Source organism: Cyprinodon tularosa, unplaced genomic scaffold (assembly GCF_016077235.1).
Source record: "Cyprinodon tularosa strain WSP-4 unplaced genomic scaffold, ASM1607723v1 ctg718, whole genome shotgun sequence".
Lineage (NCBI taxonomy): Eukaryota > Metazoa > Chordata > Actinopteri > Cyprinodontiformes > Cyprinodontidae > Cyprinodon > Cyprinodon tularosa.
The window spans coordinates 3,112-68,663 of NW_024039472.1; the positions used below are offsets into that span (position 1 = coordinate 3,112).

Here is a 65,552-nt window from a genome sequence, read left to right on the forward strand (position 1 = left end):
ACAAAACAGAATGACATTAATAACTGAAAAGTAAAGAAGAAGTCCAAACTGGAGAAAGCACTCACCTACAAAGATCCTAATTAGACATTTCTCGCAGTTTGAAGAAACTCAAACTAAAGCACCTGGCTATGATGACCCGGGTTACATCCGGCCACAATTATTACTATTTTAAGAAATAACTAAGTCATTTCCCCACAGTTTGAATTTAGCATATCATTATTATTATTGTCAATGCACTGTAAATGTTAAAACAACATTAACAGTGTGAAATTTTCTTCTTTGGATACAATGTGACATGCTTTTAAGGTTTCTTGTGCATTTTTACCAGGGGAGGCAATACATGAGATCATTAGTGTATGATAACCCAAAAAAAGAGTAAAATACAGAAAGGAAAAATTGAAACAAAATGCATCTGATAAGGAAAACATAATAGTAAATTTTAACAGCATGAAGGCGTGTGGTTGATTTTCTAGGTGAGTGTGTTTATCAGTGCAGATCTGCCTAAGAGGGCACTACCTAATCACAGTAGAGGTTAGATTTTTATCTCCACCCTGTCTTATCACCAGATTCCCTTTCTCCCTCGTCTCTCTCAGCCTTTCTGTCTGAGACCCACTGCAGGGGAAAGAATTAAGGTAATATTATTATGATTGTTTACAAAAATTTACACTTTAAGTGTAGAATAACGTGTCAGTTTCTTTTTCTTAGGTTAAGTGAGGAAGCATGAGATATTCTGCAAAAGCAGACGTAGGTGTTAAGTTTTTCTTAAAGCGTGCTAGAGAAAACTGTGTTTATCCTCTCATTTTTTTCTTCAGAGCTCATTTATTGTTTACTCGGTCACATTACCTCTGTGCCTCGTCCCTGCAGCGACACAGCTATAATTCACTCCCCTAATTAAATATCTGGCTTCAAACTCAAAAGCCTTATTTTCTCCAATTGAATTCCCAATTGCTCACAGATACGCTGCATCAGCTTACAGATTCACCCAGGCTCTGAGTTGGAGGGATGCTAAGAGAAGATACTGGAGAGGATGAGAAAGAAAGTGGGAAGATATTGTGGGTGTAGAGTGAAAATAAAAGGCAAAACAACAAGGAAAAGATATTCAGAGAGGAGCATAAAGTAAATCAGAGTCTTGAATCGCTGAGAAGCTTAAAATATGTAGCCAGGGAAACATTTGGCTGAGCATCTCCTTCTGGGCGTTGTCCAGGCACTTAGAGATTGGTGACACATGCTGGCATCTGTTTGTTGTGTGTGTGTGGGTGTGTGTGAGTCTGTGCGCGCATTAGGGACGTGTGGTCACTGGAGTTTAGAGATTACAGCGAGGTGAGGCCAAACTGACAACAGCTGCTGACTTACAAACCACATGACATTGATTTATTTTTGATTCCAGCCTAATACCCTTCCCTAACCCCTTAGTGTTCAGACACACTTGTCCACACGCGTACAGTTATAAGTCAGCATGATTGATATAAAAGCTGTCATTCTCTCTGCCAGACTGTCGAGCTTCTCTTATCTCCATGGAGACACAGTGACAGGGCTCCATCCATCCCAAACACCCCAACAAAAACACATACATACAAATGTGCACAAAGACACACACTTGCTAGTGCATCAAAAGTACATATTTCACTGCATGCATCAATGTATTTAACTATATAGCAATATATGAGGCCTGCATGCACAAATATAGCACATGCTAATTATATTTCTCTGGCTGCAATTATTTATTGCCACCATTCGTCGCCTTCTGGCTCAATCCTATCTTTGAAGCAGCCGAGGGGACCCTGTAATTTCCACAAGGATCATTTAACTTTCATTTGAAATCTTCTCTTGAAGGCCTTTTGATTTTGAAGGCTTCTCCTCGCCCACCAACAGTCACATCTGTCACGCTTAGAGTTGGTCCAAAGAGTTTTACAGGAGGGAGGAGGGGGGCTTTAATGGCAGTTACAGCTGTTGACATACAGGAGCAGAATGGCAATAACAAACATTTTACATGCTGTGCTGCACTTTTTCACTTCACAGCTGCTGAGAGAACTTTGGACTTTCTTAAAAGTTGTCATTTATTGCCATCAGGTTTTTTTCACATGTTTAGTCAATCCAGAGGGGAAGTGATTGCAGAAGTCATAAAACGAAATAAATTATTACATATGAATGAGATACAACTAATTATTGTGGCATGCTACTACCCTCTAGTGGAGATAATAAGAACCTGCAACAGTTGTCTTGGTTCTATTTTAAGCCTTTGCACATGCACTCATATAAAACACCATGTTTCATGCTTCCATTATCAATTGCTGCATCATCTTGTTCAGTCTAATCAGTAGGTGTGAGAGGGAGGATTTGTGTATAATGTTTGCTCAGACAGGGTATGGGCATTCTGGGCCCATTAGGGAATCAGCCTAGAATGCCCATTCAGTCAACATGTGCGTTTTTCTGTCTGTGTGAAAAAAGCAAGAGTAACCACAGAAAGAGTTGACTTATTAATGTTAATGAATCATCTTATTGCCTCATGATGGAACCTGGTATATTAATATCTGCGGAATCCTACTTAAGCTGAATCAGGGGTAAATAATAGTCTTCATATTTTATGCAATGCCAAACCCTTCTTCAGTGCTATCAGACATTTGTTAGAAGATATTTTTGTACAAAAGCATTTTAAATATGGATTTTCCACAATTATCCGTATTTCCTCCAGGACTTCAGACCTTCTGTAAAATACGATCCCATCATATGAAACTGCCATGTCTCATGGTAGACATGGTGCCTTCAGGGTAATGTGTAATGAAACAACTCTAATGCAGATGGGTAGTTTAGTAATGTGGACCAAAATGCTAAGTTCTGGTGTCATATGACCACAGCCCCTTCCTCCAGTGTCTCCTACATTACCTGGGCTACTGTATGTGTACTTATAACAATGAACTTTTTTCCATTGTGTAATCAAAAGTTGTAATTTTATCAATGATTGGTCTACCTAAGCTGAAAATCTCTGCAGCTATTTTATAATGCCATTGTTGCCTGCCTGTAGGACATGGCCATGTTTTGGTGAAGCCCGTCACACCTTGACGATTTAGCCAGTGTATGCCCCACATCCCAGAATCCTCTAAAACAGGCATCCCCAAACATAGAGGACTAATGTCCAGCGACAGCCTAAGTTATAAGCTGCATAACGGCAGCTTATTGCCCATGAAATTTCACAAGCCAGTGGGTGGGTGAGGAGGGAGAGAAAGAAAAAAGGTGTGCAGTCACAGAACATTCAGCATCACGTCTGCTAGGAAGTATGTTGTTTTGGCCGTGGTTGTGAATGCAGGGAGGACCCATCATACTCATCTTCTCTCTCAACCTATGATGGATGTGAAGTCTGGAGGAGTCTTGACGGTTTCCTCCTGTGAACCAACTTTTATACCAAAAACGCAGCCATTTAACAGTACAGTAGCTGTAAGTTAGAAACACGTTAAGCGGTTGTCTGGAACACGCCAAATGCTTTGATATGCATTGGAGATAAGTTCTTGATAAGTTACGCATAAGTTCTGCACAATTACTCATAGGTTTTGGATAAGCTAGACACCACGACTTATGTGTAACTTACACTTAGCGTACGTCAACAATCAAATAACTTACCTGTAACTTATGGCCCACGTATGAGCATACGCTGGCATACCTCAACGTACTTGCCAGCAAGCATGTAGCGTGCCAGCATGCTTCAGCATGCCCATAACTTATACAAAACTGACCCATAACTTATCCAACGTATGCCAGTGTTTTTGCCTGATATTTTGTACGTCAGACATACGCTGGCTAAATCGTCAAGGTGTGACAGGGGCTTGAGGTGTTGAGTTGTGCAATGCCATTTCAATCTGTTGGGTTGAATGGAGTTGGGTGAGATGTTAAAGGCTTGATACATCACTCTATGTATTAAGGAAGTGTCTTTTTAATCAGGTTTGACAACCATTTGGTAAAATCAAAGACTTTCATTATGCGTCAACATTTTTCAGATTATCACTCACTCTAATTATATTTGAATAACATTATCTTAACAGATTTTCCTGGCTTAGTGCTGTCATGGTCAGTTGAGTGCTGAGGCAGCTTTTCTGTCCCCCTTAAATCCTTTAGAAGAAATATTACACGCCTCTGGGCAGATCTATAAGCGGAGCACTTGGAATATGCTGCGACAGAGACGAATAAGCAGTGAAGGAAAACCATCATTCATTTAGGGCCATACAAGCTAAGTCAACAGTTTCTAAACTGTCCCACACCTCTCAGACATTACACAAACACAAACAGCTGCAAAAATGAGCTGAGGCCCTGGTCCTCCGGCAGGATTAGAGCACGCCCTCTTGTCAAACTATAGGCAAATCCATGACTGGTGATCTTCAGCTAAGAGTCGGGACTTTTCTGCTACGATTTGATGTGCCCACTTAGCGCCACAGAAAGTGTTTAATTGCTTCGGCCTGCTCCTTTGGTCTGACTAGGAAAAGCAGATAATAGGCACTTAAAAGATGTGAGGAGGGAGGTGTGGCTAATAATGAATGAAGGTTGTCATGAATGATGCCCTCTGTGCTTTCTGTGATATCACATTCCTCTTCAGCAGTTGGGTTCAGACCTTTAATCCCCAGCCCCTCCCCTTCGTGTCTCCGTTAACAGGACGGTGTCTGAATTGGCCACCGGCAGCAACAAAAGAAAACAACTGCAAGAACGTAAATTAAACATACTGCAGATGCTTTTGGCTGGCTGTGTGTGTGAGGTCTGTAGGGCCCTCCAGGCAGGGTGAATAATTAACAGGGCCAGTGAGTGAAGTAAGGTACCAGGCAGGGTGTTTTGTTACCTTCGCCTCACTCAGCACAAGCAAACAGCATTAGATAAGCCTATCTCTATCCGCCTGGCTTGTGTGCATGTGTGTGTGTGTGTGGAAGCAGTTGGGCCACTTTAGATGATTCAACCATTTGATACCTTCAAAAGCCTCCTGCAGCTCAGTAACAGTTCCTGATGGAAAGCCTAGACATCCAGTGTTAAATGAAGACAGGCAGCTGTAACCATCTTATCAGTTCTCATAAAGTTAAATGCTTTATTGCACTAAGATATTGAAAGAAAACTAGCCTTCAATTCATAGTAAAGAAATTTATTAGTCAAACAGTACTCTGCAAAAACATTCGTACCACTTAAACGTACATATGTTTTATTAAATAAAAACCACCATTGTTCATTAGGGTGAAGTAATACTAATACTATCTATTCAACCCTCTTTAGTCCACTCAAATCAAATCCAGAGAAATCAATTTCTTTAGAAGCCAATGAGAATTCAGCCTGATTATGGGTGATTTAACCTAAATATACTGTAAATGCAGCCATTCTTCTCATGGCTAATGAAGTTTGTATTTAAAAAAATTTGTATTATGAAAACAAAGAAAAATACCAGACACGTCGGTCAGAAAGCTGTGGGGAAATTTATGCAAAGTTAGTTTATGAAACAAGCTTTCAACATCCTATTAAACCCTGCTGCATGTATCATCTAAGACAATGGACAGAGTGTGGGACAGCTAAAAGACCCAGTGAAATCTAACAGACAACAGGACAGGCCGGGACGGGAGAGCTTCCATAGGAGAAGCCAATATAGTTCTGGAGGAGTTATCTATATCATTATCTCAGGTTAGCGAATCCATTGAAAGGACAATTTATCATCATGCTCACCATAAATCTGAGATTTATGGAGGAGTGGTAAGCATGAGGAGGTTTAAACACACCTGTCTGGAGTTTGCAACAAACCATGCAAGAGATTCCATTATGTGTGAAACAAGGTGCTTTGGTCAGATGAGACCCAAAAAGTCTACATAAAAAATATCACATATAGTGGAGCACTAACATGATACATTAACCCTCAACTTTGACTGCGCATAGTGAAACATTGAGGTGGCAGCATCATGCTGTGGGAATACGTTCTTTAGTGGGAACGAGAAGGATGTGAGCTAATGGGAGGACGGATGGGGCTGAAATCCAGTAAAATCCTAATAAAGTGGACCTGATTCAGAGACTGTGGACAAGTTATTTTGCAAATTTTGGAAACTATTATTTTTGTGCTTCCTAACCATCAGTTACTCTCTGTTGGTTAATCAGATAAAAGAAAAAAAACATTCATGATAAACAATCTGAATTTACATGTTGTAATTTGAAAGTTTTAACTTTTATTTAAAACAATGCTGCAAGGACACAGAGTAAAAAGTTACATTTTTTAAATAAATAAAATAGGTTAAAAATCCAATTTTCTATATAAATTAAAAACTTTATATTATAAAGATAAAGATTGTTAGAACTTGATTTTCCTAAAGTTAAATAATAAATATATATATATTCAGCTAATTCAAAATAAAGCTTTCCATTCCTTACAGTTGTAAGACAGAGAGGACAGTCTATGAATAGGAAAAATAAATCAATATAAAGGAACTTAGAAAGTTTAATCTATGAAATGTTGTCTTTCAGCAGTTTCTGTTTGGGAATTAATATATATCTAAAAAAAAAAAAAAAAAAAAAGGTTTCATCTGTTATTTCAGCTGGCAAAAAAGTTTTGCCAGCTGAAATAACTTTTTGCCCCCCCCCACTTTTTTTTTAAAACCTAATATGTATTTTACATGCACTAAAGCAATATTTGTAAAAAAAAAAATTCCCCCGGTTTACTGTAAGATAACACATTCTGACATTCCAGCTCCAAGATTTGCTTTCTGTGTTTGCAAGATAGGAAAAAAGGGTTTCAATCAGGTCTGCAAACAAAATATGTGACTTTTATTCAGCGTTAGTATTTTGTTTACATTCTATTTACACCATAAAACAAGTTTTCATTCCATAAAGAGGGGAAAACAAAATCTAAACATTGTGAGAAAGTAGGAGGAAAAAATATATCTGAGGTCAAAGAAAAGAGCATGAACACACCATGAATGAAGGTTGGAACAAAGAGACGACTAAAGGAGCAAGTAGGTAAACCTATGGAGGCTGCATTCAAGCTGATCACATACAAACATCACAGGACTATTGACATTAATATGAAAATAAACAGAAGAAAATTGAATCTTTCTTCAAACAGCCAAGACTACAGTTTTAATACTGGAAAAAAATTTTAAGCTTCAGACCCCGTTCATAGCCTGTGTAGCACCTGCAACTCCACCTACCACCAGCGCCCAACTGCTAATGGTGCAGATGATTATTTAGATGTTGATTCAAGTATAAGATTCTGTCCTTTTTCAGCAGGGCTGGTTTTGTGGTGCAGGTGTCAAAAGTAGCTCACAGAGAGAAACTGATTTTTTTTTTAACTTAAGTTAGATTTCCTGTTTTACATTGTTCAGCTCACTGTTTTCTTTGTTTTTAACATGTACAGTCGTCTTAGCAACAATTGCCAACCCTGGCAAAGATGTGTAAAATGCTTCAAATAAATCATGAACATTGGTAACCACAAAATAACACGTTTTGCAACAGATTTCCAACTTTAAGCAGGGAATCAATTAATCTTCTATTTGTATTTTTTTTTACTATCATGGTGACAGGTTTACCTTGTTTTTTTTGCCAAGTTTGTCACACTTCCAGGTTTTTTAAGTCTAATTGGTGCTCTTATTGGATGTTAGAGTTTAAGCGAGTAATTATCATCCTGTATCAATTTTTTATGTTGTTTTATTAGTGAAATGACAGATTGAAACATTCTTAAAAAAAAAAATACAAAAACAAACAAAAAAAATAATTTCTATTACGGAAACTATTTGGGATACCTTTAAATCCCCCCCCAAATAAATGCACTTGAAATTTTCCACAGTCTCCAGACAGACATAGTACTGCATTCAATAACTAAAGTATTTAAGGGATTTACTTTTCCGTAAGCAAAGGTGATGGTTACCAAATACCTTCCCGCTCTTCATGGGCCTTTAGCTAGTTTATATCGGTACTGTGGCTTTTTTCTGATCTTATTTCATAAATATATTTCTCAAAGTCATTAAAGTTTAAGACTAATTCATTTCTTTAAAAAAAATGATTATTTGTTTTAACATTGAAAAAGTTGAACAATTCTGTCAACAACAAAGGGCTTAACCATACATTCCCCTTGTCAACAAACCCAGGTTAACGCTGTATGATGACTTTGAGACGCAAGCTTGAAATATTCTATATCTGGTGGTTATCACATGGACTGCAACAAAGCCATCCAGACTTATGGAAGGGAAACAGTTAGTGGAAGTAACTTAAGGCTAGCATTCCTAAAAAGTAAAAATTACTACCCTAAATTTAAGTAACAACTAAATAATGGAAAAAAATGATGTACAAAGTCAAGTTTGACCCTGAAAATGGCAACAGAGAAAGAACTCTTTACTTTAATAAATAGAATTTGGAAACAGAATGAAGAAACTGGAGCACAGTAGCAACAATCATAAATGCGTGATGCTCTGATCCATCCTTGTCTCTTTAGGACCGTTAGATGTCCCATCTGGCTTTCCCTGGTTTAAGGCTTTACTTTAAAAAGAAATCTAAAAAAAACAAACCAAGCAAAATCACTTTCTGACAAAGAGAAGCCAAGCAGAGTTGGCTGACAGTCAGGAATAGATGGAAATGCCACCGTAGTTAACAAGCTTTGCAATACTACGTGAAAAAGTGAGGACGTATTTTTACAAGGATAAATCAGTCAGTTGCATCTACATTAAAAAGCCATCACAGATTCATAATTGTTGCTGTCAGTGTTCTATTTCTTTGACTCATACAAAGCTGTGACCTCAGAGTAAGGAGTGTACATCCACGGTCATACTGCCACACCTCTGACAGACAAATGAAATAAATTAACAATAAGACAAAGTTAAAAAGTTCCCTCATTAAAATGCATTGGAGCAGCAATAAATAGATGTTTCCTCTATTTTCAGTTACCATCAGACGCTTTAAAATAAAGGATCAATCCAAAGCTGTTTGATTTGTTGCTTTGTTCCGAGGATAAAGCGTTGGCTCCTCTTCGTCCTACTCCTCCTGCTAAGGAAGCCAGCATAGAACATGGAGATGAGATGCTCTTATAGATGTGTCCTTCCTGTATTTCATCCTCAAAAAGACCTTCCAGTGTCTTGCTTTAGCTGTGGTTATATTTTTTCTCTTTTTTTAATGTTAATTTTGCCTTGTAGCACAAACATTCATCTAAACACACACATACACACAGATTTGGAGCACCCGATGCCTTGCTCTGTTCCCACACATCGCACATTTAATCCTCCTACAGCCTTGTGCTCGCTATGAGTAGTAGTTGCCTTGTGACGCAGCCCTAAGAACAGCTTTTGCTCCATGCTTTCATTAAAGCAATGAAACAAACCAAGAGCTGAGTCCCTAAGGCAACTTCTTCCTCACTTAGCCATTCAGACATACTAATTTATCTTCTTCTCGGTTTTCAAAGAGCCATTGCGTTTGTGCTTCCCGTTGGCAATGCTCTCAGAGTGGCAGTGTCCATTGGTCATGCTGCCATCCACTCTTCTGTTCTGGTGCCCATCCTTGGCCCTGAGGAGATGTACCAGCCTACGCAGCAGGAACACTATCAGAGCGCCAGTAGCTCCAACAATAAAAATCACATCCAAGAGGAAGTACTGGTAAGGGGACACTTCGTATACAGCTGAGCGCAGGTGGTTAGCTCCGTTGTGACGGAGGATGTAGCCGATCCAGTACACAGCCCTGGTGATTGGGTGACCTGGCTGATCTTTGTGGATGTTGGAGAGGAGACGAGCCTGCTCGCGGTACCTGGGGACAGGAAGACGGCAGGGATGAGGGATAAGAAGAAGCACCCAGAGGGAACACCCACAGAGAACACCCACAATATGTAGATACTTCATTCCATGTTTGCAAATTGCCTTTTAAAACTACTTAAGACTTACAATTTTACATATTTGACACATTGCAATCATAAACTCTAATTCATATTCATTCATGTTAAGCAATAGAGCAAAAGGAAGTAGGCAACATAATTGTCAATATGGAAAAAATATACTGCTTTTAACAATTCCTTATAAATGAAAAAATTTTATATAAGGTTATATAAAGTAAAAAAAAAGGCTGTCCATTCTTTGGAAAACTGCTCAAGTTCAGTCAGATTGATAGGAGGAATGTCCTAACAGCAATTGTTAGCGATTGCCACAGATTCAGAATAAAGTTTAGCACTAATTTATGACTTATTCTGAAATTTGAATATGGTTGGATCTAACTCAGAATTGTGCAAAAACAATCTTCAAAAACTATTATGCTATATATTTTAGAGGTAGTCTAGTTTTAACATGATTGGAATGTTTGAACATGTCATCATGTTATTTATTTGTTTAGGTGTTTTATGGAGAAGGGATAAACCTAAAGGTTAATATGTTCACCATGAGAAGCAATGTTCTTGCTTCCATCCTGTCTTGGGGATTCTTATATCTTCTCAACGCATCATCTGGGTAGAACTTTTTCTCATGGAGTCTCTGAGAATAATTGTGCAATTAGAAAAATTTTGCAGGGAGAAAAAAATGGAGATGATTTTTTAAATTTTGTTTTTCAATTTCGAAATTTCGTCTTTTGTCGAGTGAGGACCTATGTAGAGGTAACTGTTATCGGTTATGAGTAGTTTTGAGGATGTGCTAAAAGAGTCGGAAAATGTTTAAAAATGTGTGATATATATTTAAAGTAATATAAAGCATTTTTCTCTCCTCAATCATTTGAACATGGCCTCTGCCATTGTGCTTTTCATTTACAGGTGTGGCTTTCTATGAACTCAGCAACTGAGCTTCTGCTGAAGTGTAATTACTTGGGGAGAAAATTTACTTTTTACTATAAGAATGAGGTGAACATTCTCAATTGTTGCACAGCATGTCACGAGCTTTAAAGTTATAGATGGACTTGGCCCGTCCGATCCAAACCAACCTATTCTAGTTTTGATTGTAAATTTACAGACCTGTCGACCAGTCTCAAGTATTTTGCAGTCCATCATCCTGAGGTCTGAATGATAAGCATTCAAAATATAATTAGGGTAATCTTTAGGATGAGAGGTAAGATTTAAACAAAAAAAACAAAAAAACTCACATTATTGGCAGGCTAGATCCAGAAAGGAGAACAGGTGAGGGCTGAAGTCAGGTTTATTCTTTGAGATAAATCTATTTTTTTTTCCACAGATCTATGAAGGTTTGGTTGGGATATGAGCTTGTCCTCTGCACTAGAACACTTCACAACCATTCTTCGAATGTATAGAGTGACATGCTCTGTAGTAACCTAGAGGTAGATTTTCTTCCCCGTTTATCTGTAAATGTGCCACCTTTATGCTAAGGATGCATACCTTGGATATGCATACTGAAGCTATTTGTATGTTTAGGAGCAGAAATTCAGCACAAGCAAAGAAAAAAGGGAGGATACTAGGGATGAGGACTTAAAATAAATCAGTATACACTTTCAAGGCTAAACCCATTTACAAATCAAATGTCAAAAATTGTTAAAGCCTCAACAGATGTTCTCTTCTCATAATCTATAAACATGGATAAAAAAATCAAACATCAAAGATTTAAAGTGGTCAAACCTAGGGTCATTGATGACGCTGCTTAAGGAATTGTAGAGATCTTCCTCCGACATGTATTTCCAGTGCAGCATGATTCCCATCCCTTTTGCTGCCACACGGGTCATGGTGTCATAGTGGTCTCCGAAAAGGGGCACACCTACAACCGGCACCCCATGATACATGGCCTCGTAGATGCTGTTTAGGCCTCCATGGCTCAGAAAGGCCTTAGTGTTAGGATGGCCTGGTGAGTGGGAAACATAGGTTAGTTTACTGAACGGGACAGAAATCATCAATAAATTCTGTCATGCCTTTTGTCCTACATTCCTGTTTTATTTATGGCAGAGTCATGCACAAGACCCTTTCATTTAAACTGAAAAATATATTTGATTAGTTTAGAGCTTTCTCTATAAAATCTTGGTTCTTCTGCCAAACGTCAGTTTGAATAATTAAGCAATACACTATGATATTGCAGTAAATACAGTTTTTCCTTATAATTTTCCTGTTTATAATTGAAGTTTTTTTTTCTTTTTTTTTATCGTGGCTCTGACATATCAAAAAGTAAAAAGTCAAGAATTGCTTAATTTTTGCAGACACTTCACTTTTTTAAACAAAATAAAAAGATAGTTGTTATCCTCACAAATCAAGAACAGAAAGCGGCCTTCACATTTAGACAATAATGAATCTGTGAAACAACTGTAAGTAATTGTATTGTGTCTGTTGTTTGTTTTCTAAAATACTTTTCTCATAGTCATTAGCAAAACCACATTAAATCCAGCTGCATATACTCACCCAGTAAGTCATTCTGTGGCATCCAATCAACGAGCTTCGTGTTGTTACCAAGGTTACTGGGTGTGACTCCGGAGAATCTACAGAAATAAATAAGAACATCTTCAGGGCAAAGCTTAGACAGCTTTTTCAGAGCAAAATGCTTTCATTTACACTTTTATATAAAAATTTCCATTTCAGAATTTCAGTTTTCCTGTACTGCACACCATGAGTTTTCAACCTACCCACCATGAAATTAATTTCCTCATTCAAAACTATAATTCAGTCCAGTTTTACTCTCCTAGCTCCACCAAACCTTCATATCAAGGTAAATTATAATCCAATAAAGATAATATGTACCCATGTCACATAGCTTTGATGAACAGCAAAACAGACAGTAAAGGTTAACGAACTACTTATATCAGACTCTAAAGTCATAATGCATGACCTCATACTGTTTGTACAACAACATGTTACGTAGAAAAACCAATGACCTGTAACTACTGTACCTTGTATCCAGCTTTGACTAGGTGAGGTTTAGGTTAGGTTTTTTTTTTTTTATATTAAAACAGTTTCTAGAACTTTTTTTCCCCACAAAAGCCAGCAGGTGGTATAAATGAGCAAATAGAAAAATATTGTGACCCTATTAATAAAACCAGCATAAAGAATAAGCTTGCATATCTTGCATTTAATTTGGAAAGCTGCTTTAACTAGCAATTTATTTTATTAGCTAAAAATATGATTTAAAAAAAGCTTAAATATGATTTAGGAAAGGAATTAGTTGATTCCTATGTTATGATGAGATAGATTGCATCTCTTAAGCATAAGGGTTTTATAATTAACTAGTAATGTGGTCGTTTTCTGATTAGTGCTACATATTACATACCATAATCTAACACAACCTGTTCAATAGCAGCAATAGTATTCAATTTCAAGACCTTTTCTGTCATCGACTCACAAAGAAAACTCTGATTGTTCCAACTGCAGTAACTTTAACAGACTTCCTCATATCAACAGGTATCGACACCTGATACCTATTATCTGTTGTTTGTCGGCGGCGATATCCCCAGTGTGCTGTGGGTCATGCTTTATTGCACAACTTGTAAGTTGTGTTTTTAGACCACACACATTTTTTGTTTGGTCTAAAAATTCTGTCATTCCCCGAAAATCTAAATATTTTCCAGCCTTAATAATGACATTCACAGGCAAAGAGAGACAAAACTGGCTGCTCTACTTTAAAGAAATAGGGGCAGAGATGACTATAAACAAAGTTCTGTCTTGCCAAAACTTAATTTGGGACAAAAATAATCAGCTGCTGCCAAGATGAGTAAGTTAATACTGATCATATGATGTAGGTTATTTATAATCCTTTATACAGGAGTATTTGTTTTTATTTTTAAATGATTTTTTCTCATACAATGATTTGTTTAAAAATGAAACTCCGAAATCTTGGTGAGATGTAAGACTGCACATTATATTTTAAACTAAAAGCATTCAGCCAAATTTGTTAATGCAAGTGAGAGAGCAAAAAATATTAGGTACACTATGAACAGAACAATTGTTGTTATTTAATATTATGCTACTACTACTGGTTGAGTAGGGTGTACTGCCCCTAGTGGAGGGATTTAGGTATCTTGGGGTCTCGTTCATGAATTAGGGGAAGAGGGAGCGGGAGATCGAAAGGCGGATTGGTGCGGCATCGCTGTGAAGCGTGGGCTGTACTGGTCTATTGTGGTAAAGAGAGAGCTGAACCAAAAGGCAAAGCTCTTGATTTACTGGTCAATCTACGTTCCTGCCCTCATCTATGGTCATGAGCTTTGGGTTATGACCTGAAGAACGAAATCCTGGATACAAGCAGCCGATATGAGTTTTCTCCATAGTGTGTCTGGGGTCTCCCTTAGAGATAAGTGGAACTGCTCAGCCATCTGGGGAGGACTCAGAGTAGAACCGTGGCTCCTCCATGTCGAGAGGAGCCAGTTGAGGTTATTCAGGCATCTGATTAGGATGCCTCCTGGACTTCTCCCTGGTGAGGTGTTCCAGGCATGTCCCACTGGGAGGAGGCCCAGGAGGAGACCCAGGACACCCTGGTGGAACTGTGTTTTGCAGCTGGCCTGGGAACATATTGGGGTTCCCCCAGAGGAGCTGGCCCAAAAGGCTGGGCTCCCTACTGTAGCTGCTACCCCTACAACCTGAACCCGGATAAGTGGAAGTGGGTGGGTGGATGGATGACAGGAACTGATGTGGTCAAAATATGAGTTTTAATAAATAATCATATAATAGTATAAATAACAAAGTATAATAAATAATCATACCAGTGATAATTAACCTCACTATAAACATATATTTTTCAGGTCCCCTTTTCAAAAAGCTCTGTCAGTGAGTTTGTTCCAATTGCTCATATCGAATTTGCTCCCATCACTTGAAATCCAGTCTATATTTTCCCTGTCACCTTGCTTGAAGCACAGCATACAGTCAGTGAGAAAGCCTTGATGAGGTTCAGTTAGAATACACTCCTCATTTAAAAGAAAAAAAACAGGCTTTTTCTTCTATGAGTTAAGTTCCAACTTTTAAAGAACAGGGCTGCTTAGCTACTAGAGAGCCTAGGGATTGTGAATTTCAAAAGGGATCATGTTGAAAGACTACATGATGTAAATCACATTTGTTAGTGAATTCAACCTCTTTTGCTTACCATTTGATGATGTGTGTGGTCAGTGATGCAACACTATATATAAATATGAGGTTTTACTAATACGACATAAATTTGACTTATTTTAAATGAAAATGATCAGTTTTGATCAAGTTCTTTCAGTTCTTTCATTATCAATAATGGTTTTTCCTTTACATTTCAGATCATTTCCTTTACATTACAGAGCATTTCAGATAGAGTTATTTGAAGGTTACACAAATATAGCAAAGTAAAACTTTTATTCAAATTCAAAAATCTGAACTTTCTTTCGATTTATGTCAAGCTAACCGATCAAGCACTGGATCCGGTTGTCAGTGTTGTGCCTGAACGCGTTCATTGAACGAAAGTTCATGAACTCGTTCATATTTTGGGCGAACGTGAACTGAACGTACTGCATTACTGCCTGGTGAACGTTATTGTGAACTCGTTCATTCTGGTGTCTGTGAACGGCACACTCTCTCAGTTCAACTCCGTTCAATAGGTTGCCAGATTTCTATAGAGTCCTCCAGGTAAAACCCCGGCTAAATCACACCGTAAACAGGCCTTAATATGTAGCGGGAAAAACACCCAATCTGGCAACACCAGCTACCAGCCTCGTAGCCTACAGCCGCGTGCGTCATCAAAGCAAAATGCAGCGTGGAAGCAACAGCAGCATGGAGGCGACTTAAAACAGGTTTATGACCAGGTGGTCGGTGAGGATGATGGCAACAAGTTTGCCCGCCGGCTTTCAGTAAAAAAATCCGCACTTCAGTAACCTTAAATTCCTACCTCAGCCTGGTCCCTCAGTTTGTGTTAGTAAAATCTTCTTGAGCGGAGGTCTTCAACAGGGGATCCGCGACCCCTAGGGGGTCTACGGAGGTACTGCATGAGGGTCTGCATGGTTAGTTGATATTTTTATATTCCCCCCCTGCATTTTTTCCCCCCACTAATTGAAATGTCTTTAAATACTCATTAACATGAAATCAACACACTGTAGTAAACAGATAAATGGAGGCAGAAGATGTCTTTCAGTCATCAATGCTCACATTCAGCGACACACAGGAGCTCTTTCAAGCTGGACACCGTTTCCTTCACAACAACCAGGAATCAGAATCAGAAAAACTTTAATAATCCCAGGGAGAAATTCATTTCTTTACATTACTCCATCTGTAATAGAGTGACTATAGGACACAATTTCATACAATATATATAAATAGGGGGTCCCCGCTCCATCTCACCATCAGTTTGGGGGTCCTTGGTCTGGAAAAGAAGACCCCTGTTCTTGAGGGTTTTACTATCCATGTAACTTGTTTGTTAAACCTGCCTGGTATAATTTTCCAGGATTCCAGGATTCCTTTTTGGTATGTATTGAAATGGAATTTCAAATGGAAAAAATTATATAAAAAAAAAAAAAAAAAACATTTGCACCTTAAAGATTACTTTCCTATTTTTCTTTTAATAATTACTCATAAAAAGACCATTCAAGCAGCACATTTTTCCTGATGTTTTTGAGAATATACTGTAGGGGTGAAAGCTGCAGCTGCTACTAGTGTGAAGTGAATGGACAGCAACAAAGCATTAAAGCAACAATGGGGAAATGCTGTCCCCTCAATGCTAATGTAAACCCTGGTTGGATAAGGATTCAAAACTGGATATGAAGATGAAATCTGACGCACAGTTTCAGTGTTACAACTGATAAAATAATTGCTGTCTGTGGTTCTACAGTAGGCTATGGTGTAATTGAGCAATATATGAAAAAAAAAGAAAAAAAAGAACTATGAACTAGTTCGTTTTTTGGAATTGTGAACTATGAACTGAACTAGTTCATTTTAAAATGTGTGAACTGAACTTTGAACTAGTTCACGTAGAAAGAGAACTTTCCCAACACTGCCGGTTGTGACATATAGAGAGACATAGAAGAGCAGTGGAAACAAAGCATTTTTCATTCAAAAACACATTGGAGTGGGATTTGTCCAAAGATGGGGCAGCAGTTCCTGTCACTGGGTCCAGGACAGATGGAAGCACGTCTGGAAGAAACCATTATCCACTCACAGTTTCTGGATCTGGGAGCATCTCTGGAGAATTTGGTAGACCAAAGGACATTGTGTCCAACGTGTTGGGTTGAAAAGACAACAGGAATCGGAAAGCAAATTGAAAGGTTTGCCAACTTTGTCCATGTGAATTGTTTTTGAGAGAAAGGTGGAATGTTAAGATACCAATTGACTGATTGATTGACTTTATTGTTCATACAGAAGAATGTGCCAAAGAAGAAAAAGGTGCATGGGATACATACAGTGCGTCCACATATGACAGCACTGGGTGTCAGATAGAGAGAAACAGCTTATTGCACAGGGTACCAAATAGTAATTGCAGATTATACATTGCACAAATGATTGCCATTATACTGTTGCATTGTAGAGTCAGGTTACAGTAGGGATGAAAGTGCTCCTTTTTACAAATGGTGTTAAAGTATTTCACTAAAGGAGCTGCTCAGCTCCTCTACAGTCTGGTGCAAAGGGTGGAAGGTGTTGTCCATGATGCATGTGAGCTTGGAGAGCACCCTCCTCTCAGCCACTTCCTTAATTGAAGCCAGAGTGCAGACTAGGACAGAAGCGGCCTTTCTCCCCCTCACTAGTTTGTTTTGTCTCTTTCTGTCTTGCTATGTGCTGCCAGGGGCCCTGTAGACAACAGCGTAGAGGAGGGCTGATGCCACCACAGTCATAGAAGGTTTTAAGCAGGGGCCTGCTCACTCTAACAAGGACCTCAGCCTCCTCTAGAGGTGGAGGCGGCAAATGGCAGGCCAACAGTTGGCCTGCCATTGTGAGCCTAGTTGTGGTAAAAATATAAATGGGATGCCTGTCCAGAGGATATGGAGGGGGGGAAGGTATATTTTCCACTTTCTTTATTAAACATTTAATCTCTCTGAGCATCCTGTTTATGTTTAGGCCTACAGTAGCCTATATGGACATGGAGCACTCCCGTTATGCATTGCTAGTTTGTAACTTTCCTTAAGTCCTTTTTGCTAATCGTAGCATTCTTTCTTTGCATGCGTTGTGTATGTTTGGGTTAGCATCATCTATTTATTTGCAGTGTGTTTGCACTATGCTACACTATTTTCTGTGAATGTATTATTTCTTTTTGCTGAGTTTTTCCTTTAAATGAATGTGCGTTTGTGTCTTGATCTAGTTATTGTCTGGCAAAATGCAGCTATATGAACTGCATGACCCAGAGTGTTTTGTAGTGTGAAGCAAGCAGAGTGTGAAGATGTTGGATGTGTTATGGCGTGCATGTAAAGCATTTCCGTTCATTTCCTATGCATTCGCATGCAACAAAACAAGCTCCATCTGTCCATCTCTATCTGTTTCCCTCCCTAACCCAACGTCTTTTATCTCGAGTCAACAAAGCCTCACTTCATTGTCCAAACAGTCAAAGCCTGCATTCATGTAGCCATTTATCAAGGAAACAATTCATTTGGTTTCATTCCGTTTTTAACACATTAGTCATCTGCTACTTCCTATTGGTTTTTATTAACCAATGAAAGCTTTTTAAAAAAAATATTTTCTCTGTTTTCATTGATTTGATATCAGATGTATGTCAAGATGCTTAAAAGAAAAAAAACGTCCTCTTAATACAAAATATGAAAACCAAACATGGTGCAGCTACACAGAAACTACTCTGCAGCTAACAAAGGCGTATGTGACCATTATGTGGACATAGGCAGGGTAAATACGCAGAACAAGGGGAACATTTATTAAATGGGTGGTATAAAAGGTGTCTTGTTCTATTTGACTGGGATATTTCTCTCCTAGGTTGCAATGGAAAAAATAAAAATCATATGACTCATGTTTAATTACTTCTTTGGCTTAATCTCCTCTTTATTGGATCCATGCAATTTGGTTTGCAAAACAAAACAAAAAAAATTATGCCTGTTTAATAAAATATATAAAGATAGAAACAATGCAACTTTTTTAACACACTGAATAAAAAAATTTATAGAAAGTCACTTCATCACAACTTAAAACTGGGTACTACTAAGCATGCCTCTTTTCATTGTTTTATTTTATTTTAAAAAGATCCTCTAACACTTTTAATCAGCTTTAAAAGATTTTAAGAAAATCCTTAAATTTTTTCTAACAAAAATGATCTTTCACTGTGTTGCTTATGTCAAGTACGGAAAAGACATTCTATTCCGGGTCGCCCTTCCTATCTTTGCAAAGAAAGGAATGCAGTTTGTCAACTTTGAAACTTTATCCCTTCACTGCTTTCAGTGTACTTATTCACTATGCGAATAATCCAAACAGGATTAATTGAAAAGAAAAGAAAAAATGTGATTAAGGGCAAAATTCTGTAATAATATAAAGCTTTTCTTTTCATCTTAACCAACAATCAATGAAGTCAAGTGCTGACAGGACTAAAACTCAAACTTGCCAACAACACAACTTATTACAGAATGTTATTTTTAGACTAATAAAAAAAAAAAAAAAAAAGGAGTCGAACTAATTCACACTTAAAGTAAGAACACAACTTTATAAGCAAAAATGTTCAGAAATACAGATGAGCGAAACTTCTGTTGGGATTGACTTTTTAAAAATGTTTCTTTAGCCTTTATCTAACAAGGAAAATCAAGTTGAGATTAAAAATATAATTTTAAAGCTTGGGGCAGAGCCCAAGAACATTAACTATGATGTGTATGTAAAAGTCACAGATGCTCTTGTTTGTTCCTATTGGATTTCTAAAATTATTACATCATACTTAAGGCCAATCAATTTCATGATGTATTTTCCAATCACTTACAGCATCAAAACAGCTAAGCAATCTAGGTCACTGTAGTCAATGACTAACATGTGTTTAAATACACCAAGATAAAAGTTAAAGATTAACTTTTTTAGAAACAATGCTTGAAAAAACAGCAAAATTAGCACCCACTTTACTCGCTAAACTCCAAAACAATTACTCCTCTTGTTATATTTACAATCAAGGTCAGGATCCATGTATAAAAAATAGCAGAGAGTACCTTACTACAATAATACATCTGATTTTGGATACAACATTGCCTTTTCACAACTTCTGAACTTTTTTAATTTTGTCTTAAAGGTATTTTAGTGGGCTTAATGTAATAGATCAACAAGGAGTAGTGCAGTAACTGAAATAATATCTTATAATCAATTGTTATGAATAAAAAAATTAAATAAAAAAAATTATTATCTATTTTTATAACAAGACTGAGATAACACTAAAGAAATTACTTCTGCAGCAATAACACCTTCAAGTCTCTAGCAGGTTTGCCCACAAATAAGACAGAGTATACCTGCAAAGGTATGATGTCATTTGGGCTGCCCATCCACATGGCTCTGACAGTAAAAAAAAAACTATTCTGGCAACCAGGTTCAAGAGTGGGACAATTTCAATTTCAAAACGGCAGTTCTGAGTTCTGTGAAATTGTTTATTTCTATCTGAGATAATGGCAGAAATAAACAATTTGTCTGAGATTTTTGTCGGACCAAGCCACGCTATGTACCACTCTTACTTAATAGTACAAAGTTAACTTTAATCAAACCTGGTGGTCTAAGATTATTCATTGAGAGCTCCTGTGTAACTCCCTCCTTTGAGCTTGAGACGGTTTTGTCATCTTGGACAATCCATCCTCTCCTTCACTTTCCACATCCAAAAGATAACCTGGCCAACATGCCTTCATCTCTGCAGCGTCAAACAATTTCTTCCATCACACTTTTGTCAAACTGGTTCATCGTGCACTTACCTCTGCATTTGACATTTTCAACTCCCTTCCCTCTCTGGCCCCAATATAAACTCCATGAATTGCAACTAGTACAAAAGGCAGAAGCTTGCATCATTTACTTCCCACTTTACACCTGTAAAGCTTCACTTGCTCCTCATGTCCTTTTGTCAATTTCTATCGTCCATACATAAGCGAAGGCAAGGTTACTTCCTCACTTTAGGTCACAGTTAGAAAACTGACCCACTAAGACTTGCCTTCTATCTAAAAGTTGGCAAATATTGATATTCATTTTATGGTAACTTTATTTAGTCATTATTTGCTGTTATATATCTTTTAATTTTATTTAGTATGATGTTTATTGATATGATGATCTTGAAAGGTTCTTATAAATAACCTGTATTATTACAATAAAAGGTGAACACACACAAGATACACAGCTGAAATACTTAAGACAGGAAAATTATTTAAAATTTATTTTTCTCTTTCCTATGTTCAAAATGAAAATTTCTTTCCAGATGTTTGCTAGTTTGACAGGTTATATTTTATGATGCAAATGAAATAATATCAATATTTTTCGTGAAGATTTATATTCATTTTTATTTTACTTATACCCAAAAGCTGTTTCCAAAAAAAAAAAAAAAAAAAAAAAAAAAATGGAACAATAAAACTATTGTAAACATAAAGCTTTAGAACAGGTAACGCTTTTTGCACCGCAACCCTACAGTCTTCCCATTCTCGTCTGTCTGTCAGCCAAGCCTATCTCCATTTATTCATACGACAGACAGTGGTCTATATGTCTGAAATAAAAACTTACAAGAACAACCAGGAAGAGATCCCTGGTTGGTTGCATGCGTTTATCGTCTAAGTTACTGAAAGTAGGGGAACAAACACTAATGGCAATTGTACATCTTTGAATGAGATAGTGACAGGTGGAAATACAACTCATTATTTATGGCAAGGGGGAAAGGCAGCAATATACACATTTACTGAGGGAGAGTTTCTAATACGTCATCGATATGCTGCACATTCTGACTTGCTTGTTAGGGTAAATCCAAAGAAAACTTTTGACAAAAATTTTTTTTTTTATGCTATCTGTGGCCCGTCTGCAATGTTCTTTAGAGCCTAAAAGGTATCTACTTGCAAAGACCAACCCTACTCTTTTATTGATTGGCTGATGTCACGGCTTTGCCAGGTCGGTTTATTACCTTAAATTGAAAATGTAAATGGAAAACCTACTAAATCAACTGGATATGTTTTCCCCCATTTTCCAGTTGTCAGGAAAATGTTACAGCTTAAACTTAAAGCCATGAGCCCCATCTGTCTCTAATCATCATGCATCTCACTCTCACAAATAGCAAAAATGGTTTTGTTCAGCGTTCTCTGTAAATTGCCTTGAGATGATGTGTTGTGAATTGGTGCGTTACAAATGAAGTAAACTGTATTAAAAATTGAATCACTGGCTATGTGGTGTTCATTTCAGCAGTTTTCTGCACAATCCTGTGTTTCTTTCAGTGTTCGTGTGGCAGTGATACGACGTCCAACTTGCCCAGCTTCCAGTGGTGTTGCTCCTCCATTATAGACGCATATTATTTCCTCATTTTTAATTAAAAAATTACCATGTTTTTCTTTGGGCAGACACAATCGTAGAGACTGATAACTGTACTCAATGTTCTTTGCAAGGCTGGGTGCATGTCATCCAAGATTCTGTTTAATGACAAACGTTCTCAACCTAACCTCTAATGTCTAGGATTAAATTACAAACAGGTAGACAAAGCGCAACTGTCAATCACTTTCTTGTTACATTTCATTTATTTTAGGGGTGTTAGAGTAAATGGAGCTGACCACCAACTCCAAAAGTAGTTTTCTAGCTTTAATTGAATTTAAAATGCTAAGAAGTAAAAATGTCTAAAAACCTTTAAATCACAAAAGGACCCGGGTTGTAACATAACCAAAAGATTTTTAAAAACTGCATAAATAGATGTATGTTATACCTTCCACTGCTTATGGTACCTATGGTAGGTTATTACTATGACTTAAATTTTATTGCAAAATAAAAAATTAAAGATGAGGTACGTCAATAAAATAATCTGGAAAAAGCACTTTTCTACTTTGTGACCAGAAAAATATTTCCCTTTCAAATGAAGTCATAAAGATTTGTAGAAGCAAATCCTATGACGCAATGGAGCTCATTAAACATGAGATGCCTGGAGATATAAGACAGAGGCACATGTGGGTGGGTCTGAACTTTGACCTGAGCAAACAGCCTGACACTGACGAAGAAAGCGTTGCCTTGAGTTCTGCTTAATTAGAATATTCCCATTCAAAGGTTATCTCAAGGCAGATGAATGTGTGTGTGTTACCTCCAGATGACGCGCTGTGGTAGCCTTGCTAAAGCTCCTGCAAGTTTGTGAGCAATGTCATGGGAGAGGTACTTCACTCCAGCACCAAACGACACAACCACAAAGCCATGCTCTGCTGTGTCATTCACCAAGTCCTGAAAATGCTAAAGGAACAGAGAGAGAAAAACCAGTAAGCTACAGATCCAGAGCAGTAAGCTGATGTTTCACCTAAACTTGGTTTCTAAGCTCTTCACAAAAAACCCAGGAACCCAAACTATTAATGTGTTGAAATTGAACACCTTAGATCGTTTAAGGTTTACTGATAAAGGTTTTTCATGTAGTTGAAAGGAAAATTTTACTATGGGATCAATAAAGTGACAGTTATTGTTATATTTGAAATTATCTAAAAAAGATTTGGGCATTCTTTTGAAATGGTTTCAGTTAGTGAGGATATATAAAATGGGAAACTTATTTCACAATTATCATCTTTGGAAAATTATACCTTAAAAAAATATTTCTCAATAGCCTTAAAGAGAATACAGCAATATAAAAGCCTTAAGAAGTAATGAAAGAAATACTGGAATACACCAGCACATTTTTTATTTTAGTCCATTGTTTGTGCAAACAAACCAAACAATACTAAAAAGGAATGTTTTTTATTTAAAGCATGGCTTAAAAAATTACTTTGATTTCATATGCAATAAATATAATATTGGACTGTTTGTGAGGAATAGACAAAGTTAAATATTATGTTAAATGGATGAGTTGAATGGCAAAATATATCAAATCATAGCCTTTATTGCAGTTTAAAGTAAGCATAATTCAACTACAAAATATGGAATATTTGACAGGCTGTAATGTATTATGTAAAATGCATTTATACACTTTAGACTAGATATAAACCAAGACAAGTTTTGTAAGGCCAGTTTTGTAAAGCCTACTTATTTTTCGACATCAGTCTAACAAATCCCTGATAACTGCTAACTTTGTGGGCCGATGTTTTAATCTAATATTCCTTTCCCCCCTGTATTTAGGACCCAATGATAGCTGTTACACAACTCACAATTCAAACAAAAAAATAAAAATGCATTAACCAATACTGCATAAAAATGAGGGAGAACAAATGAAGGTAAAGTAATCTTAAGGCATGGCTGCAGAATGCATTAATGAACCAGTGAACACATGCATCAGCCAATGATGAAACAAGGATATTAATATCTCAAAATATATCAGCTGGCTGATGTGTTGCTCTAACAACACTGTTCTTCAATTCCAGTCCTTAACCCTATAATGCCAAATGTATCGTGTTTGATACAAATGGTTTCTGAAATGTTTTGCGTCTGACACCTTTTGCATAATTTAATGGTAAAAACTTTGCTCAAAATCCTATTGTACACAATCAGATATACCTGATAACAGCCAGTAGAAGACTACACAAAAAATAATCTTGACTTATCGCATAGTAATAAATTATTAATATCAAAAATTTATTTCTATTTTTCTTTTTACATATTTTGTTAAAAGGGCAAATAAGGAATTCAAACAAAAAAAAAGTAATTTTCTGTTTTGTTTTATTCTTGGATCAGGCTTTACAGGGTTAAAGTCCAGTGTTAGCAGGACTCCAGAGAAATTGACTGTGTTTGAACATCTGCCCTAATCACTATATAGGGCCCTATATAGTGGTTACGTCATTTTAAACAAGTGTCTGAACATGTAGTGGATGCCAAAGTAGTGGACTCAAAATTTCCCACAATGTAGGGTGACCATATTTTCATTTGGGAAAACCAGGACACCTTGGAGCATGGGGGCGGCGGCGGGGGGGAACTCTGTTTGCATGCATAGAGATGTCTGTGGCATGCACTCACTTAACATAGGCCTACGTAATCCTACAATAACATGATATTTACAGTTGGTTTATTAAAAATGTTTTTCAGTAAAAGTCAACAGCAATAACTCCAATAACAAATGATCATTTTATTCAAAATGTATTTATTAAAAAAATGCTTAACAATTCCTGTAATGAATGAATAGCACAATGAAAGAAACAAAGTCTCATCTAAACATCTTTCACTTAACATTAAAAGTTAACAATAACTCAACTCCCAATAACAGATGATACTCAGCCTCAGTAATGAACGGAATAATGTATGTTCTGTAGGCTATTGGAAAAAAAAAAAATAACAAATGAGTTAATTAACAAAAATTACCTCTTGTGTAGCAAAAAGAACTCAAAATGTACCAAAAACAAACAAACATATCAATAGACTATCTTTACTTTCGGAGTCCAGGTGGCTTTTCAGATCCCTTGCACCTCCATTGGACACCGAGACATATGTGCATACTGACGGCCACGCTATCTATCTTCTGATTAAGAACAGGGCTGCCCGCACTGACGCTGCTCAGGGATTATGACACACAGACCTCTCCATGCAAAGCATCATTAGATTTGTTGTGCCAGCGGCCCACTGTTGTTTAGAGCATGGCATGTGCACAGTGCGGGAAGGCAGAGTTGCATGACCAAAGGGGACAAAAAGTAGTGATCATCTGTCTGAACGGTCAGTTAATCGAGTTCACTATAAGGTCCACTAAATATTCCCCGCTCTATATATTGATTGAGGGATTTAGGGCCATTGCATGCTGAGGAATTAATCCATTCATTTGATTCAGGTGTGTAGAAGCAGAGATAGGGTTGCGCAACAAATCAGATTCATTGGTTATTTCATGTTTTTAAAAGTCCACGATTTGAAATTTTGCTAAATCATATAATCAAGGAAGTCTCTTACTGCATTTTTTATTTGTGCATATGCTTCCTTCTAGTGTAGCCGTTCTTATAGGGATGGACATGGTGTCCATTTACATATTAGAGAATATATTTTTGAATAAAGTAAATTTTAAAATACATGGATGTAGTTTTTAAACACTTCAATTAAAATCTATTAAAATTGGAATCGTCCAAGATGAGTAAAAAAATAAAAATACGATTTTATTTTTATGCCATATCGACCAGCCCTTAGCAGAGACACATCTGAAAGACTTAGGACACCAGACCTTAAGCTCTAAGATTGTAGACCCCTGCTTTAGACCAATAATGTATTTGAATAGCTGCAGGGACACCGAGAACATCCCAAGAACATAAATCTTGTCAGACGAGGTTTTGGTGTATTGCGCTAATTAGAAGTCAATGAGGATAATCACAGCCAACACAATTTTAAGCAAGGGGGCAGCGTTGGTCCAACTGAGATAGACCCCAGGTCTATTTTACTCGTACTACGCAGCAATTTAGCAGCATACTCATCGGTCTGTGTAAAATGCATCTGCTTTTGGGGAAAATACAAAAATAAAATCTGTTAATCGCAAGAGGAAAGAGTCAGTTTAGCAGTCAGACATCGCATATACAGTACAGTAAATGACAGACTAGTGCAAAAAAATAAAATAAAAACAAAAGAATAGAATACTTTACCCACGATAGGAGTTCTGGAGAACAGAAAAAGCAAAAGCAAGGCAGTTTATCAAGGAGGAGAAAACCAGATATAGTAAAATATCGATCCTCTTTGAGCCTCACAAAAAACAAAATAACGAGGGGCCGACAGAGCAGGCAAGCACAGGGTATATCTCTCACCTCTTTATGTAAAAACAGAAGCAAAAACTTCAATAAACTTCCCAGATTTATTTTTGACAATCACTTCTCTGCCTCAGTCAGCATATAAACCGTCCCACGGTGTTTATTGCTGCGATTCCTTTTCTTTATATGTAGATCTCATAATGTTTTAATATAGACATATAAAAATTATCTTTTTAAGTGGGGCTTTGCTATATAGAATGCACCTTTTTTTATTTATTTTTTTTTATATAACTTTTCATTATCCGTCCAGGTCAAATGTGGGAAACTGTTTCAATTTATGTATTGCACAGAGACATAAGTAAAAAAAAATCTGCGCAGATCTGCAGACCCTGCCTAGTCAGAGCCTCTCTATACGTAGTCATTGGGATATGGGAATATAAAATGGGTCGGAGATTTAAAGCCTCAAGCAACCAATGTGTTCAGGCCTTTAGCCACACAGATCCTTCATTTCACTGACAGAAATAAAGAAGCAATGACAATGAGAAAGAGCAAATTTAGGAAATATTTACGTTATACCCAGTACATGCAAATATTTTCAAATACCCAGGATATATTTATTTATTTATCAAAAATAAAAAATATCGCAACTTAATGTTTTTACTAATTTGAGGAAGCCTAGTCCACAATAAATGGGGAAATAACATAATCCATGCTATTTTATCTAATATTTGATCAGTAGTTCTGAAACAGTGGGAGCAATGAATGACAAAACGTACATTTTTCAAGGAAGCGGGTTTAGAAATCGTAATCTTACCATTTTTTTTTTTTTTACAGATTTTTTCTTTTCTTCACAATTAATCTTTATAATAATTTCAAAAAGGCTTTACTGCTTGCTCATCTGATGACATTAAATCAACCTAAACAATTATTCTTTATTTTTATAACAAAAAATGGCATTATGTTATTTGAAGAACAGTCTAAAGTCACTGCTATTAATTTGAAATTAAATATAAGGAAAAGAGTCTTGAAAAATTTCCTGGAAATGTCCATTACAATGTCCCAAATTACTCAAAGATGTAAAGAAAACAAAAGCAGAACCCTCCTGAGAGTAACTAGTGTTATATAAGTAAGATCCAATTTCCACAGTGGAATAACAATTTTCATTATTGATTGAATTTGAAAAAAAATGAATTACTACCAGCAGAAAGTCATTCTGGGAAGATCAAAATAGTAACTGTACCTGTTACGTAAAATTAAAGTTAACATAACACAGGCATTCATTTCACATATTAACTTTCTAAATAGAAAAACGATAAAGAGGAGCTCAAGAAAATTGCAAATATTTTGCATTTATAATCAGCAGAATTATCGGCATTGTTAAATGTCTGTTTCTATGAGATTAAGACTATTTTATAAAGTAAAATATATCGCAGTCCCATCCACATTGGTTATAACTTGACCATTTTCAATCAGCAGAACGTCTGACCTTTTATTTAGCAATGTCACTTTCTGTTTCTTTGAGGTTTAATTATGGGGTCACAGAGGCCCTTCATTCAGCCAATCTGCAAAACGGGAAAGACAAGGGAGCATGCCATTCAAGAAACGCGGATATGCAGTGATGGAAAAATATTTTGTGGCTTAAACCTCTCCACAGTAAGAAAAAATGTTTTAGGATTTATGACAGAAATGACAGAGACAGACAAGACTGAACAAGAAAACAAGTCTGTCTTTCCACCACAACCAGTTATTGGGGTAGGAAGAGGGTTTTGGAGTGAGGGGGGTGGGTAACCTCCAAAGCAATAACATATGAATTAATTTATAGCTTAAATAATTAACAAGGTTGGGAATAATTGGTGAAGGCACTTTATTGAAATTGTTATAGTAAGAGTATGTATTGATAAGCAGTGGTTACAGACAGATTAAGGATGTTGAACTCACTGCAGAACTGGACAATTAGAGAGAGACTGATGGTCCAGCTGCAGCACCTCAGGTCGGCCCTGGCACGGAGCAACCTCATGTGCACACTGGGCCCTGTGTCCCAGTGGCACAGCCCTACCAGTCCTACAACGCAGCCTTAGTGACCTCTTAAAAAGAGTCCCAGTGTCCCAGAGTTCTCCTCAAAACAATGAGCGCGTTCTCCCTCCACTTGTATTATAACTCCCTCCACACAGGATGACACAATGCTCTCTATTCGCCTAGAGTGGCATTCCTAAAACTCCCAGCAGCAGATACCGACGGCCCGTGCTCTCAATGTCCAAACGTTGAACTAACTCCCAGAGCCGCCCGCCTCTGCTTCCCATAGCTCCCTTTGGCCGCTGTTTAAAATTTACCATATGCATTTGGCTCAAACCCGTCCCAACCCCCGCCTCGTCTATGAAGGCTCACTTTGTTGCAGGATGTAATGAGATATACAGTACATAAAATAAAAAAAAATACTGGAAAGGGATTCCAGAGGGATTGCTTAAAGATAAGAGATAAATTAAAGGTATAGAGGATGATCTTTTGTTTCTGGGTGGATCATCTAAATAAGTGGTCCTCCTAATTGTCAATCATTCTGGTGATATGTTTACGTAAGACCATCCTATGTGCTCGTCCCCAGTTAGCTCTTTTTCTGCGCACGCCAGAACAAAACTTCCTTGCGAACCTTCCGCCACGACAACCCTGCTCCCTTGATAAACGACCAATAACATTCACTTTATTCACTCGTGTAAGGTCAGGCACCACACGGGACAATTCAGAAATGCAAGGATTGGAACAGCCATTTCCCTACAACTTTAATGTTTTTTTTCTTTTAAACAATACCTTTATATACCATGGTTAAGTTTACCAGTTTCCTATCCTTGTTTTACACAGACACACCGACAACCACAAACATCCTAGCCTTACTATATGAGGGGAGGACCAGCAAGTAAGGACTAAACGTCTGAAGTAATGACCAGCAAGATGTATTCATTGGTACAAACAGCCCTTAATCTGACAAATCAGATCAGAAAATCAGAAAAATTTGGGTGAGTATTGACATGGGTTGTGTGATATGATATGTGTAATGATACTAGGGTCAAAATACGATATCACGATATTGAAATATTTCAATAAAATATTTCAGCTGAAGGCTAGGTCTAGCCACCAAATCTCCTCCGGAGAAGAGTCCGTGTTTGCTGGCCGACACAAAATACTTGCTGCCTACAATTCAGAGTAGCTGAACATAGAGTCGTGTTTATCCTGCATTTCAAATCAGATTCAACACAGTGTTTTGTCAACCGATTGCTGAAGCAAAGGAGAAAGAGACTTGCAAGACTCTCCTGTTCTGGCCAACTCATTTAACAGCCAGGTCCAGTTGCTGTTTGTCTTAGCCAACTAGCCATGCCACACTGGTCCTGAGCCACTGCAATCACTGTGAAACCACCGGACTGTGACTCATTGGTCTGGCTGCAGTTCGGAACTGTGCTGCCACCGTCTGAACCACTGCTATAAGCCAACCGCAGCCTTAATGGGACCCCCTCGTCTATGGCTACAATGAGTGACAAAATTAAGCCCTGCAAAGTTTAATTCAGTTGTTTGGATCAGAATAACTCAAATCTCTTTGATAGACATCTGTTGGATGATTAATACTCTGCTATGGTGAAAGATAGGTAGCATAAATATTTTACAGCCATTTGTATTTTATTTGAATTAAGCTTTCTGATTCAACTGCTAATGTTATTTAAAAAGAAAAGTCCATTCAGCAAGAAATAACCAATGGGTCATTATTTATACCTAAATCTAACATGTTCATGGCAATTTAATTAATTTAGCATTAATCAGTAAAAAACAAAAATAATATTTTTCGTTGGAATCACTGAGTCCGGGAACGGCCATTTTTGCCAAAATATAGTAACACCATACTCCTGACATCTTCCAGGAGTGATGTCACGGTGCGGTAAGCCTAGGGCCATTCTCCCCACCATACATGCAAAATCAATGGGAGCTACTAGACACCCCTGCAATCCACAACAATTACTTAAGTTTTCGAGAGGACTTCACCATTGAAATTCGCAAGAGCTATAGTTAAACTGACAATTCCACGTGCATGGCAGTTGGATGTTGTAATACATCGGGTAAAAGTTAAAAAAAATTAGTTATTTCACCTTTTCACCACAAGTTTGTTGTTAGATTGCCAACTGGAAGAGGGAGGATTTGCCATCAAACTTCTGGCCAGAGAAAAAACACGTCATTAATCGGTTACTCTCTGCTTCGCATAGCGCACTGGTCATTTCCATCATGGATAATAGTGCGTTGTGACATAGACCAGATACAGCACTGGAACTTGATCAACAGCCGATACCACACAGCCGATACACACGTCACAAACCGGTAAGTGACAATAGTGTTCTTTGACAACCATGAATGTCTCCAGTAAAGCACATTCAGAATAAATTACTCTTAATTAAAAACACTTAATATTTATTGAAAAGTATGTAATATTTTCATACTTAAAGTACTTTCAGAAGTTTGTATTCTGAAGGTGACCAGACTTTTCCTTTAAGTAAAGAGTTCTGAACTGAATCCTAATGCCCACTGAGCCTTACTGAATGATCCATTCTGTGTTTTATGACTGCTTAATTCCTCTTTCTCCATTTGTTTGAAGAGTTGGGTTACTACAGTTGGGCTGGCTAGCATTGTTAGCTTCAAGCTACCTCATTGCCGGTCCCATGATAGCAGCCATGTTAAGAGTCCCATAACTCTTAGACCCCAAACCCTTCCCCCAATAACCGGATATCCTGTTCCAGCTGAAATAACCTGTTCTTTCCAGAGTCAGCGTCACTATATTTAAATGCATCCCTGAGTAATTTTTTATTTCAAAACAGGGTGAAACTTCACTGTTTTTATTACATTTCATATCTCTGCATCAGGGTTATTAACATTTATGTGCTGCTATTTTAAAGGACACTTTAGGCCCTTAAACCTTGGACATTCCTCAGATAGTATTGAATGGACTCTTAACAACCCCTTTTCCCCTTTTATTTGCTTTTATTTACTTGTGTTTATTTTCAGTAATGTTTAGTATTTTCATAGTTCTTAGATAAAATAATACTGTGTGATTATTAGCTAATAAAGATACCACTGTATTTTAACCCATGGTCGTCTGTGGTTATTTTATGCAGTGAACGATTTATTACTCAGGTCAGAACAACCCTTCTTTTGGTAAAGAGGTTAATGAACAGAGATTAACAACTCTGTTAATAGCCATAGTGAAAATTACTAACTTTATGAAGACAACTGAATTCTATCAGTCAATCCAGGAGTCCAATCTTCATGTAAAAGATAAAGAACCCTGGTGAATACCCAACTTACAGTTATAATCAATAATAACTGAATGAAATGTTAATTAGCAATAACTTTGCTAGTTCTAGTTATTTAATACGTTCATAATTTTCTGGTTAACTTGCACAGCATAGGTCATCGGTAGCTATTTTCTATCATATCTTCTGTAAGTCTAGGCTGCTGAAGCACATGGGGACTACTTTTTATAATGATGCTACATTCTTTCTATAGTCCCATTCTGCAGTACTTGTTAGTTTCACCCCTAACTTTATGTTCTCTCTGCTTTTTTCTTGACATAGTAGCTTCATCTGGTCTGCTCCTGTTTGACTATGACTCGATGTTCTTTCTTTTATCTAAATAAGCAACAGATAGAGGCCTGATCTGCAGAAATTCAGTTACCATCAAGTAATTTACCTGCAATAAAAAGGTATAGATATCCACTCAGTTATTTTAAATGGAATTCACCAAGCACCAAGCAGTCTTTCCTTCATTCTTTTATCATTTATATTCAGGCATGAATTGAAAAGCTCTTTTCAGTTGCTGTTGTTTTTTTTTTTTTGTCCAGGTGAACGACCTTGAAACAAACTATACAAAGAAACACAGATCAGATCAGATCTGGAATAGAGAAAAGAACACTCATGTTTGTAGTTAATACAATAATAACTGATTTCAGAATAAAAATTTTCAACAACATAATTTAGCTTCAAACAATATATGGCCATATTCAACATCTTTCAACTTTGTCAGCAGTCCCCCTTTTTAACAATTCCATAAATAGCCACCAAAACTGTTTTTTTTTTCCGATGAGCAAATGAATAAAAAGAAGTTTACTTTAAATGTTTAGCAAAAGCAAAACTAATCTGCCTGGTCAGCTCTTCTGACGAAGCAGTGGGAAGAGTTTCTGATCAGAAATACCTGATCTCCTACATTTGAAGAGATTCAGGCAATTCCTGCAGTCATGCTTCTAAGCTTGAACAGAATTTGCTAAAAAGCATTTAGAACTCTTTTGGTCTTCAACAAACCAAAATTAATCCAAGAGCTCATCAATGTGAAATCAAGAACCTCAAAAAGAACCAAGAACAATATTTTAACTGCTGCAGGTCTCACTAGCTTAATTTAAAGTTGGCGATCATGATTCAACAATAGGAAAGAGATTTGGTAAAAATAGCTTCCATTGGAGAGTTCTAAGGCAGAAAAGAAAAACACAAACCGCTGACCCTAAAGATCATACATGCTTGTCCCATAGCCAAAAAGCTTATAGATTGCCCCAAACATTTACTGACTTGACAAGACAAAAAATAGTTAAGATAACTGTAAGAACATGGACTATAATCCTCTTCAGGAAAACACCAGCTGCCAGTTTTTAGAAATGTTACATGGCTGTTGTTGCCAGAAAATTTGGAAAACTTGTTTGTAGTGTTAAGGGAAATTGCTTTTTAACATTGGATTTATTTGGGTGGCTTTTCATAATCTTAAAACTGCTCTTCAGGTTAATTCAGTTTGATATTATTTTTGTTAAATTATCTTAAAAATGTAAATTGTGACAAAAAACAAATGGATACTGACCTTTGTAAGTGGACTGGGGGGCTTTGTGAGAATGCCTCCAATGTAGACTACATGTGGAAGAGTGGGCCTTGGGAACTCCAGGGCCATGTCAGTGCACAGCATCCACAGCCTGCTCCCCTGTACCAAGTCAGCCATGGCTGCATACGGCTTTACTCCATGCTTTCTCATAATCCGGTCATATTTGGGTAACACAATGTAATGGACTCCAAAGCGCTGTGCCAGGTAAACGCCTGTATTAGCGATCCTCTGCAGAAAGGACATGCGGTCTGTCAAGAGTGAGTTGAATTCTGGCACGTATGACAACGGCGCCGGGGCTCCCACTTCTGCTGGGTACCACAACCCTGTGCTGAAAACGGCATACTGCACACCCAGAATATGAGCAATCACAAAACCACACATTTCATTAGGGTCCACTAGTAGCAAGTCGAACTTAGCCTCCTTCAGGTGGTTCATTACTGCACCATTGCCGACAACAGCATCACAGTTCTGAGAGTAGTGGTCAAGGATATCAAACAGTTCAAGAAATGTCAAGCGTCCTGAGAAGATGTTGCTGACTTTAGACTGGAGGAAGTTGTCAGCTGTCGTGCTGTTAAAGATCCCTGGATAGCGCTGTAAATGGTAATGAGGAGAAGGTGGGACCTCACGGCCCTCTGAAACTAGAAAATGGGTCTCATGACCCTCTTGGTGTAGTGCCGTTGCCAGAGTCTTGAAGATGTAGAGGTGTGATTCAAACATAATAGGTGGGACCACAATGATTTTAGCAGCCCATGATGAGCTGGGACTCCAGGTGAGGAGGCTAAGTGCAAGTAGCACTGACGATGGCAGCAACATGGCTAAAAAAAAAAAACACACACACACAAAAAAGTTTATGTTAGCATTGGGTGAGGTAAAAATGTAAGAAAATCTTAAAACGAGTAGTACATCATATTTATACATACATACATACATCATTTTGAAGGATTAAGAATCTAATAAAAAGGCCTTAAGACCTTGGAACTTAGAAAGGAACACCAGAAGGTAGTTTATCACAATGAGACCTAAGGAGTAAAACAAAGAACTGCCTGGCTAACTAATAAAGGTTTTTACTGGCCACCAAGCAACTGTTGGATGCTATGGAAATGCTATCTACATGCCAACTTAAGGTCAGGTGATAGAGCCAAGATGATTTCTTCACCTACTGGAATGTTTAAACTTTGCTAAACACACGTACTCAAATGGTAAAAAGGCCAGCAATAGGTGTTTCCTTAGGAGAATGATGTCACATATATATTCAGATCAACCCAGAAATGGCCCAACTGACTGTAAATCAGTCATAAATTTATAAATGAATAAGGAAAAAAACGTAATTAATAAATCATTGCTTCAAAACTGTAAGGCATCCGTTTTGGTTGGAGTCGTCAGACTGAACAATTTCATGCTACCTCTGCATGTGCTGGGCTGTTACTGACATGGTGTGGGTAGTACCAACGTCACTCTAATCCTCCGAATGCTCTATTCACAAACCCTACCACAAAGAGCCTTTATCATGTCACTGCCCCTATATGCCCACTTTCATTCTCTGCGATTCTCATTTGGATTAATGATCAATCTCCTTAAGAAAAATCTATGTTATGTTGGTTATTTTATTGCTAACATGCTTTTTTAGTTACTCCAATTAGGAAAAGATAATGAACCTTTTGGACTAAAACGTAAGCATAGAAAGAAAAATGACATCACATGAAGAAGGCACATGGATACTTGAAACACTAGCCATACCACTTTAACACTAAGTTTTTAAGCGTATTTTATTGGGATTTAATGCAATGGACCAGAGATAAATAACGGCAGTTGATATGAGGAAGGAGAATGAAATGTGTGGAATGTACTGTATATGTATTTGTCCAACTTTACTCCGATAATAACAAAACAAATCCTAGAGCATCCACTAGTCTTTAGAAGCTACAATATCAGTCAAAAGAGTAAAACTGTAAGTAATATGATCTTTGTATAAATCTAATGGCTCTAAGATGGCCTCCTTTGTCTGTTATAGAAAAAACTGGGGCTGCACGTTGGTGCAGTTTGGAGCACTGTTATGGAACTAGAAGAGTCACAAAAACATCTGTGAGCTACACATGAACAGCACAATCCACTCATACACAAAACAAGAGCCACACATGCAGAGTACAAGATCCACACATTCACAGGACTGGATCCACACATGTAGAGGACAAGATCCACACATTCACAGGACATGATCCACACATGCAGAGGACATGATCCACACATGCAGAGGACAAGATCCACACATGCAGAAGACAGGATCCACACATGTAGAGGACGACATCTAAACATGCAGAGGACAGGATCCACACATGCAGAGGACGACATCTAAACATGCAGAGGACAGGATCCACACATGCAGAGGACAAGATCTAAACATGCAGAGGACAGGATCCACACATGCAGAGGACAAGATCTAAACATGCAGAGGACAAGATCTAAACATGCAGAGGACAAGATCTAAACATGCAGAGGAGAAGATCTGAACATGCAGAGGACAAGATCCACACATGCAGAAGTCAAGATCCACACATGCAGAGGACAAGATCCACACATGCAGAGGACAAGATCCACACATGCAGAAGTCAAGATCCACACATGCAGAGGACAAGATCCACACATGCAGAGGACAAGCTCTAAACATGCAGAGGACAAGATCTAAACATGCAGAGGACAAGATCCACACATGCAGAGGACAAGATCTAAACATGCAGAGGACAAGATCTAAACATGCAGAGGACAAGATCCACACATGCAGAGGACAAGATCTAACCATGCAGAGGACAAAATCTAAACATGCAGAGGACAAGATCTAAACATGCAGAGGACAAGATTGACTCGATGCACAAACGCATTTTTTCTTTCATTCAGTTACTCTTCCAGTTGTACAAGAAAACAAAAATAAGAGCTAGGTTGCATTGGTCTTTTTAAAGCATATTCTTTTCAATAAAAAAATATTTAATTTATAATCATGTGTTAAGCTCAAATCTAACTCTAACTAAGATTCAAGGGTAAGACAGTAGCACCCGAGGACTGAATGATGTCGCCTTTCTTTGCTCTACCTCCTATCTGAAAATTTTACATTCGAGATGTGCAGAGCTGGTGAAGACATATTCCAAGAGACCTGCAGCTATAATTGCTGTGAATGATAATTCAACAACACATTGACCTATGGGCAGAATAAAAATACATACCACACTTTTAAGAAAGATATTAGGAAAAATATATTTGGAAATAAAATATATTTAACAATTATGACTAATATTGCAACTTTAAAATACTTGAAGGCATGAAAGGCAGAAAGATTAATCTAAGTTCTTATAAAATTTTACCAACTATTAGAAAATCAAACCAATGGCTCTTTACTACATTTATTAGACCAACAAATAGCATTTTCACTGAATATATATTAGCAACTCCATATCTATTTGGTAGTCTGTAATCTAAACTACAAGAGTTATCAATTTGTTCACATTAAGCACCTAACCTCTGCTAGCAGCAGAGAACTAAGAGAGGGCATGAGATAGGCCACCATTTTGTTTGGCACAGTGTGGAGTATAATCGCAACAAACACTCCAAAGACCAGACTGTTTACAGTAACTATAGGAACTAGCTGCCATCCACACAGGACTCTGATGTGTCATGACTTATATTACCAACAATCGGGTCTAGTTACCCTGCAGCAGCTTCACTTGGTAAAGGTTGTTTGACAGGGATTGGTGGAGGTGGAGGATAATTTTTGTAACAGTTTGGAAGAAATGTTTAACAACAGCACATAAGGTGTATGGTTTTAACTATTAGCAACATGCAATGTTTATAGTAACTAACCCCCTTTAAAACCCCTACTTTCAATTTCTTAAAATAGTAGGTAGTTTTTGGATCACCATCATTCTGGCTTCAAAAATCAAAGTTTACCCTACAGCCCCCCTGTGGTTTAAACAAAGGACATTGAAATGTGTCGTTTCTTGTCTTTAGGTTTATAATATGTCTTGCCGACAAGTTAATAGAAATTGATCATCTGTGTGGTAAGCATACAGTTTTTATGCAATTATCAAAAAAGTCTACTTTCCATTTAGGCCATCGTGTTGAAATGCTTGACTCATATTACACCCTCTTGTTTTGTCACAATGAAAAGCAAATCCATTACAACATCAACAGGTAGATGTTTCGAAATGTATTCTTATGGTATAATTAACCCGTCTAATTGTGTTTTTATTGATCTAGTGCAGCTCAGCTGCTACAGTAGGACGAATGGGATTTAGTGTCCTCTGAACACATGACAGCCCTATCTCCTCAGTACTGTAAAATAATTTAACAACAGTCATCAAAGTGGTTGTCTGTTTACTCAGCATGTGGTAACACACAGACACCTAATAAAAGCCAGCTTTGCAAACAAAATTTAACTGTAATGTGAAAAGTAGAATAAAACAAAAAAACAAGTCACCATTCTAAAGTTATTGCAATCAGTCAGTTTTTAAACACAGACAGCATCCAATATGACAGCAATATGTCTGAATGTGTCAAACTATGTATGCTTCAAAACATTTAATACCTAGAGCAGAGGAGGTAAGGGCATCCAGAGGTAGGAGGAGTTATCATCTGGAATAGTGGTGAAAACATAAGGGGCAGGGGACAGTTGACTTTCCCATCCCAGAGCTGTTTATAATAGCAACAAGATCTTTTGATACCATTATCTTTTTAAACCCGGTCAGCATTTGACAGCAAGGCAAACCAATGAAAGTCTGCAGTTAAAAAAAAAAACTCTAAATACAAAAATTTTACAATGATAAGGCCAGAAAACAGACGTTTAACTTCAAGAACTCAGCCGTCTACCGCCCGGACACAAGTTTACTTTTTATTCTACCACCAGAACATGAGAACAGGTCTGACAAGTTCCGTCTATCCAAGATGTAAGATATGTAACATCAACAATCCCAATGCTGGCTTTATGCTTCAGGAATAAAAGTTGGAAAGTTTAACCAAACTCTGTGATCCAGTCTATTGGGTTAGAGAGGGAAAAAAAATATGTTCTTTAAGTTAATGCAGATTGCCACAGCAATATTTAGTAATAATTTAGGTAAGAGCTGTATCAACTAAATTTCAGACCATTTGTTTGGAACCCAGTATTCTGGCTTGACCCTATAAACACAACCAAGCCTGAATCGACTCGTACATGACCCAAACCAGGATTAGCAGAACAAGGACTTTTCTGCAGCAGGTCCATCATCCTAGAATGGCCTCCAGTCAGAATCAGAATACACAGACATTTGGGTTTTCTAAAGTTATTTTTCAAAACTTTTCATATTGTCCAAAATTCTGAGGATTTTCTCCAGCAGAGAGAACTGCCTCTCCTTCACTTGTTGCTGTGCTATACCAAGTTAGTAGGCAGAAGGAAGGCTTTAACCCTTTTCCATCACTTAGATGACAAGTTTAACTGCTTGATTCTTTTTAGGGTAAAACGTGTAAAATTTTTGTTGACAAGGTATGAGTCTGCAAGCAAGCTTTAGTGAAAGAAAGCCAATTGGTTTTAGCTGTTAAAAAATATTTGAAATCACTGTGTTATTGTGATACAGTGCTATTTTTACTTTATATTGTTATACTAAAAGAATCTAATCTACGCGCATGCCTTGTTGAGGTTGGTTTATCTATTAAAAATGTTTGGCTTTGTGCAAAGCTCAGATATTTATTAATGCTGAAGCAATAAATAAGGAATAAACCAAGGATGAAAGTCTTTTGACACTTGGCAGGGTTAATACGGTAATCGATCAGAACCCTCTGAGCCTGGCACATCTCAGGCCAGCTAGCCTTAAAGTAACACTTCAAGGGACTTACTAGCATAGCATTAAAAATAAGTAGCCGAATTTAGTTAAGAGCATATATACACCTCATAGCCAAAGAAGTAGAGTGAAAAAAACTCATAAAAAAATTTAATTTGCCATGAAACGCCTCACTTCCGAGAATTTCTCATTAAAATATAAACATACTCATATTCCTATACCTTACAACCGCGTAACATAATTCAAGATACCTTATACTTGTCCGAGTTAAAGACATAAAACTGAGGTTTAAGCTTCCATAAAAAATAGTAAATAATCTACATCATTCTGTCAGGATTTTCCTATAATGATATCACTACAGCAATGAATGCAACCTTTGGATATAGCATAAAAAGGCTGTTATGGGTCAACTTGCTGACATTTGCTCTAAGAAGCAAAACAGGAACATTTAAGAATACATCAGGCATACAGGTCACTTGGTGAGCAGAGAATTTTTTTTTTTTTTTTTGAATAAAACAATCATCTGTTTCATTCAAAGAAGAAAATTGTACTTTGCTTTATTGTGTCATCAAATGCAACTGAATTTAACTGTTTATTTGTGTCGATGTAAATCAAAGTCCAGAAATTAACCAAAATTTTCATTTTTTAAACATATAGCCTAGTTTTTACCTGTCATCTTGGTGACATTTGGAATAAAGCTACTTGTAATGTCAAAATCAATTTGTTTTGAACGTGACTTTTGTTAAAAAATATTTCTAGCATCTGCAATTATAAAATAATTAATAATAAAATAATTATTTAAAAATAAATACAGAAAGAAATTAATGCTCCATAAATAAATAAGGTAATTATTACAAAGGCGAATAAATAAAGAAGCTAATTAAAAGAGATATATACATTTACATCTCACTGTATTATTTAATTTCTGCCTATATTTCTTTGTTTATTGTATTTTAGGGGGAAATTAATTGAATGCTTATTTATTTATTGAGCATTTATCTATTTCTGTATTTATTTTTAGATATGGCAGAGTTGGTCCTCCATACCTTAATACTCCTTTTGTAAACTCATAAAAGCAGTGGTTAAACTAAGCTACCAACGCAGAAAGTTAAAGCTCAGAAAATATTCTACTCAAGAAAATGGTCACCAACCATCACTTCAAAGCCTAGAGTCAAATTATGTTAATTCAATGTCGATAAAAGCATTAGATTAAAAGCCTATATCGAAGTTATGGAAAAAAAAAACGAACCATGATTCACATATTAGGGAAGTGACTGTTATAAATAAAAGAACGGATGAAAAAAAATGGTGAAAATCCCAATTACGAACTATAATACCTCACGATGAAACTTATTTAACCGATAATTCGCGAGGTTCCTAAACGCAACACTGGAACCTGGCTCCACCTGACGCTCAATGGAAATGTTACGGCTGGATGGCTTTCACTTAAAAAAGAAAAAGAAAAACGAAAAGTCAATTTCCCTGAATAAATTAAAATGATTTAATTCACCTGAACGAATAAGAAAAAATATATATTTATATAAAGGGAACAATTAAGCTTTTTAACACAGACAAGCTGTGCTGTACACCTGTTGCAAAATGTAGCCTACGATTAATTCCCTTACCTTTTAGGCTTGTGGGTCAGGAGGAAAGAAAGAGAGCCGAAACTCTGCAAATCCCGATTTGAATTATTATATACAGGGTGTAAAATCAAAGAGCAGATTTGGGTGGGGGGGATGGACTGGCTGAAGTTAAGCTGGGTCCCCGAGAATCAAATACGGCAGAAGACAGCATGAAACTCTCTATCCTTCATAGGGCTGATGGAGGCGGGACTTAGCTGTGTTGCAAGATGGAAACAAAGGGAGTGGCAGAAAGAAAGAAAAAAAAACACAGAAACACACCGACCGGGTGACTCAGGTAGGATAGGGCTTGGTTTAGAGCCCGCACAGGTATGCTCTGCTTTGCTTTTGTAACCAGCTGCCTGCTGATACTCAGGGTTGGGACAAGCATAAAGGTCACAAGTTCTCCTGAAAGAAGCAAGTCCAAAGTGCTGTTTATCTGCCCAGGTTAACTCATGGCTCTAAGAAATGCAGTCCCGTGGAAAAAAAAAAAAACGTTTCAATTCTTTAGGAATTCACTTTTTTTATTTTTTGTGAGATTTTTATTCTTTCTAAAACATTCTCCTTTTTTTCAGATGAAACTATTTTAATTGAAGCCAATTTATAGATGTTTTAGGATTGAGCCCATATATAATTATGTTTATCTCATGAATGCAAAATGTGACACTCAAATTTATATAAGGGAGTCCAAGCTGCCAAGTGAAACCATCAAGTTGATGTTACTTTGGGGTCATTCAAATGAGACTTTTGTTATTAAAATACAAAATATTCAAATCATCTCCTCTAACTAGAATGGCCAAAGACTGAAACAATTTTACACAATTTACCAGCTGACTGCATACCACAGAGGAAAATAAACTCAAGTAATTCAGCATTAAAATGTAATAAAAATAAAATAAAAAAAAAAACTGACAATTGTTTCTGTACAGTATGCTAGTCTTTAATAGAAGCAAAACAATGCAGACAGTAGAAAGGGATAAGTGTACATTTTTATGTATCCCAACCACATTACACACGTTCCTTTATAAAAATAAAAAGCATATACTATCTTTTTTTTTTTTTTTTTTTTTGAAGACTGTTTTCTTTTTCTTTGTCAAGAAAAAAAAAAACTGTTCTCATAAACAAAAATAGAATACAGATCCGTCTTTCTCTGGAAAGTTTAGCTGTAATTGAACAACTTTAATAATTTGCCGTTGCCAAAGCCTTCTTTTCAACAAAAGGCACTGGATGTTTGTTGTTCCCTTTTTGAATTAAAATCGAATTCAAATGGAAGCAATACTATGTTTAATCAAAGACAAATAATGTTTGTTGTACCTAACATGTTGTGTTGTAAAAATATTAATATATTAATCCTCCTCTAGGTATGACCTAGAAGTCTTTAATATCTCAGTGCAATTTAAATGCTTTCATTAAATTTTATTTTATATGATTTTATATTGAATATTTCAAGTTTTTAATGTAAAATAGAAACTGTATAATAAAAATAAATGGAATGAAAATAAAAATTAGCATCTACAGTACATACGTATGTTTCCTTCCCGGTCCCTAGGAAGCCCCTAAAAAATGGCATTGTACCTTAACAAAGCAAAGTGGGGGCCACCCAACAGAACCCACAGATTGGGCAAACAGACAACAGAGACCACAGGTAACTCTAACGGAGTTTAAGAATTCCTCTGCAGAAATTGGAATATCTGTCCAAAGGACACAATAAGCCAAGAGTTTGGATTTCTGGATGGCTAGAAAAAAAGACATCACTTAGTTTTACAAATGTGAGTGACTCCCAGAATCATTGGAACTAGGTGCTCTGGTCAGATGACACTATTCATCTATCAAAAAAATAAAATAAATTATGTCTGCTGTAAGCCAAACACTCATTATCCTAAGAACACCATCTCCACTGTTAAGCATGGTAATGGCAGCAATGTGCTTCGTGGTTAAGTTTTTTGAGCTTTTTTCAGCACTTTTGGCTGGGAAATCTGTCTGAGTCAATGGAAAGACTATTGGTGTTAAATACAAGGATGTTTATGAAAAAAAATTTGTCAGTTTACCTGTAATTGGAGATTGGGACAGAGGTTACAACCAGGATAGTAACAGGTAGTATATTCTACAAAAACACAAGAACTTCCCTTTAAGGTGGTTTAAAGGGAAACATTTACATTTGTATGGAAGGTCTAGTTATAGTATAGACCTTAATCCAAATGAGAATCTGAGAAAAGCCACCCAACCCGAAGGACCTGGAGCCGTTTTTGCCCTTAAGGAATGGGCAATTACTCCAGTGGCAAGATGCAGCATTTAAAAAAAAGACTTTTCCAGATTTGAAGCTATAATTGCAACAAAAGGTGTCTCAACAAAATCAAGAATTAAAGATTAGTGAGAGGTTTTTGAACAAAAACCTTTTTTATAATTGGGTAGTTTGCTTCACAATAAACAAACAAGAATTAAAGGATCTGACAATGAAATGGCAAAAGCTCTTAAACAATCCATTTTAAATCCATAGCACACTATATGAGGATAATTTGTAAGTGATGTGAATACTTTTGCAAGCTAGTCAATGTAAAATAAAATAAGTGGACAGCTATGCTTGTTATCCTAAATTACCCTTGCCTGCAAAAAGTTCATTTTCCTTTTTTGCAGAATATATCAGAATATAAAACTAAGAAAATAGGAATTCTAAAGGCAGAATGGCAAAAATGACATTTGCTAAGGAAATGGCAGTTTATTATAGCATGCTGTATGCTGTGACGTCATAAAAGGTAGAAACCCACAAGGTTTGGACTTTGGCTGAAGTCAGTGCTTCAAGAAACACCACAAACACAACATGGGCTACGACAACGGCTTTCTTGTTTTATACCATATTAACTACTGGAGTTGGTCCACTTTTAGGACTTTGCAGAAATTCTTCAACTAGCTCTTCAACTAGAAGGAGTTTCTGAAACTGTTATTTGACTGCAGAGTCTTCTGTGGCTTCTTTTGTGCAGTGCTTTAAAACTCTACATTTGTTTAGGGACACATAAATCAGTCTAGAACAGGGACTTGGGAAAACACGTACAAATAACAACAAATTACAATGATCCAGCTAAAGATCTGGTGAAACGACTTAATATCATTGCAAATGTGTAAAGAACTTAGGCCTGTGATAATTTTTTGCACAATACTGTCTAATGATAGCAACCTATTATGAGAAACCTGTTAACATTCTGTGAGGTTTTGAAAGCATTTCCATCATAATTGTAGAGAGTCAGATGGTCTAAATAGTTTTCTTGCTTCTTTTATTTATTTTTTTTGTCATTACAGTCACAAGTATAGAGCAACGAAATGAACTCTCTGCAGTGGACTGCCACTGCGGGGCGCCCGGGGAGCAGTGTGGGGTTAAAGGTCTTGCTCAGGGACCCAGAGGGGCAGTTTGTTGGAGCGGGGCTTGAACTCAGAATCTCTGGATTCCAAGCGCAAAACCCTAACCACTAGGCCAGACTATGAGCTTAAACTAAATATTCTGCACCTTTATCTCATCTTTTATATCTACTGATCTCAACTTCTAACTTTCTTTGGGTTCTGTTGCATTGATTTCAACAAGACAAAAGATACAGATATTGGTCAACTTATTTGTCTCTTGATCTGTTTCATTTATGCATTTTTAAAAATAATAAAACAATGAATTCTTAATTCATCATTATGTTAATTGTTAAAGCATCATTTATAAGGATTCAGAAAAAAGAAGATAAATAACAATCCTGTGTTTATCTGGGTATGTTACTGTGAACCAAGCTTTTTAAAAGTTATATAGTCCCAAAAATCAAGATAGCAAATAGGTTTTATTTAGAATCTGTTCTGTTCTCCACAAGAACATGGAAAATCTCATTCCCCCTCCCCATCTTGTTGCTGTTCATTATAGTGGCTGATTTAAGAAAGATGCTTTTGTTTTTTAGCTGCTTCATGAAAATAGAAAATAGAGCTGTTTCAAGATATTTAGGGCTGCAAATACGGGACAATATTGTGCGGAAACCTACAGGAGTTTCACTCATCCCTCTGATGAAGGTCACATCGCTAAAACTATAGTGTTAAACTAGAAGCAACGAACTGCAGGCTAGCCACCTAATCTAATTGCTATAAACATAAAAAATTTTGATGTGAAAAAGAAACAATAAAAGGAAATTATTAGTACTATTAACTTGACTGGGTTTTTATTTTTTTGTTTCTTTTTTTTTCAAATCTGTGTATAAAGGTCAGAATAACAATAACATAAGTATAGTACTTTGTGAAGAGGACAAAATATTTGTGCTTATATTCTTTAAAAATGTCTAAACATGTTTGACATTCTTGTATAAATTTTACAGAAACTGTGATTCTAAATAATTTTTACATTATTTTATGGAACATTTACAAAAATGTTGGAGGGCTTGGTTAACTCTTGTTTTAAGAAAAACATGCTTATCAGGTAGAAACAGGGTGAAGATGACAAATCTAAAGCCTGAGTTCGTTTTCACAATGCTGACACTTCAATTCAACTGTCGCACTGTTTACATGATAAATACTTGTTGGCGAGCAGCACTACAACAAAAGGGGACAGCAGAGGGGGGGTTGGATGCCTTTGGGACCAGGGCCGTGATGTTAGTAGTTAAAACACAAATGTAGGTTTCTTCTCCAACACTAATCCATTTGTTAACGGCCACACATACACATCCGCAGGTCCCCCATCCCTTTGGATCCATTCACTGCCCCCTCTATCCCAGTTCCTTGGTAATGCCCTAAGTCATCACATAATACAGCTCAGCTATTGGCTCGGCGTTCAGTTGGTCCTCCGAGGAAAAAAAAGGGGCCTGTATGTGAACTCTGAGCAGATGTGACTTCACTATTTTTCCCCTCTTACTGCTTTATTTCTCCTTCAATGCTATTGTCTTTCTCTCTGCCATCTCTCCCTCCTTAACCCCCACACCCCCCTTAAATATCAGGTGCGTTACCTGAGCCCAGTATCAATAGTTTATCACCCTGGGACATCCAATCTGCAGAGAGCTGCAGAACTCTCCTGTGGAGAGTCATGGTGGTCACATTTACGTCTGTCTGGGTGAGGCAAAAGATAAAAGGTGGAAGAAAAATATATTTAAAAAAAGGATGCAGCAGCAAGTGGGCATGGATTCTATGTGATTAGGTTGGAAAACTGACACCAGAAGCCAAACGTTTGATGCAAAGATATAAACTGTTCAAGAAAAGAAAAAAACACCATGAATGCTAGAGTTTGTATTTTTCTTTTCTGTTTTCTGCAACAGAATTCAAAATAAAACTTAAATGCTTTTTTTATTCAAAGTGAAAATATAATAAAGTCATGGAGACCCTGCTGTAAGTCCTATACTGACATCTAGAGGATGAGAAAGGATTTGCCTTGATACAAAAGCAAATAAATAATAAATATCTTAAATAATAAAATATCTTTTGATACTACTTCTTGAAAGATGAACAAATAAGAATGCATTTTGCCTCTCTTTTTAATAAGTGTAACTTTAAAATTAATAATAGTTGAACTTTTGAACTACGTCTTTCAATTTTGCTCTTAACCTCATAAGCCATTGGTGTGAAAAATATGTTTTGGGTCATAATGCGCATTATAAAATAGACAAAGAGAGCCAGGTAATTTATAATTTAGCAATGTGAGGTTTGTTTTGTTTTTTACGCAGTAGGCTCCTTTTTTAAATTTAGTCAAGTCTATAAAGCTGTTCATGGCCTATTAATATTAGTGGATATGTACAGTAGTTGATTCCCTGCTGAATTTACTGATTTTTTTTTTCTCCTGTAGTTCTTAATCATAAAACATTAATTTTTTTGCTGAGAAAACAGATGTTTTTTATGCTTCAGAAAACTGCAGAGGTGAGCTAAGTTCTCTATTCAGTCCAAAAAGAAGGTACATTGCCACTGTTTTTAATTCAATGCAGGCCTGTTTTCTTGCAGAAATGTGAAAGCTAAATAGGATGTGGATCGTAAGGCAATAATATGAAGGAATATAATTTCAATTTCACTTATTGGAACATTAGAGCTAGTTTTACAGCAAAAATGTGGAGTTTCACATAACTATAACAGTATCCAACAGCATATAACAAAAGTCACATTCTTACCAGTGGGAAGGTTAGGATTTGGAGTTGCTTTCGGCTTTCTTTCAACCAAGATATTTGCTGCGTACTGGAAATGAAACAGGCATGAAGAAAATTTAATAAGTAGTGCCAGTTTTGAAAATGAATCATAAATGTTTTATTTAGATTTTAATTTAAAATGTCGTAACAGGGTTTATATTTCGATAGTAAACAACTGAAAAACATGTCAATCCAAAACTTTGTGTAATATTTGCACTTTTTGACAGGTATTTTCTTTTATCATCTATAAGTCTTTCCTGTTTAAAAGAACAATGTTTGTATTTCATATACTTTAACACTCATGTACTCATGTACTTTAGCACTCATGTAAGATTTTTTGTCTATCGCCGTCTTAATTTAGTTGAAGTCCAGGCAAACAGACCGTGGATGAAGCTGGTGGCTAACTCCTTTAAAATGTCCCTGATCTAAAACATGTCTTACTAATTTTTGTAAAATAATGATGTAACCCAGAGGTTAACAGAGCCACCAAAGTGTTAATAAAAACAACAATAAATGCTTAAGATAAAAAGTCAATAAATTAGTTAATATGGTAAAATATATCTAAAAATATCTAAAAAGTTTTATTTCATTTTACTGTATATTATTTGATTAAAAAACAAAACAAACAAACATCCAAAATAATTATTTACATTATTAAATGGTTGAAACCCATGTAGATTTCTATTAGGAAGGGCATTTTGTTCTAAAGCCTCTGCAGCAACTTGCATCCAATCAGATCGTTGCGGGAATTCCCCATGTTGGTGAGACACACACAAAGTGCTGCATTAAAATGAGCAGAGAAGCAAGTGGAGAAATTCAGTCTAATCCTGAAAAGTACATTTTGGTACTCCAAAGAAGATATTTTTGTTTTCACTCCAATGAAAGTATTTTTGTTTTCACTCCAGAGAAGATATTTTTTTGTTTTCCGGTTTTGAGCTACTGGTGTTTTGCAAAGCAACCGGACTCTGTATTGTATGAGGTGCCCCCAGGGACATAAATCAGAATTAACTTGCATATACACATATTAAATTACACTCTTCCATATAATATACTGAAAACCTCACACAAACACTAGTAAAAAGCTCTCACATAAACTAGTGAAAACATTGACCTCTTATATAATCTACTCAAAAGCTCTCATACAAAGTAGTGAGAACTGTTCATATAAACTGGTGAAAAGCTTTACCTTTCATACACACTACTAGAAAGCTTTCATATACACTATTAAAAAGCTCTCATATACACTACTAGAACGCTCTCATATACACTATTAGAAAGCTCTCATATACACTATTAGAACGCTCTCATAAACACTAATAGAAAGCTCTCATATACACTATTAGAACGCTCTCATATACACTATTAGAAAGCTCTCATATACACTATTAGAACGCTCTCATAAACACTATTAGAAAGCTCTCATATACACTATTAGAAAGCTCTCATAAACACTATTAGAAAGCTCTCATATACACTATTAGAACGCTCTCATATACACTATTAGAACGCTCTCATATACACTATTAGAACGCTCTCATAAACACTATTAGAACGCTCTCATAAACACTATTAGAACGCTCTCATAAACACTATTAGAACGCTCTCATAAACACTATTAGAACGCTCTCATATACACTATTAGAACGCTCTCATATACACTATTAGAACGCTCTCATAAACACTATTAGAACGCTCTCATATACACTATTAGAACGCTCTCATATACACTATTAGAACGCTCTCATAAACACTATTAGAACGCTCTCATAAACACTATTAGAACGCTCTCATATACACTATTAGAACGCTCTCATACACACTATTAGAAAGCTCTCATATACACTATTAGAACGCTCTCATATACACTATTAGAAAGCTCTCATATACACTACTAGAACGCTCTCATATACACTATTAGAACGCTCTCATAAACACTATTAGAACGCTCTCATAAACACTATTAGAACGCTCTCATAAACACTATTAGAACACTCTCATAAACACTATTAGAACGCTCTCATATACACTATTAGAACGCTCTCATACACACTATTAGAAAGCTCTCATAAACACTATTAGAACGCTCTCATATACACTATTAGAAAGCTCTCATATACACTACTAGAACGCTCTCATAAACACTACTAGAACGCTCTCATAAACACTATTAGAAAGCTCTCATAAACACTATTAGAACGCTCTCATATACACTATTAGAAAGCTCTCATATACACTACTAGAACGCTCTCATAAACACTATTAGAACGCTCTCATAAACACTATTAGAACGCTCTCATATACACTATTAGAACGCTCTCATATACACTATTAGAAAGCTCTCATATACACTACTAGAACGCTCTCATAAACACTATTAGAACGCTCTCATATACACTATTAGAACGCTCTCATATACACTATTAGAACGCTCTCATACACGCTACTAGAAAGCTCTCATACACACTACTGAAAAGCTATTAGCGGATTTCAGTTGAAACGGAAGGTGTTTCAGTTGAAACGGAAGGCGTTTCAGTGAAACAGGAAGGACCGTCATTACACCGGAAGTTGTTTTAAACGGATGTCATTCTGGCTAGCTCCGTACATTTTGTGCTATCTCCGGCCGAAATTGTATCAAATAAAATTATTGATTCATGCTCAGCTATCCGCTAAACAACTCACAGAAGCATGGGCATTACTCGACTTTATTTTTTATGTTTTTGCTTCAACAGAGATCCTTTTCCGGTGTTGTGCGAAATTCTGTTCCCATGTGAAAATCTGTTCCACCTGTGTCGGGAGCGCGCCGCGCGTTGAAGCCACATAAGCGGATCTGATCATTTCCCAGGCCTTTCGGATCATTTCTTGGTTAAATAAAAAGTCGTAAAATTATACAAGGTGAGAAATTTAGTTTAATCAGCCGCTGTTGTTTACAAAATTGTAAAATAAAAAAAATAAATGCGGTTTTCTTATGCTGTTTTGTGTTGTTATTTTAAACGCCAAGAGAATCAGTCTCTTTCCAAGTTTTTTTCACTTCAGCCTGACAGAAATAAAAGTCAAGTCACCAAATACCAAATTTGTATTTATAATTTTTTATTACTGATATAAGATGATGGGAAGTGCCTGATAGCAGTTCCATAATATAGAAACAAATTAATTTAGCTGCAAATCTTAAACTGTGTTTATTCCTCTCTTCATCAACAACAAACCATCTGGATTCAGTGATATTTGAGCAATGTTTGCCTAAATTAAAGGAGGGGGACCATATATTTTAGCTTTCTAATAGTGTGTATGAAAGCTTTCTAGTAGCGTGTATGAGAGCGTTCTAATAGTTTATATGAGAGCGTTCTAATAGTGTTTATGAGAGCGTTCTAATAGTGTTTATGAGAGCGTTCTAGTAGTGTATATGAGAGCTTTCTAATAGTGTATATGAGAGCGTTCTAATAGTGTTTATGAGAGCTTTCTAATAGTGTATATGAGAGCGTTCTAATAGTGTATATGAGAGCATTCTAATAGTGTATATGAGAGCGTTCTAATAGTGTTTATGAGAGCGTTCTAATAGTGTTTATGAGAGCGTTCTAATAGTGTTTATGAGAGCGTTCTAATAGTGTTTATGAGAGCGTTCTAATAGTGTTTATGAGAGCGTTCTAATAGTGTTTATGAGAGCGTTCTAATAGTGTTTATGAGAGCGTTCTAATAGTGTTTATGAGAGCGTTCTAATAGTGTATATGAGAGCGTTCTAATAGTGTTAATGAGAGCGTTCTAATAGTGTATATGAGAGCGTTCTAATAGTGTTTATGAGAGTGTTCTAATAGTGTATATGAGAGCTTTCTAATAGTGTATATGAGAGCGTTCTAATAGTGTTAATGAGAGCGTTCTAATAGTGTATATGAGAGCGTTCTAATAGTGTTTATGAGAGCGTTCTAATAGTGTATATGAGAGCGTTCTAATAGTGTATATGAGAGCTTTCTAATAGTGTATATGAGAGCGTTGTAGTAGTGTATATGAGAGCTTTTTAATAGTGTATATGAAAGCTTTCTAGTAGTGTGTATGAAAGGTAAAGCTTTTCACCAGTTTATATGAACAGTTCTCACTACTTTGTATGAGAGCTTTTGAGTAGATTATATAAGAGGACAATGTTTTCACTAGTTTATGTGAGAGCTTTTTACTAGTGTTTGTGTGAGGTTTTCAGTATATTATATGCAAGAGTGTAATTTAATATGTGTATATGCAAGTTAATTCTGATTTATGTCCCTGGGGGCACCTCATAGTATTGATGGTTTGTGTACTGGATTAAACGGGACTTGGTGAGTTGAAACAATGCAAATTCTTTTCTGTAAACTAACTATGTTTATACTAAGTAAATGTTTAGTGAATTCTAAGCCAAATTAGAGCATTGTTTTTGGAAGTAAATGCTTTGTCCTTTTTTTTTTTCTTTTCCGTGCTGTTTTAACATGCATGTAGGATCAGAAATCTGCAGAAATGTGCTTTTCCTTAGTTTTAGACCCATCTAGTTTTTGTATTGTGTTATTTATTTTATTTTGTTTATGTTAGGCCAACTTAGGTTGGGATGAAGGATTGTTGATTAGACACTGGATTTGGAAATTGGAAGATTCAAGATGGCGAGCCACCCTATGGACACAGTGTGAACTGTGCATGAGCCAGGATTGCACCCCCTGCTGGATGTTTCATGGTTTACATCTGAACTGGTAGGATCTTTTCACCTTCCACCAAACTAGTGGATCCAGGTGGATAACATTGGACTGATAATTCAGAGAAAGAAAAACAAGCAGAATCGGAAGGAAGATACTTTATTCTGTGGAATACAGACTTGTTCAGTCTTTTGCTGAATATTTTGAGTTTTGTAACAGTTTGACTGTATTTTATTTTCTTTATTCATTGTTTGGTTCCAAATGCTAAAACAACATTTTGTCTAAATTCAATGATACCTATACTAAACTAAAAGAGTTGAGATAAATAGAACTAAACTCATTAATAAAAGAGTTAAATAGAGAAATACCTTGAACTACCTTGAACTGAAGATTAAAATAGCTAAAGGTTGCAACCTATATTGATAGGACCCAAAAGGAATTAAATATCCTAAAATTAAACTGAGAAGGTTTAACACAAAAAGGGATTTATTCCAAAATAAATGTTAAATGTAAGTCATTGTCTTTTGTCCATATGTTCAATAACAAGCCGGCATTTAAACTTTACTCTCTGGTCTGTGTCTCTTATTTATCTTAAGTTTTATCCTACTCCTCTTAATCGAGTCTAGGTTTCTGATCTTGGTCCACAGAACTTTATCATACTATAGTGACCCTTGGAGGTGCTATAATGATGATGACCCATCAAACTTATTATATATTTGAAAATGTCTTTCATTGCTTATTTGCAGTGGTGGAAAGTAACAGTAAACATTTTCTTGATCACTGTACTTTTTGAGTATCTTTACTTTACTTGAGTAATTTTTTGGGAGGCTACTTATAACTTTCACTCCACTACATTTTAAAGTCTGATATTGTACTTTCTACTCCACTACATTTCGATGAAGCTCCTAGTTACTGGTTACTTGTGGCTCAGCTTAGCTTTTAAATCCACTGTTGCTTTTTTTTCTTTTTTGATACGTGATTTCAACGTGTAAGATAGCAGCTCTTAGGCCTGAATTTGGACACAACTGTTTTAGAAATTTACGTGACATTCCACAGATGTGAGAAACTCTGGACAGATATTATTTGTAGTTTATACATTTTATTAAGGCGTTGTTGCCATGGGGACAAGTTTTCAAAGCAGAGTTCTAGTTTTTCTGCTGTGACAGATTCATCTTTAAACCTCTATTATATAATGAAAGTGGAAGGAGAATCAAGACAATCCTGTTTTCTTTTTGGTTTGTTTTTAAATAAGACATAATAATTGCTGTACTTATTTTTTGTGGCATTTTTTATGATGAAGTTCTTAACAGACAGGGTAGAATTACTAGCAAGTGGTTCTAAGCATCAATTCATGAGTAGGTTTCTGGAAGTTACAAGGTTCTTTAAAATTTCTCTGAAAATAATACAAAAACGTATTGATATTAGAAAATTTATAGTACTTTTAAATGCATGTACTTTTGACTATTTAAGTATTTTCAAAATTGAGTACTTTAATACTCATTAACTTGAGTAGATGTTTGACTGAGTAACTTTTACTCATAGTTGAGTAAGATTTAACTATGGGTATCAATACTTTTACTTAAGTAATACAGTTGAGTACTTCATCCACCACAGCTTATTTATTTGAAGGTGTTTCAACGTCTTATTTGGAGCTCAGAGACAAAGATAAATGATCATCAGCACTTTTTGTTTATTACTGGAAAGAATATAAATAGCGGCAATTTAAAAAAACTCTTTTTTTTTTTTTTTTTTTTTTTACAGAAATGTTGAAAAAAAAAAAAATACCCAGATATTTTTAAACCTAATATTGAGGTACCTCTCTACGTGTTTTTCAAGGGGGAGTGATTGCTGCAATGCAATCCATTAGTTCCCTTATCTAGACTAAAGGGCCATTATGGTGAAGCTACTGAAGTTACAACAGTTTTATCCAATAGATGTCACTGTTGTTCTAAGTTTACTTCTTTACCTCATGCTGGCTGTAAATAGACATTAATGTTTGTATGTCCAGCATAAAATCTGAGTGGACTGGCTGTTATAAACGAAATTAAATCTTAGGTAAAAATTAAAATAAAATAAAAAACACAATTAACCTAAATTATTAGGTTATTTGAACTTGACTGCATATAAAATGTGGAAATGAAGAACCTACATTCAATATTAGCTACTTAGACAAACTTTATTGTCAATTTGTACACCCAGCGTGCATACAAAATGAAATTTAATTCAGTACAGCTCTCAAGTATTTCCAGTTTACTTAAAGTGCAGTAGTGATAAAATGTGAACATGCGTATCAAATGTAAACATAAGACTGAGATATGATTTACTGTTTTTCCAACATTAATTTTTTTCTCATTTTATTCAGCATTCAGCAGTCTGATTACATTGGGGAAGAAGATGTTTTGGAATCTGCTGGACCTGCATCGGATGCTTCGAAGCCTCTTCCCAGAGGGCAGCAGGGAGAACAGTCCATGGAGCATGGTTAGGCCGGTTCTAACTGAAGTCAACGATGATCTCCTTCGTCTTCTCCATGTTCAGGATCAGGCTGTTATCTCTGTACCAGCTGCTCCAACTCCTCTCTGTAGTCCTTATCGTTGTCGTCTCTGATGAGGCCCACCACTGTGGTGTCATCTGCAAACTACAGAATGTGATTGGTTTTGAACCTGGGAATGCAGTCATGTGTCATCATGGTGAACAGCAAGGGGCTCAGCATACAGCCTTGAGGGGAGCCTGTGCTTAAAAAAGAAAAAAAAAACTTCCATCACCATAAGCTGACCACATTTAGTTCGTATAAGCCTTGTGTCAGAGATACAAACGGCCAGACAGTCAGCCATCCAGACAGGCAGCCAGGATCATTTTTTTATCCTGAATTTTGAAATTTTTGAATTTTGAAAATTAGCAAATAGCAGAAGAGGTCATCAAATGACTAATAGTTGTAATAATGAAAGTTAAAAAAAAAACAAGTACTGGTTACATCTGATTAAGATTAATTTGATTTACCGGTACTAAAATTCTGATCTATAGATTTTTTCCTTGAGGTTTCCCTTGACATTATCATCACAAAATAATTACATTAGACAAAACTATCACTTGATATTATCTGGTAAAACAAATGCATCTGAAAGCAACACGATTGAAGAAGAGTTAAGTCCTAAAGCTCCTCTCTTCCTCTTTGTCTAATTACTTTATTGATGCATGTTTCATTTCACGGATGTGGCTTTTTTTTGCTTTGAAAAATAATCTTACACTGTTAAATTTTTTATTGTTAATTTACAGTAGATTACTGGTTGCTAACTATATTACTTTCACTGTTTTTTCACAGTAATCTACAGGGAATATATCTCAATAGTCTCTGTAAGTTGTTTTGAGCATTTTACAATAATGTCCATCAAAATAACAGCTAAAAGTTGTAACTTCACAGTGACAATGCCTGTGGAATTACAGTGATATAACTGTATGTAGCGGTCAAATTACTATATAAATGTCTAGCCTTAGTGGTGCGCTGGATTCATTTAAGTTTCTTAGGTTTTTCTTTTTCTGTCCTCTGTTGCCCCCTTGTGTTTTCTTTTCCCTTAGTTTCCTCATCAGCTCTAGTCACACCTGCTCCTTATCAGCTCGTTAGTCCTGCCATTGTTCAGTCAGCCATAAATACACTCCCTCTGCAGTCCCTCTTTGCTGGGTCCTCATCTTACTTCATCCTACCCTGGCTCCTCATGATTGTTTTCCCCTGATGTCTCCATGGTTCTGGTTTGTGTTTAATTCTTATGTTGGTTTTTTGGATTCCTATTTTGAATAACATTTTTAAGTTGGATTTTTTGGATTACTGTTTGGCTGCCTGTCATCGTTAATGAAACCTTCAGAGATCTCACCCCTGACTCTCAGCTTCTGCTTTTGGGTCCTCACAAAAACCTTAAAACCAAATGTAGCCAATAACATATTGTAAATTTACATTTAAATAAAACCGTAAAAATATTCTATATAAAACATATGGCCCATATTGGTGTTTTTTGTAGCAGGGCTGACAACCAGCCCTTAACAGTGAGCTCTCCTTTGACAGGAGTTTGTTGATGTTTTATTTTATTTTTTTCTTAATAACTCTTGTATGCTTATGCTATATCAGAGTATGTAGAGACCTCATGCAGAAATACCTTTATGTTCCTTTTTTATGGATAATATATGTGCTTCTCCCTGTGGAGCAATGGCTGCTCTATTAGTGCTGCAGCCAACCCTAATCACTATTTAACCATTCACCAGTTTTTTTCTCACTGGTTGAAAGTTTTCAAGGTCTGCTTTATCTTTATCCCTATTAACTGAAGAAACTCTGATCGTGTCCATGTCATTCTTCTTAGTAAAGAGGAGTGACAACTTTATGCTCAATTTGTGGCCCTGAGGGTTAAGAACCACAGGTCTATTATCTGGCATTGTGCACAGGGTGGCATACAAAGCTATTACCACACGTTTGATGGAATCTTGCGAAAAGTATTTAAACTGAATGAGCTTTTCTGCTAATTTTGTTAAAAATAAATCAGTATTTTTCAACTGTTTTGTAGATTTAGATTTGTCCACAAAAAGTGCCACTGTGACTAATACCACATCCTGCTGTGCTTGAAGCTTAAAAGGGACAATAGAGTGGATACAAAGCACTGGTGAAATGGAAAGTTTGCGTTTTGTAAAAAAGTGGGCACACAAACTATATATTTTTTTATTTATTATAATATGATTTAATCTGCAGAATTTAAAAATTTAATCAGTTTTCTAAAGATTTTTTTCAGAATGAATAAAACATAAGTACCATAGCATAAACATAATTGTGTCCTTTAGATCAGGCATCCCCAGGCTCGGTCCTCAAGGCCCACTGTCCTGTAGGTTTTATAGGTTTCCCTGCTTTAGCACAGCTGATTATAATGATTGCAGTAGACCAAAAGCCTGTTAATCAGCTGTCAATTAAAATCAGCTGTGCTGGAGCAAGGAAACCTCTAAAACCTGCAGGACAGCGGGCCTCGAGGACCGAGGTTGGGGATGCCTGCTTTAGATGATACTTTGTTGAACCACCTGTTTGTGTAACAACATGTTCAAAACATGTTTTCAGAGAGGTTAAAAACAATCATATGCTTATTATGATAAGGTACCAGTTTATGACTTTTTTTTTAACAAAGCTACTGGAAAAAGCAATTGCTAATCTTCCTGGCGTATGCACCAATGCCTAGCAATATGAAGACAACAGGATATACATATGACTTTCACTCTGACCTAAAGAGGAAAAAGGCACAAAAATGTAGCATTTTTCTATAATATAAATAAAAAGTGTGAATTTTCAAAACTGAGCACTGCTTCCTAATGATTTAAAAATCATGACACTGAGTTTTGTCAGGCTTTAGACTTGTGAAAGTTTCACCTTTACTTTTAAAGTTAAAAAACATCCACTTTACCTTTGAGAAAAAAAAATTATTTTGAACAAATCTTTCTCTAAATAAGATTTCACCCACATACGAACGAGAAATCTTAAACAGAGGAACCTGGACCGTTATTATGTTGACATTTTAAACGGATAAATATGTTGGAATACACAATATATATGCGATTACATGCTTTTCATTTTATTTTAGACTTAAAAAGAAAGTAACTAAATGTTACTTGTTTTAAACAATGTTGTATTTTTGTTTAGGAGCACATATGATTTAAGTTTCACCAGAGTGAATATGTTCTGAACAGCACTTTGTGTTTATTAGTTTGGACATGGATGTGAGACAGAGCACACACGGTTCAGAAGTCTGCTGTCCTCCAGAGCAGCCATTTTGTGCATATTTGTGACTATAAGGTCAGTGTTTTAGCCCCAGGATGAAAAGCTATAAGCAGGGTAATGACAGAGGGGGAAGCTGGAACTGCGAGATAAAACCAAATGGGCATGGTTAAAAAGGTTGATTACAGAGCGAGTGTCCTGCCATAAAGCAAAGGAAGGAAAAGAAAGGGAGAACGAAAAGGTTTAATGAGAAAGAGAGAATGACAAGCAATGACAAACTGAGAAAAAACACATTTAGTTAGAAGTATTTATACTGTATGAAAACATTCACAATTGGTTCTGAAAGGCTAATAACATTTTGTTGTTTTCAATCCTAAGAAATATCAATTATTATTATTTATGTTTTTATTTTCAGTGAGAAGTTTGCACAGTAAGAAGCTACATTTATGCAGTTTGCTAATGTGCAGACTGTGATTTAATGGCATGAAGTCATTCAATTTGATTCAATTTCAATTTAGTTTATTTATATTGTGCCAATTCACAACACATGTCATCTCAAGGCACTTTACAATTAAACCAGATCATACAGTCAAATTGTTTCAAAGTTTTCTATCTAAGGAAAACCAGTTGATTGCATCGACTCATTGACTGAAAGGCAATCCCTCATACCAAGCATGCTTGTAGAGTGGAAAGGAAAAACTCCCTTTTAACAGGAAGAAACCTCCAGCAGAATCAGGCTCAGTGTGAGTGGCCATTTGTTGAGGCCGACTGGGGTTCAAGGAGCAGAAGCAGACATACAGAAAGAAGGAGAGATACAAAAGGAACTGTCAGCCAGCTCCACAGGCGGCCCTGTCCAAGAGCAAGAGCAAGTCCAGCCAATCACAGTCAGAGAAACAGGACTACACTGAAAAACAGGCCAACTCGAACACCTATAAACAAAGGTATCGATGGAAGCAGCACAGTTGATATCTCTCTCCAGGACGGTGCCACAGGAAAACAGGAACAGATCATGGAAACCCCTTCATGGATCATCCAGCAGTCAGTGTCCATATGTGACATCATGGAACCATTCAGGAAGGACTTGTGGAAAAACCAAAGGAAAGCAAGCATGACATTGCCATGTTTTTGTTTAGGCTAAATGTGGACCCATGTGCTTAAAAAGGTCCACTTTTCAACATCTAGGTTGATGACCAGGACTGGTAAGTAAAATAGTCTATAAAAAGACAGATTTTTTAAGGTTGATGATGACAAGTTTTGTTTTGGTTTTTATTCCACAAAGGTTCAATCTAAAATTCGACCCCTTATTGCAGACAGAAAAGTGCCATTCAGTTTTCTAGAAGCAGAAATTGCTCAGTTAACCAAAATTAAGCTGGCCTACTTACAAAATATGTGGGCCGGAAAAACTAACAAGGCACTTCTCCCCAAACACACCATCCCTCTTTGAAACCTTCTGGTAGTAGAATTATGTTGTGAAATGTTCTTCTGGTGTTGGGATTATTCTGATAACGCCCACACAGATTAGATTTATACATGCAATGTGACTCTACTCTACCTTAGCACTGTAGAAACTGGGCCACTTATTATTTTACAAGGTCCTTCAATAGCAGAAGTAGCTTCTGATCTTGCAGGTCTAACACTGAGATTAATTAGTCTTTCTGAAATTAATTCATCTGCAAACCTTGCAATTGTTGATTTGTTAAAAAGCATATTAATTTACTGTATTTTTTTCATTTTAAAAATATTTTACCAAGTGAGTCCAGTTCGGAGGACATCTTTTCAGTTTTGGCAAGTTTTCTTTTTTTGGGGACTACCTCACGCTGCCGTCTGTTTTGTAAAGTTAACCAATCCCTCCAGCAGCAAAAAAATTCACACAACATTATTGCTGTTGGGATAGTGTACTCTGTCTTGCTCTGTTTAAATAACGAAATCCTGTTCTCCCTGTACATGATGATAATTGGACATCCATCCATGCTTATCCCAAGCTGGGTCAACACAGACACAAACAGGACAAACAACCATTCACGCATACACTCACACCTAAGGAGAATTTAGAGAAGCCAATTAATTAACCTAACAGTAATGTTTTTGGACTGGGCAAAGGAAGCTAGAGTACCCAGAGAGAACCCACGCATGCACAGGAAGAACCTGGGGCAGCACATTTCCAAATCAAACCAGGAATCTTCTTGCTGCAAGGCAGCAGTGCTACCCACTGTGCCACTGAGCAGCTCTAATCCATTTAGTTTTTAACTTATTAATAATTTTTTTGACCAAAGGAATGTGGTACTTTCTGGTGTATGTACATAAGTGTGGACAACACAATTTCTCCTTGGTCACAATACTTTGCATTTAGATTTCTACATCTGATATGCTTGAGGTTTGATTTAGACTAATTTCCCTATTTTTCCATTACTGGTGATCACTTCTGTGTTTCTCAGGTTGATAAGGAGATTTTCCAAGTGTCTTGATTTCCTACATTCCCGAAGCTCACCCTCATTAGCATTAGGGAATCAAACAACTCAGCATAAATACTCTTTTGTCATAGTTTGGGAAGCCGAAGAAATAAAGTGGTAAACAGACATTGGGAGGCTGGTAAAGGGCTACTTAAAGCTGAAACCCGAAACAACAAAAAAACAGAGGAACAACCAGGAATAGAACCACAATGATCAGCCAAAGGCAATTGGAGAAACTAATAACAGGAGAGCATAATCAACAGAAAACAACACCAGGTGCAAATTGTGGCATCACTCCCCCTTAAGATTCCAGATGTCCAAACTAAAAACAACCCGAATCAGGTGGGGCAAGAAAACAAAGCCCAACAAAACCAGACCCCAGTTTAGACACAGAGGATGACCCTTAATGGCTCCTTATTTCAGGCCGGCCATAACGGTGCAGTAGAGGGTGGGCACACAGTTCATTAGCTTATAAGTGGAAAATCATCATATTAAATATTTTTTTCACAGACAGCGAACCTGACACACATAGTGACAAGGCAGTATAAGGGGATTAAAGAAACTGTCAGATCCGTTGTATGGGAAAATCTCAGTGCTCAGCCTGGATAAACCTTAAAATAGGTGCTCCTCTTAATGAGAAAAAGAGGGCCTTTAGATTATGGAGCAATGTGGAGCTTTGAGATGTGCAGATGGAACTGTGAAGAAAGAACGGGAGAGAAGATCAGTAGTGGTTTGGAAGAGTCTGAAGAAAAAAATCAGGTCATAAACCAAGTAGGTGGGAGACAGAAAACTCTAGTAAAAGTAATGCCTCCCACCCCATGGACACAGCTGCTGCAAACCGGAGAGCTCTTTCAATGAAAGACTTCTTAAGCTCAGGTGAACAAAGGAGCATTATGGCAGCTCTTTCCTCCAAGCAGCGGTTAGACTTTATCTTCATCACTGATCCAAGCAAACCTAATGAGTGTCTAAATTCCTCTTTTGTAACTTTTTTCATTTCTTGTAAATAGTTTATGCATACATAAAAAAAACTATGTTTTGTATTTGCTTAATTACTCTAATCAGTTGCACATTTCTTTGAATCTAAGGGCCGGATTTATCAAGATCCAATTTTGCGTGCAGTAATTTGCGCTCGCAAAGTGGAATTTTGCGCGAGGGGCTGAACCATGGTTTGCGGGTGATTTAACAAGAGCGATTGCGTAACTGGTGGCAGGCGCAAAACTGTTGGAGACGCCCTATTTAAATGATGGTTTTGCGCGTTTTGTGGTTTGCGGCAAAGTAGTTTGTAGTTTGTGCAAACTAGTGCATTAAGAAATTTTAATCTTACAGTGACACCACCCCCTCCAAAAAAATAAATATATATATATATATATATATATATATATATATATATATATATATATATAAACTTTGGCAACCTTTATTCCCTAAGGTGGTATGTGGCTGAATTTCTACTTCACCGCAGTAAGAAAAAAACACACAAACAAAAATAAAACAGGTGTTTTTTATCGGCCTGTAGAAAAATGCACATACCAAATGGCTCACAAGAAGTGACTGTGGATAAGATGACTGCATTGGCATGTTGCTCCACAGGCGCAGGGTGTCGGGGTTCTCCGGTAGGGCGTCAGGGCGACATGGCATTTAGAACGTCGGACAGCACTTCTGAAAAACGAGATTGGGAGATCCCAGATGCAAAAAAGTGCAATGTTGCAAGGAGTTTCGTGATATCTGGTATTGCGTGGGTCCTCCTTGTGGCTGGCTCCAAATCCATTCGGAGTTCCCCCAACAGCTCCAAAATGGCAATGCTGGATAAACGATATGTTTTGATGATCGTTTCCTCGTTCATTCCAAAAATATTCACACGGAGTGAAAAAATGCGTTCTCTGCGTCTCCTTGCTTCATTTCGATTTCTCCTTCTTGCGACAATAACCGCTGCCATGTGTGCGCAATTACGCATACAGACCATTTGCACCTTCTTTTGAAACGTGTTAAATATAGAGTCAGATACCGTTAGCAAAATTGCGTTCAGGTTTGATAAATCACTTTGCGACTGCTAAATTAATATATTTACATGTTCTCCTCCCACAAGACGCACTTTAGCGTGTAAACGCCCCATATTGCATATTCATTGCAGAAAAAGTACTAAATGGATAAGAGGCGCTATTTAGCACGTTTTAAAGACCAAATCCTTTTAGCACGCTGTTGATAGATCAGTTTGTACATTTTTTAGCGTGCGCAGTGAAATAGCTCACGTTTTAATACACGCAAACCTTTGATAGATCCGGCCCTAAGTGTACTATTTAAAGAGTTGCCAAGTATTATTTTTTTATATGCTGTAAATTTACCCTTTCTCTACAGCCTTTGTTTTAACAACCTTGCTATGGTGGGTGTCAGAAATTTACCCATTGATATATTTCCCCATTGAATATTAAAGGATATTCCGATTCTATTCTATTCTATTCTATTCTATTCTATTCTATTCTATTCTATTCTATCCTGTTATGTTTTGTGTACTTAATCCACATTTTCAGATTCAATTAGTGAACTGAAGTACTGATGTACATGACCTTTTCAGTGATACTCTAATGTATTTGGAATGGATACATATGATCTTATTTTTTTATTGTTTTTGACTCATTTCACTACTTTCACTCCCTCCTTACCTCACCACCCACTTTTATCTTATTTTCTCTCTCTCTCCATTGCGGTGAGCAGGTGCACAGTGACAGAGTCGCTGAGCCATGAAATCTCTCCTCCTGGAGACACATTTCTTGCCTCCCCGGCTCGGACACGCAAACAGACTTAACTATGCAAAAACCACTGTTTTTTGTCCCATTTCCTTCTCTCTTATACCTTACCCCTCAGTCCTGACATGATCTAATTTTAGGAAGCAATGTGCAGTTTTGATTGTTTGACTGAGAGGATTAAAGAAATCTAACTTCAACTGGATTTAAAATGTTTGCAGAGTTTCATTAACAGGAGAATAAACCTTTTTTTTTGCATGCTCATGCATGTACATAGGTGTGCACGCATGTGTGGTCTTTGCTGCATATGTCTCTGACCACATCTACAACTTTAATGTCTCTGACTGAATAATTTATGAATCCTGCGGCCTGGAAGAGGCACAGACACAGTTTGCACCAGCGAAATCAGAGAAAGTACATCCAAATACGGAGCCACAAAGAAGTTCAAACTAAATGTTTTGTTTAAGATAAAATCACCTTAGATCAAAGAGAGCAAAGCTGAGTTCAGAATAGACCAAAACTTCCGGTTCTTTTAACCACACTGGCTTTTCTACTTCCAGTTTCCTGTTCACATGCTGCAAATTTCCTTTTGACATGAACTCAGGCTTCACACTAAATGTGTTTATTTCCTGTCTGAACCTGTGCCTCTGCATGCTTAACAGCTGACCATTCAGCATAAATTCTCCTTGTATTGTGCACTGGTGTTGTATCTGTTCTTCAGCTGGACATGCTTTAAATTTCTAATTTCACTTTCAAATGTCTGCACTCTGTCATAATTTCTGCATACCCCTACACACTTGGCTTTTCCCCTGCCTCTTATGAAGATGAAAATGTAAAGCTGAGGTCAAGGTTGGTTACCGCAGCAACCGTGCATAATGATACCATGACCCACATGACCAGCATGCCTCTCTCCTCTGCAGCTTTTGGGAGGTGAGTATTGAAATTAGTAACCTTCGTCAAAAGCAAGTGTTTTCATTTTTCTCTTATTACAAAACAAGAAACAAAATTGCAAATCAACTTAAGTTCAACAGTTTTAAAGGTTCTGGAAACAAAATAATATATTTTATCTAAAAAATTCATCTTTTTTATTGTTCTTTTAGTTCTTGCGATTTGATTAATCAAAATAATCCATCTAAAATTCTAACGAAAATTTAGTCAAAATAAAAAAAGGTAGGGGGACTAAGATGACTTGTCTGTTTAAATGTGCCTCTACCGTTCAAGACACTTTAAAGACACTTTAATTCAATTCAATTCAGTTTATTTATATAGCGCCAAATTCACAACACGTCATCTCAAGGCACTTTACAGTTCAACCACTTTATGATTTTTAGCATTCATTATTAAGGTAAGAGTATATCCGCGTGACCCTCCTTGATCTTTGTAAAAGTTTTTCAAATCTTTCAGACTGTCTGTGCATCTTCTGTGCACAGCAGAAGTTTATTTATATATTGTTTGCTTTTAAATACAAGTCAGATCTCTTGCTAAGCCATTCAAAGTGAATCTTATTTAGCTTAACTTGGATGTTTTAATGCTTCTAAAAGATGACATTCCTTTTTTCATCTTTTGCTAGGTGCCAATATTTACTGATATAGATATATTACTGTTCTTTATTTCTCCACTCTGACCAGTGCACCAGTTCCTACTAAATAAAAATCATCCTTGTTTAGCGCTCCTTCTTTGGTTACTCGAACTGCCACTGTAACATGGTGGAGGGGTTTCAGTGCTTAGATGATCCCAGAAGCTATGTTTTCAGGGGCTCAAAGGCCCCTGGTAGTGCCTCCTAATGTAAACAGGCTCTAGTTGACAGGTCAGACAAAGAGCAGTTCAAAAACCCCCCTTGATGACCAAAACAATCAAGGTAGGTCGGCTACACGAGGTACGGCTGAGCCTGAAACCCTACCCTGAAGCCAGGCCTGGGTTTGGGGTTCGACGACGATCACCTGGTGGACTGGGTTCTTCCTCGTCGGAAGGCTATACCCCAGTGGGCTCACCGCCTGTAGTTTACACTGTATAAAATTATATATTTCTTCAAAACAAATGTGAAGCAACCCCCAAACGTCACAAAGAAGTTATCTGTTGGTTACCAACACACAGAGCTCTGATGGAGAGGGAAGCAACACACACACAGATCCCACCCCACACACACTGATAAAAGGCTCAGAAAGTAGGAATTGTTAGGAGGTTCCGTTTGTATCAAAAATAAGCAGACATATGCAGAATCTACATATGCAACAACTACATTTGCAACGTATACATATGCAGACAACTCATATGCAACAACAGCACACCATCTAGACATTTTACATCTGCTTATTTTTGATACAAATGGAACATCATAGACTGTCTAATTGTACTCTTATCAGACCCAAACATTCTTTGTGTAGTAAAAGTGTTTGGGGTGAGAGATTGGTTAAGCATAAATATGAACAGTGCAGGAATGTACAGTTATATTAAGTAAAAATAAAAGATGGGGTTTCAAATGAGTTGTCAAATTTGCCCTCCTATTTGACAATAACCTTTAAACATTCTTTTTATTTTTCTTTATTAAAAATATTTATTTTGGGGTGATGTCATATTTTAATCTTAAATGTGGGTTTTATTTAACCGGTTGCAGAAAATTGTCATACAGGAAAGGATTAAACACACCAGACCAAAGGTCATAGATATGTGTTTCACTTAATGAATTGAGTTACTGAAAAGAAAGCAACTTTTTCAATAATTTTCTGCTAAATAAAGGCTTACTGATTTTCTGTCTACCTTTCAAACTATAGAGGATAAAAAGAGGCTGGGTGACTGAGCTGTTTTGAACTTTGCATGTCCCAGGATCCTTTAACTCTAACAAAGGGCGGTTCCGCCCACAAACACTAATCAATCAGGATGGGCTATTATCGTGGAAAGCAGCTATCTGGCATCACAGGCTGCTGCTGCTGCTGCTCTCTGCCGGGAAGTGAGTCACTGCTGGCGCAAACAAAGCGCACTC

At 36.7% G+C, this 65,552-nt stretch overlaps 1 protein-coding gene and 1 long non-coding RNA gene across 3 annotated transcripts; one reads left to right on the top strand and one right to left on the bottom strand.

Moving 5' to 3' along the window:
- Nucleotides 1-7,994: 7,994 nt before the first annotated feature.
- On the bottom strand, nt 7,995-41,100 carry ugt8 (UDP glycosyltransferase 8). 2 transcript variants are annotated; one of them, XM_038269050.1, is made up of 6 exons: nt 40,886-41,100; nt 33,445-34,277; nt 23,034-23,176; nt 12,296-12,372; nt 11,528-11,747; nt 9,363-9,729 (listed from the first exon to the last, which is right to left on the bottom strand). In XM_038269050.1, exons 2-6 carry the CDS (start codon nt 34,273-34,275, stop codon nt 9,363-9,365), a joined length of 1,638 nt encoding a protein of 545 aa, XP_038124978.1. In that variant the 5' UTR covers nt 34,276-34,277; nt 40,886-41,100. The 2 variants fall into 2 exon arrangements, with proteins under 2 accessions (XP_038124979.1, XP_038124978.1); XM_038269051.1 differs by lacking the exon at nt 40,886-41,100 and having other exon boundaries at nt 7,995-9,729; nt 33,445-34,275.
- Nucleotides 41,101-51,263: 10,163 nt separating this feature from the next.
- Nucleotides 51,264-52,105, top strand: LOC119772593. Its single transcript, XR_005279280.1, has 2 exons — nt 51,264-51,299; nt 51,547-52,105. It is a non-coding gene; the product is annotated as an uncharacterized LOC119772593 (long non-coding RNA).
- The last annotated feature ends 13,447 nt before the right edge of the window (nt 52,106-65,552 follow it).

Bases quoted from the DNA above. Each gene is read 5' to 3' on its own strand.
- ugt8 (XM_038269051.1), bottom strand. From the start codon at position 34,275: ATGTTGCTGCCATCGTCAGTGCTACTTGCACTTAGCCTCCTCACCTGG. The intron at 23,177-33,444 runs GTCAGTATCCAT...CTGTTCCTTTAG, and splicing joins CCCCCAGTCCACTTACAAAG to CATTTTCAGGACTTGGTGAA. The intron at 9,730-11,527 runs GTTTGACCACTT...TCCTGTCCCCAG, and splicing joins AGCGTCATCAATGACCCTAG to GTACCGCGAGCAGGCTCGTC.